The sequence below is a fragment of the Cervus canadensis genome, chromosome 1 (assembly GCF_019320065.1).
Source record: "Cervus canadensis isolate Bull #8, Minnesota chromosome 1, ASM1932006v1, whole genome shotgun sequence".
Classification (NCBI taxonomy): Eukaryota; Metazoa; Chordata; class Mammalia; order Artiodactyla; family Cervidae; genus Cervus; species Cervus canadensis.
The window spans coordinates 54,856,989-54,929,077 of record NC_057386.1 but is presented as its reverse complement, the minus strand read 5'-3'; the positions used below and the strand labels follow the sequence as shown (position 1 = coordinate 54,929,077).

At 39.3% G+C, this 72,089-nt stretch overlaps 1 non-coding gene and 1 pseudogene across 1 annotated transcript; one reads left to right on the top strand and one right to left on the bottom strand.

The window, feature by feature from the left end:
* The first annotated feature begins 31,736 nt into the window (after positions 1-31,736).
* On the top strand, positions 31,737-32,049 carry LOC122437130 (annotated as a pseudogene).
* Positions 32,050-57,015: 24,966 nt separating this feature from the next.
* Positions 57,016-57,122, bottom strand: LOC122424849. Its single transcript, XR_006264578.1, has one exon. It is a non-coding gene; the product is annotated as a U6 spliceosomal RNA (small nuclear RNA).
* Positions 57,123-72,089: the final 14,967 nt, after the last annotated feature.

The window sequence follows — 72,089 nt, the reverse complement described above, 5'->3', positions numbered from 1 at the left end:
CAGACCACCTGACCTGCCTCCTGAGAAATCTATATGCAGGTCAAGAAGCAACAGTTAGAACCAGACATGGAACAACAGACTTGTTCCAAATTGGGAAAGGAGTACGTCAAGGCTGCATATTGTTACCTTGCTTATATAACCTATATGCAGAGTACATCATGAGAAATGCCAGGCTGGATGAAGCACAAGCTTGAATCAACATTGCCAGGAGAAATATCAATAACCTCAGATATGCAGATGACACTACCCTTATGGGAGAAAACTAAGAGGAACTAAAGAGCCTCTTGATGAAAGTGAAGGAGAGTGAAAAAGCTGGCTTAAAACTCAACATTCAAAAAACTAAGATCATGGCATCCAGTCCCATGACAAATAAATCGGGAAATAGTGGAAACTGACAGACTGTTTTCTTGGGCTTCAAAAATCACTTCAGATGGTGAGTGCAGCCATGAAATTAAAAGACGCCTGCTCCTTGGAAGAAAATCTATGACAAAACTAAACAGTATGTTAAAAAGTAGAGACATTACTTGGCCAATAAAAGTTCATATATACTCAAAGCTATGGTTTTTCCAGTGGTCATGTATAGATGTGAGAGTTGAACCATTAAGAAAGCTGAGTGCTGAAGAATTGTTGCTTTTAAACTGTGGTGTTGGAGAAGACTCTTGAGAGTCCCTTGGAAAGCAAGGAGATCAAACCAGTCAATCCTAAAGGAAATCAGTCCTGCATGTTCATTGGAAGGACTGATGCTGAAGCTGAAACTCCAATGCTTTGGCCACCTGATGGGACAAACTGACTCTTTAGAAAACACCCTGATGCTGGGGAAGATTGAAGGCAGGAGGAGAAGGAAATGACAGAGGATGAGATGGTTGGATGGCATCACTGACTTAATGGAAATGAGTTTGAGCAAGCTCTAGGAGTTGGTGATGGACAGGGAGGTCTGGTGTGCTGCAGTCCATGGGGTGGCACAGAGGCTCTGAGCCACTTAGCTCAACTGAACTGGTGACGGTAGAGATAGTAATACTATACATACACGTGGTACATTAAGTGTTTTAGGCATATTGTTATTCAGTCACTCAGTCATCGCTCTTTTCGACCCCATGCACGCCAGGCTTCTCTGTCCTTCACTATTTCCTGGAGTTTGTTCAAACTCATATCCATTGAGTCCATGATGCCATCCAACTATCTCATCCTCTGTTGCATCGGGGTTTTTTCCAATGAGTTGGCTCTTCACATCCAGTAGCCAAAGTACTGGAGGGTCAGCTTCATCATCAATCCTTCCAATGCCTAGAGCCAACATAAATGAATAGCTATTAAAATAATTTTAAATGAATTTAGCTGTAACTGTAGTTCTGAAACTACCTATCTCTATTCTTTTTCCCATCCCTCAAAACTGAAGAGGATTATTGTTCTTGCCCAAGAATTTAATTTAGATGAGCCCTTAAAAGTGACAATTTCAAACTTCTATGAGGTTTTTTGCACTTAAGAAAATAGATAATTTAAAGATAACTTTTTTTGTTTAAACAGGTCAGCTTTAGCATCAGTCCTTCCAAATATATTCAGGACTGATTTCTTTTAGGATGGACTGGTAGGATCTCCTTTCTGTCCAAGGGACTCTCAAGAGTCTTCTCCAACGCCACAGTTCAAAAGCATCCATTCTTCAGCACTCAGCTTTCTTTACAGTCCAACTCTAACATCCATACATGACCACTGGAAAAACCATAACTTTGACTAGATGGACCTTTGTCAGCAAAATGCCATCTTTGCTTTTTAATATGCTGTCTACGTTTGTCATAGCTTTCCTTCCAAGGAGCAAGTGTCTCTTAATTTCATGGCTGCAGTCACCATCTGCAGTGATTTTGGAGCCCAAGAAAATAATATCTGTCACTGCTTCCCATTTTTCCCCTTCTATTTGCCATGAAGTGATAGGACTGGATACCATCATCTTCATTTTTTGAATGTTGAGTTTCAAGTCAGCTTTTCACTCTCCTTATTTTGTATAGTTTGCCAAATTTAGATACTGCATCTTCACAGGCCTTTTCAACTTCTTGTCATCCAAGCAAAGAATAATAATTTTTTAAAAGTGTCATCAAAGTATTCTTCCCATTTGTCAAGGTATACCAAATTTCTAAATGAAATCTTTTATATCAGCGCTTATCAAGTTATAATGTAAATACAAAAGCCTAATGAACATGTTAAGATGAAGATTCTGATTAGTAAGTCTGGGGTGGGTGAGAATCTGCATCTCTAACAAGCTCCCAGGTGATGCCAATGCTGCCTGGGACTACAGTTTGAATAGCAATGTTAAAATCTAGGTTTTTATTGTTTTATTTGTTCAGTTTCTCCCTTCCTCTTTGAGAAACCAAATTCACTGTCTTCCAGTTTTCAGGCTTGCTAAATACTTCAAGAGTTGTGATTTTTTTTTTTGCAGTGATGTGTTAAACAGTTTGTTACAGATCTCCAATTAATTTTGAACAAAATGCAATCAAAATTAAACAAGTTACTATAAAAAATGTTAATACCATCACCATCACAAAACATTTAGTTTATTTTCTAGTTTCTTATCACAAATCAAACATTTCTGACTCATGATGGATAACTCAGAGAAGAGCCAATTCACTGGGAAAGACCCTAATACTGGGAAAGACTGAAGGCTAAAGGAGAAGAGAGCAGCAGAGGATGAGATGGTCAGAGAGCATCACTGACTCAGTGGACATGAATCTGAGCAATCTCCAGGGGACAGTGAAGGACAGGGAAGCCTGGTGTGCTGCAGTCCATGGGGTCGGAAAGAGTTGGACAGGACTGAGTGATTGAGCCACAATAAGAGCAGTAAGCATGTACTGCCATGCTGAAGTATTTTTTAAAATTCAACACCATGTTCATTACCAAAAAACTTGTAGTTTATTTATTCTAAGTAGACATATATGACAATATTTGTTATTTTGATATCTACAGTTTCCATTTTGATCAGTAAAGTAGTATATTTTGTTTAGACACAATTGTAAATAAAGTGTATACCACAGTCAACTTCAAGTACATTTCTGCTCCTTGGCCTCTTATTTTAGTAAGAACATTATTTTTACCACCATACTCCACTAAAATCTGTATTCATATTTTTCTACATAATAGTTTGTAGTAAATGTTGACAGATTTAACTAAATTCATAATAGTATCAACAATACTGTTAGATATTATAATTTGGGCAGAATGATTTTGACTCTATTAATTGGGACCTGCGTGTGTGAATGTGGTCACTCAGTTGTGTCCAACTCTGTGACCCTTTGGACTGTAGCCCGCCAGGCTTCTCTGTCCATGGGATTTTTCAGGCAAGAATAGTGGATTGGGTTGCCATTTTCCTTCTCTAGGGGATCTTCCCAACCCAGGGATGAAACCTGCATCTCCTGTGTCTCTTGCATTGCAGGTGGATTATTTAACCACTAAACCATCGAGGAAGAAAAACAAACTAAACAAAGATAACTTGCACATCAGGCTGTCATTTTTAGACATGAGATTTTGACAGCCATTATGTGCGCTCAGACGCTCAGTCGTTTTGGACTCTTCCTGATCATATGGACTGTAGCCCACCAGCCTCCTCTGTCCATGAGACTCTCCAGGTAAGAATACTGGAGTGGGTTGCTGTTTCCTCCTCCAGGGGATCTTCCTGACCCAGAGACGGAACCCACGTTTCCTGTGTTCCATCCCAACCCAGGGACTGAACCCACATCTGTTAGGTCTCCTGCATTGGCAGGCAGATTCTCTGCCATTAGGCCACCTGGGACTTAAAAGTGAAGTAATTAGCCTCCAACTAATAAAAATAAATAAATAAATAAATTTAAAAAAAAATAAAAGTAATCACAACAATGTTAAACATAATAGGTAAAAAAAAAAAAAAAAATTACACTATTGTTGAATTTGGCCTTGCCTTGTCCCTCAGCTGGTAAAGAATCTGCTTGCAATCTGGAAGACCTGGCTTCAATACCTGGGTTGGGAAGATCCCCTGGAGAAGGGAAAGTCTACCCACTCTTGTATTCTGGCCTGGAGAATTCCATGGACTGTATAGTCAATAGGGTTGCTAAGATTTATCTAAATTTATTTTCTACTTGAAGTATTTGTTTACACTGAAGTATCATTGAAATCTTTACAAAATCCTACTAATGAAATTATAAGCAACAATTACTCTACTTTCATTATGCTCATAAGGAAAGTTGGAATAAACAATAAAATAAATTAGTTTGAAGTCATCCTTTGATCTAAATGAAAAGTCATGGTTCCCAAGATGAAATGCAAGTGCACCTTCTGTAGCTGTATTTTCTCAGTCATTGTCAAAGAGATCATATTCCTAAAGTAACTACTAACTTTCAAAATAGATGCTGATGCTTCTTTGATATTTTAGTTATTTAGTATATTTTCCACTCTTGGATTTTATACAGTCATCATTGTCATGGCAACCTCCTTAGTGAATAGTAATTGCCAATAAAATCTTATGAAAGCTTCATATTCATCAATATGTTTTTAAGAAATAAAAATTCATTTTAATCTCTTATTAAATACATATCTTTTGCTTTAGCTCATTGCAACAATAATTTATTACAAAGTAAAAAAAGAAGTATAATGAAATAGTTAAATAATAGTTTTAGATACAGTAGCCCTAGAATAAATGACAAAAACCACTGTGGCAACAGCATTCCAATAAATATTTCGCCAACAACAAACGTTTCACATATATCTAACTGATAATTTTGCAAGCTTCTAACTGTCTGTGTCTAGTGCTTTTTTTGTCTAGCATCTCAAGGCAGGACCACAGAAATTCACCAAGTATCCAGCAGAAGGACTTCCCTGGTAACGAATCTGCCTGCAATGCGGGAGACCTGGGTTCGATTCCCAGGTTGGGAAAATCCCCTAGAGGAAGGCATGGCAACCCACTCCAGTATTCTTGCCTGGAGAATCCCCATGGACAGAGGAGCCTGGCGGGGCTACAGTCCATGGGGTCGCAGAGTCAGACATGACTGAAACAGCCAGCAGAAACAGCAGCAATAAACCGTTCTCCCTTTTCTACCTAAAAATAGACGTTAGGTTCTCCTAAAAGAGCACACTTCAGTTCAGCAGCAAGCACTTGATGCTTTCATTCAAAGGAAGACGTTAGGGTGTTAGCTCCCTTGCATTTGGAGAGAATCAGAAAAGAGAAATAGGTCATCACTAGTCCATTTTTCATATCTAACCATGCGTTAAAGAATTCTTCACTACACAAGTATCTCACACTCAACATGGCAGAAACTGGAAGTAGAAATTAAATCAATCCAAGGCATATTGCTTATTTTAATGTGGCTATCAATAACAACATTATGGTTTAAAAAAAATGAAAAATCTAGGACAAATGAAACTGGATATTATGATTATTGCCATAAGCCAGGACTGCTTCAGGCAAAATATGAGGTATAGTCATTCTAATTATAATGTGAAGTACTGTCCCAACTGTAAGAAAAACAATCTCTCAACTTATTAGGGAAGTTGGGAAAATATGTCTCTTGCCTTAAGAATTTAGGTGGAATGCAGTAGTTTTGCTTATAGGACAGATTTGGCCTGAAGACATTTTGTTAGCTTACACAGAGCTGTTTTTTATTTGAATTACTTGCAAAAATTAAATTGGAGATCTCACACATAGAATTGTGTTTCCTCAGGAAGAAAGAAAGAAAGTTTTAAGGCTGAATTTCCACATACTAAAAATCAAATATAATGTCATGTTGTCTTACAAAGAGCACCACTTAGCTTGGATCAAATTTAGAACCATTATTCTAAATAATATTTAAACAAATAATAAAACATTGGCGTAAGTCCTCCATGTAGAGAGGGAATAGTGTGGATAGCCAGCAGCACAGCAAGTGGAGGAAAGTGGTGGTCCCCGAAAGAGATGCATATGAGAACAATGACACAGAGTAAGGGACAAAGAGCGTTCCAAAATTACCCCCACAGGCAAAGTCAACCATTATCCCTCCAAAGGTGAAATTCTTGAATGCTTTCCAGTGTGGGCATAACTGTATTTCCCACGGACTGTTCTTCATCTGTTATATCTGTTATATTGTAATTTCCTTTAGTGACTCCAACCTAATAAAGTTGGTTATACCCATGAAGGCTTGCATAGTGGTGTCCTGGACAACAAGAAAAAAGGGGAGTAAAGGCTAGTGTGATTTTTCTGATGTGCAAGCATACCTGGAAGGGGTTGTATGTGAGCGATCCTAGTGGTGTTCAGCAGAGTGAGATATAGAGCACACAACCTTAAGACGCTGCAATTCCATGAATAACCCATGACTCAAAAAGAATATGAAACTAACCCTCACTCACTGAATACAAGAGGAGGTATAGAAGTAGAATGAAAAGCAGAAATATATATATATATACACACACACACACATATATACACATACACACACACATATACAATGTATGTATATATACACACATTCATAAACACAAGTATAAATAAAAGATAATAGACGAATAGATAGAAGAATGGTTTGTTTTGCAAGCAATTCTTTATGAAAGAAAGAACTGATTAAAAGAGTTGGAGGTCCTTACTTTTTCCTTGCAAAATTCCTGGGACCTAAAATGTTGCTTCTTGTATCTTCCCAACACCTGTATAGTCAGTGAGTGACACTATGTGCTCCAGTTTTGACACTGTAAGCATTATGCTAGTCTTTCTCATTGCCAGTTTAAAACTACGCCCTTATTTAAATGGCTAGAATGCATCTTGGCAGACAAGGCATATTGAGAAACGTCAATACACAGCTTGTTAAGGCTGACAATGGATGCTCAGAAGGTGTCAAATAGAAGCAGAGCACAGCCTTCTCCCTGACCCAGGTTGCTTAATGCTGAAGTGTGGTAAATTGGGCCTGTCTGAAATGGAGCTGTCAGACTTGGAAGGTTTAATATTGATTTTTTTTTTCCTACAGACCTCAAACAGACTAATGTACCTAGGCACTTGCACCAAAGTACTTGAAAAATAACACTTATCAAAGCTACTAAAAATGCCCTGTGAAGTAAGGGAGCAAGTGAAATTATTACATAATCTATTATTTCCTTCTACAAATGCCCGTATGATTATATCAAGTTTCCTTCCATGGATTTATTCCAAGAATGTCTATAAGTTTCCCTTTGAGGACTGGCAATGGCTGTCTCAAGCATAGTGTTGAGAAGGAATCTGAGGCCATTTCTAAGCTAAAACTAGAGTGTCACAATCCAGGCTGGCCAGAGAGGTATTGGTTGAAAATGTCAACACAAATGCTGGTGTCAACTGTAAACTAAACTTCTGAGTGTGGCAGAGATTTCTTGTACCTGTTTCTATGTGGGGCCATGTTCAGTGCAGTTGATAAGTTAAAATGTTGAAGACTTGTAGGGAAAGGTTTATTGTTGGACTAATTTCACCTTCCTGTCTAATTATATTACTATATGGGAGGGGGGAAAAAACACTCTTAAAGGAACAAGGTAGATGAGTCAAGATTGAATTCTAAAGAGAGTCCAAGATAGTATTCTGAGTAAGGTAGAAATCATTTTTTAATGACACATCAAGTCAAAGAAAATGCAGGAAATGAATCTGAAGCAAAAGATTGATAACACTAATTAGGCAAATAGCAAGGGAGTTCAAGAGTAAGAATCTGGAGAAATTCTATGAGACAAAGATTTAGAGGAAGGGAGCCCTTTAAACATGTCTGAAATGGAAGCTGAAGGAGGAAGATGTTCAGGGTAGAAAGGCCAAGTTAGACCCTCCAAATGTTGTTACTTGACCAACAGCTGCAGTCAAGAATCCAGTACCCAGTGTACCACACACTACAAATACAGTTAGGTAGATAGAAAGATGTGTGATACATCACAGATACTTAAGAATTCATGTAATCTGCAAGGACATTAAATAAAATGGCTAGCTGAAGTTAAATATACACTTCCAGTGACTTTTTCATTTGTCCAACCTTAAACATTTCTACAATAGGAGTTCTGAAAGGCAAATGAGTTAGAAATCATGTGTTGTAGGGTGAATAATGCCCCCTAACAAATATGGCTAATGTAGGAATTGGGTGAGGAAAATGTCCTGCAGGAGTTTAGGGGGAAAGAAGACTCACAATCAGAGACATGAGCAAAGGGCAGACTTAGAGAACTCAGCTCCGAGGTCCTGGAGGGTGCTCCAAGTGAGAGCGGTAGATGGCGGCTTTCAAAGCAGAAAGAGAAAAGTATGGGAGGATTGTGTACTAATCTTGAAAGAATTTTAAACGGCATTTCTGAGGTCTACCTGGCAAGATATTTCTATCTTCAAAGAATTTGTAGCCAATTTTCCTGGTATTTTTATGCTTGTTTCCCAACCTAGAGACCATTTTTGTTCTAGACTCCGCAACCCACTCGGCTCACCTTGTGTACTTAGAAAAACTGTCTCACTTCCTTCTGAGCATGTAGTTTAGAGGCCAGTTCTAGTTTTTATGTGATTGAAAAGATTTTCAGAAGTTCAATTAGAAAGTACAATGAATGGTGAGTACCAGCCTCCTAAAAACTAAGTGGGCAGTGAAGTGAACCTCCAAAAATGATTGGTTGAGCCCTAGATTTAAAGAAAATGTGTGTGTCTTTTGTTTAACAGGAGAAGCTAGTTAAGGAAAAAACTGAGTGGGGGGGGGTGGGGGACTGAATTTTTACAATAGGTTCTGTATGTTTCTCTTGACAGATCCCATCCCTACTGAAGAGTCTGTGTGGTTCTGGAAAGCACACCACCTGTTACACATTGAGGCACATGATACCTGCAAGCAACCTAGCACCCCCGCCACACACACACACACACACTGAGTCAGAAAATACTTGTATTCCCTGCGACTCCATGCGGCTCTGGTGGCACCTCTGGGTTTCTCTGAGCACACTCTCTAGACTACTGCCTAACCTGCCAACAGTGAGAAGCTGACTTGTTACATAATTCAAGCCCAGATTTCTGGAGATTACAGATTGCTGAGATGAACATCAATGTGGTCAGTATGTGGACGCACTTAGTCATTCAGTTGAGTTCAACTCTTTGCAACCCTATGGATTACAGCCTGCCAGGCACCTCTGTCCATGGGATTCTCCAGGCAAGAATACTGGAGTGGGTTGCCATGCCCTCCTCCAGGGGATCTCCCCAACCAAGGGCTCAAACCCAGGTCTCCTGTATTGCAGAGGATTCTTTACCAGCTGAGCTACCAGGGAAGACCTACGGTCAGCATGTGAAGTGAAAGTCGCTCAGTCATGTCCGACACGTTGCAACCCCATGGACTATACAGTCCATGGAATTCTCCAGGTCAGAATACTGCAGTGGTAGTCTTTCCCTTCTCCGGGGGATCTTCCCAACCCAGGGATTAAACCCAGGTCTCCCACATTGTAGGCAGATTCTTTACCATCTGAGCCACCGAGAGAAGACCTGGCAGTACATAGCAGTACCATTTCCATTCTGACGGTGTTTCCGAACTGCGACCATACCTCTCTCCCACTGTATTGCCATGGAACTGTGATGGGACAGCTCCATGGGATGAAGGAAGAGAAGGATTAACTAGCATTTCACAAACATCAGTAATTTATAAAAGCTTGTATCATGATTTGTACCAAAGTCATACACTATTAGTACAACTATTTAATTGCATTATACTTTAAATTGACTATGTTTATTTGGACTCATCCTAAACAAATAACAACCATGATAATTTATATTTAAGGGATAAATAGCATTATAAATGCTTATTAAAATCCATAATGAATGCAACAACAACAAAGAATTGTTTACATATAAACTAAAATCATCTTATGTTTCTCATAAGTCACACTTCGGGAAATTCATATCTAATAGAAAGCCCAGCTGAGAGCTGCTAGAATTTCAGACTTAGCCCAAAATACCCTCACTTAAGCTGAAGGAGAAGGCAGAAGTGGAGAATTCTCATTGCAGACTTACTCTTCTCATCTAAATAAATCATCATTTTCTCTCCACTTTCCACATCCTTACCTCTAGCAGATTCCATTCAAGTACCAGCAGCTGTTAGAAGAAATCAAAAAGAAAAAGAAATAGGAAGGAAAAAAGAAAACCCATATCTGGCAACCAAAATGGAATCAGCCTTGGTTTTCTGCTATTCCTGCATTTTTAGGTTGAAAGGCTACTATCAAAATATTGTGGTTATAGAAACATCATAATTATAGGATCTTGAATCATGCTTGTTTTCACTCCATGCCTCTGCCTTTTTCTTTCTTTTAATCTCCTTAATGTGCCATAATTATGTCTTCACTGCAGGTCAATTATTTCTGAACTAACAAAACAAATTATCATCATTACCTCTGATTATTCTTCCCTTTCCTTTGATCCTATTTTGTGTAGCAACCAAAATTTTGTATCCATTCAGCCCTCCTCTTCCCTGGTTGCGTTGTTGGCAGAGCTGAGATACAGTAGAAAATCATTCCCCTGCCATTTCCAATACTCTCCTTTCTCTTTATCCCACTCTCCAAACACTTTTGGTGCCTGCATATTATCAAAACATGTTCAAATGATCTTATTACCAATATAGCTCCTGGGTACCACTGCCTTTTTAGTCACAGTTCCTCTTTCATCTTTTTTCTTCCCAATCCTAACTACATTTTCAAAATCCAAATTAGTACACAAAGGCCCATCTAAATAGCATTAATATCTTAAAAAGTTACTGCATTCTTTTTTCAATAACCCTGAGATTAATGGGCCCCAAGACTTATGTGACACAGAAAATTAACGAGGCTTAGTTGGAGCAATAATCCATGAATTATGAAGGACCTCTGTGCTGTGGTTATGATGAAATTAGCAATTTTATTTTTATATATATATATATATTTTTGGTTGAAAAAGGAAGAAAGCAAGAAGGGAGTTTAAAGAAATTATCTTAAGAAAAAATACTTGCAAAATAGAAATACATAGGTGTTCTTGATTAGATTTTTTTCCATAGGTGTCCAGCGGAGTAAGAAGACCAAGAAGCAAAGTGATGTGTTTGCTTTCTCTGTGGAAATGAGATGCGGGCAAAGCATGGGGGAGCCACAGCCCAGGTGTATTCCTTGAGGCAATCTTCCTGGTTTGCTGGCATCAGGCCTCATGATGCGCTTTCTTGCCCCATCTTGACAACTTGACTTCCCAGAAATCCCCACAGGAAAAACACTCTTAATGCCAGGGCATAGATGTCTGGTATCCAAACACGCTGTGCAGCTAGGTGAAGTGAAAGAGAACTCACAGCAGAAACTTCCTACAACTCCGTCCGGCTGGAGCTATGTACATAATCAAAATTTTCACTCTTACCATATCCTAGTGCCCCTTCTGTAAGTGCCCCTAGTGCCCTTTTATGCGATGCTTTTCCTGTGTGTATCATTCCCTTCCATTTTTCATTACTTTGAATCAAACATGAGGGGAAAAAACCTTAGAAATATAGCCCACTGTGGAACCTATTAAGCAAATAAGTACAACCAGATGCAGGTACCACACAGAGAAAATCCTCTAGGTCTTTGTTCTGTGTAACTTAGATTTGGGCATGGGATGGGAGGATTGCGGTGCCAGACTGAAACTGAAAGACTTGATGTTTTAGAGGGATCACATTATTTTCAAGAAGAATCACTTTTAAATAAGGTCATCATGATGGGAATAGCCAGAGTAGACAATGGCACCCCACTCCAGTACTCTTGCCTGGAAAATCCCATGGATGGAGGAGCCTGGTAGGCTGCAGTCCATGGGGTCGTTAAGAGTTGGACACGACTGAGCGACTTCACTTTCACTTTCATGCACTGGAGAAGGAAATGGCAACCCACTCCAGTGTTCTTGCCTGGAGAATCCCAGGGACCAGGGAGCCTGGTGGGCTGCCGTCTATGGGATCTCACAGAGTCGGACATGACTGAAGTGACTTAGCAGCAGCAGCAGATGGCAGTAGCACATGGTCAGAGGTCAGAATTCCAAGATAAAATTCTCATACTGTCCTGCCTCCAACTGAGGGACTTTGAGATCACTTAAGTTCTATGAGTCTGAGGATCCCAGCTTCAGCTACATCAGAGGGTTTCTCTAAGGATCCTCTGAACTAATACATGCGAAAATGTCCAGCATTTAAAATAATTTACAAATACAAGACAGCTGCTATGGACTAAATGTGGTGCCCTAAATTGTATATGTTGAAACTTCAACCCCCAGTGTGATAGTATTAAGAGGTGGGTCCTTGCTTCGTGAGAGTGGGGCCCACATAAATGGATTAATGTCCCGGTGAGAATGAGAGGGCTTCCTTACTCTTTGCTCTCTGTCTTGTGTGGGTACAATGATGGTCTATAAACCAGTTGGTGTTTTTCAGTCACTAAGTCATGGCCGACTGTTTGTGATCCCATGGACTACAGCACCCCTGGCTTCCCTATCCCTTACTATCTCCCAGAGTTTGCTCAAATTCATGTCTACTGAGTCAGTGATACCATCCAACCTTTTCATCCTCTGTTGCCTCCTTCTGCTCATGCCTTCAATCTCTCCCAGGATCAAGATCTTTTCTAATGAGTCAGCTCTTTGCATCAGATGGCCAAAGTATTGTACCTTCAGCTTCAGCATCAATCCTTCCAATGAATATTCAGGATTGATTTCCTTTAGGATTGACTGGTTAGATCTCCTTGCTGTCCAAGGGACTCTCAAGAGTCTTCTCCAGCACCACAATTCGAAGGTATCATTTCTTTGGCTCTCAGCTTTCATCTTCCATCTCTCACATCCATACATGACTACTGGAAAAACCATAACTTTGACTGTATGACCTTTGTTGGCAAAGTGATGTCTCTGCATTTTAACACATACCTACATTTGTCACAGCTTTCCTTTCAAGAAGCAAGTGTATTTAATTCCGTGGTTGCAGTCACCATCCTCAGTGATTTTGGAGCCCAAGAAAATAAAATCTGCCATTTTTTAAACCAGTAAGAGGTCCCAAGCCAAGAACCTGACCAGGAACTTCCCAGGTGGTTCAGTGGTTAAGAATTCATCTTCCAATGCAGAGGAAGAGAGTTCAATCTCTAGTCAGGGAGCTATGATCCCACATGACTTGTGGCCAAAAAAACAAAACATGAAAAAAAGAAGCAATATTGTAAAAAAAATTCAATAAATATGGTCCACATCATTCTAGCAAGCCAAATCCAACAATACATTAAAAAAAAAAAATCATACACTGTGATCAAGTTGGATTCAACTCAGGGATGCAAGGATTTTTCAATATACAGAAACCAATCAAGGTGATACACCACATCAACAAACTGAAGAATAAAAACCATATCATTGTCTCAATAGATGCAGAAAATGCTTTTGACAAAATTCAGCACTAATTTACTATAAAAACTCTTCAGAAAGTGGACATAGAGGAAACATACCTCAACATAATAAAGTCCATATATGACAAACCTACAGTTAACATCATACTCAATGGTGAAAAGGTGAAAGCATTTCCTCAAAGATCAGGAACACGCTCACCACTTTTATTCAACATAGTTTTGGAAGTTCTAGCTACAGCAAACAAAGAAGAAAAATAAATAAAGGGAATTCAAATTGGAAAAGAAGTTAAACTGTCACTGTTTGCAGATGACATGAAACTATACATAGAAGATGCTAAAGATGCTACCAGAAAACTACTAGAACTCTTTTATTAGAACATGGCTACATCAGTCTATGGGTGCTTTCATATTACAAGGGCAAGATTAAATAGCAAGAACAAAGACCACATGAATCACATAGTAAATAAGATATTTTCTCCATGGCCCTTTATTAAAGAATTTGCTGCCCACTATTTTAGGAGCTTAGGATACAACAGTGGTAAGCAAAATTTTTGTTGTTACAAACAAAAATCAAACAACCCCGCCCTCATGGTGCTTACATTCTAATGGGGGAAAGCAGTCAATATACTTAATTAACAAGTTAATCACGTAGTTAAAATTTGAAAGCTAAATGTAATGGGAGAGATTAATCAGGGTAATGGGAATGGGGTATCTTTACCGGCAAGGGTTGCAAATTTTTAAAAAGTGCTCTGAACAGTTCTTACAGTGAGTTAAGGGTAAGGAACACTTGGCCTGGGGCTTTACAGGTTTTGTAAGAACTTTGGTTTTTACTCAGTAAAGTGGAAAACCACTGGCATTATTTAAATAGAGAAACGTCATGATCTGATTTGGTTTTTAAAGTCTTTCTCCTGTTGTTCTGTTGAAAATGATGAGTAGTAAGATATGATCAAAGCAGGGAGATGAGTTAATAGGTTTTTGTAATACGGCAGGCAAGAGATGATGACTGTAGCAATAGAAATAATGAGAAATAATTGAGTTCATGGAATATTCTGAAGGTAGAGGAACAAGATTTGCTGACAGATTAGATGAGAGGAAAGGGGTCAAGGGTTACTCCCCCTCCCCCACCGCAAGGTTTTTGGCTTAAGCTGGAAGGTCAGAGCTGCCATCATTTGAAGGCTGGGGCTGAAGCAGATTTGAGGGGGAGTTAGTTTCCTGGGGTTACCATAACAAACATGGGCAGAAGTCCCAAATCAAAGTGTCAGCAGGATTGTTCTCCCTCCAAAGGCTCTAGGAAAGCATCTTCCCCCAGCTTTTCAGCTTCTGGTGGCTCCAGGCATTTCTTAGCTTAGAGCTGAATGACCATAATCTCTGCCTCTGTCTTCAAATGAACTTCTCTGTGTATCTTCTCTTTTACCTCTTATAAGAATACTTGTCATTAGATTTAGAATCTGCCTGGATAATTCAGGATGATCTCATCTCAAGATTTTTAACCTAATTACATCTACAAAGTTCCTTTTCCAAATAAAGTCATAGTCATAGATTCCAGGTAGAATATCTTTTGGAAGGGGCCTCATTCAAGCCTCCACAAAGAGAAGACCAGAGTTCTATATTTATATATTAAATAAGAGACTCCTCTGGATTTAGTGAGTGGAGATATTGAATAAAGAAGCACATGAAGATGGACGCCAAGAGTGCAACCACCCTTGTCTTTATCCATGCTTGCTCAGATATCACAAGGGTTTCCCCTAACAACGGAGTAACTGGCAAAATGGTCTTTGGTATAAACTAATATGCACTGCCTAGGCCAGTCCCAGTGTTGATGCCTTTAGGTGTAATACAAAGAGCCTCTGCTTTCTCTTTTAAAGGATGGGGTGAATTTCAAATAATAAATGCTGCAGGGGGTGTGAAGAGAAGGGTATCCTTCTACACTGTTGGTGGGAATGTAAATTTGTACAGCCACTATGGAGAACAGTATGGAGTATCCTTAAAAAAAAATAAAAACAGAGCTAACATGTGACCCTGCAATCCCACTCCTGAGTGTGTATCTGGAGAAAAGCATGATCTGAAAGGATCCCCGCACCCAAATGTTCACTGCAGTACTGTTTACAATAGACAAGACATGGAAGTAACCTAAATGTCTGTCGACAGAGGGATGGATAAAGAAGATGCGGTACATTTATACAACGGCATATTACCCCATTTACAGCAACATGGGTGGTCAAAGACGGTGTCATACTGAGTGAAGTAAGTCAGACAAAGAAGGAGAAGTATTGTATGAGATCCCCTATATGTGGAATCTAAAAAGAAATGATAGAATGAACTTACAAAGCAGAAAGAAACTCACAGATTTAAAGAGTAAATGTATGGTTGCTGGGGGACAGGGATAGTCAGGGAGTTTGGGATGGACATGTACACACTGCTATAATAGACAGCCGGGGGAATTTGCTATATGACACTGGGAACTCACACCAGGGCTCCATGACAACCTAGAAGGGTAGACTGCAGGGGGCGGTTCAAAAGGGAGGGACATATGTATACCCATGGCTGATTCATGCTGATATATAGCAGAAACCAACACAATATTGCAAAGCAATTATCCTTCAATTAAAAAAATAAAAATAAAATGGATAACCAATAAGAACCTGCTCTATAGCACATGCAGCTCTGCTCAATGTTATGTGGCGGCCTGGATGGGAGGGGAGTTTGGGGGAGAACTGGTACACATCTATGTACGGCCAAGGCCCTTCACTGTTCACCTGAAACTATCACAAAATTATTGACCAGCTATACCCTAATATAACCCTAAAATGATAATAATCGGAGAAGGCAATGGCACCCCACTCCAGTACTCTTGCCTGGAAAATCCCATGGACGGAGGAGCCTGGTAAGCTGTAGTTCATGGGGTCGCGAAGAGTCAGACATGACTGAGCGACTTCACTTTCACTTTTATGCATTGGAGAAGGAAACGGCAACCCACTCCAGTGTTCTTGCCTGGAGAATCCCAGGGATGGGGTCGCACAGAGTTGGACACGACTGAAGTGACTTAGCAGTAGCAGTATACCCTAATACAAAACAAAAAGTTCAAAAGAAAAAAAAAATGGTGTGGATTTGACCAAGAAAAACAAGATTCTTGGAGGTAGAAGGAAAGCAAGGCTGTTTGTTTTCCTTCAGGGATGAGATCAAGTTTACAAAAGTACAAAAAAAAGGCACTAATGAAGGCCATGGTTCGATTGTTCCTAGCTTTTGCCTTGTGAAACACTGCGAACATTTACAAACTGGGGTTAACAGTCCAACCAATAGTTTGGGACAGCAACTTTCTCTACTCTACAAAGAATAAATGGTTTTGCTAGCAGCACTTTCTAACCCAGGGAGTTAACTAGCTGAGAAGGAATTTGACCATTACACCACTTAATACTGACTCAACACAGATATTCTGCCAAATCAAAACTTCAAAGCTCAATATATTAATGAGTTCTTGGAGTCTCTGGAGACCACTTGCTGGCCAGATAAAAGATCTATCAAGGTGCCTTCTCTTTAATTTAAAGTGAAAATTGATGCTCTCTGGGTCTCAAGTATAATCATGTTAATCTATTGGGGAATACATAAGGAATTGCCAAAAATAGGAATAATCCAATTATTGGCTTAAATGAGTTTGGGTTTTGTTTTTGTCAGTCTGGTCCATGAATTACTTTCACTTTCAGACATTCAAAAGTTATTTACATAGGTTTGGGCCTTATTAATGTAGCTAAATAGACCCAAAGGTGGAATTACAGCCTTTCTCTAAAAAACAGTGAAGTTGATATACTAAGAATCGAATTTAAACATTAGCATTCACATCAAAGCTACTTTTAATAAATCACAAGAAAGTGGATGCCTTGGGACAGGATAGCTCGAGAATGCTGCTCAAATGTGGCTTTTTCCTCCAAAACGTTTCTGGCTCCATTTTTTTTTTTTTTTCAGAATCTGCCAGGAGAAAAAAATATCCTGATCTCATGGTTTGTTCAATCATATAAATGAGTAAGTAGCTTCCTTAAGCTCCTACCAAGTAGGGAACATTAGGAAATCATTTGTTTCATCCTGGGCACCAAAGGTGCATCAAAATGACTCTGCTACCTTACACTTTCAGAACAGAAATGAAAATGACTAGGAGAGGACTCAGGCATTGGGCTCTTCCTCTTACAGAAAGGGAAAGCAACATGCCTTGCCTCATCATCACCACCCCTTGTTCTAAGGGAGACAGTAGTGGGAAGTTTTTAAAATAATAGTCTTTGGCATTAGGAGTACTTTTGTGAACATCCATTTTGTAATTCGCCTCTCCTGTGACTTTCGGCAAGTCACCTGACTCTTCTAAACTTTTTATCTTCTTATATAGAAAAGAGATAAAAATAGTCCATATCTCATAAAGCTATCTATCAGTAGAGTTAAAAGTAAAGAATAGAACACATTGCCTAACACAAGGCAAATAACTTTTGTAGCTATAATTATTATTGCCTGAATACTCAAAGCAAGGTTGTAGTGCTAACAATTCCACACTTTTCTGTTTGAACCAAATGTCCTTTGATTACATCTTTCACCCAGTCACCCCAAATAAGAGACTTTGATGAAAGGCCAACTTTGCTGAGAATGTGATGAGAGGTTTGCTTTCCTATTAGTGAAAGTGGAAAAGCTGTTTGTTCATTTTTGTAATTTGGCTGTGGATCTAAAGGCCCTAGGGAACCTGGCTCAAAGAACTAGAAGTTATTATTGAAAACTGAACAGTTTTGATGAACCTAATAGCCAAAGGCAGGTCAAATCCATATAACATGAAACCTAAAAGTAGGGCAATGAGAAAAGCAGGGCTAAGGTAAAATTCAAGCCTCAGACCAGTGGCAATAAATAATGCAATGGGTCAGAGTGAGTGAAAAACAAACTAAGCCAGCACAAACACTGATTTGGGCCCTTTTTGGAAGGAAATGTCTACCAGTGGTCACTGATCTTTATTTCCTGTCACTGCGAAGTCAGACGCCAACTATATCTAAGACCCCAACTAGATAGCAATTTTGCCAGATTACATTCCCTGTTAATTTCCTTTTATAATAGAAAGAAACTTACTCCTTGGCGGGGGCGGGGGGTAAGGCTCTCACTTCTATCCTTTGGAATGTCTTGCCTGCTTAGCCCCATATTTTGCTCTAAGGTGGAGCTCACCTTTCTCTACCTACAGGGGCACTCACTGTCTTACTGAATAACGTTCCCAAGAATTAAAAGGCACTCTTTAAAGCTTATTGAGAGAGAAAAGAAGTGAGAGTTGTGTACACAGACATGCACCTATGTGTGTTGATTGGTGAGGCTTTCTCAAAGCCATCCCAAATCCTGAGGGTAAGCCTGGGTGACATGACTGCCAAATAGCCACCTGGTAATAATAGGCAATCCGTCATTCAAGTATTCCTTTAGCAAAAGTCTGAATTCAAACTAAATATGAATTTAGTTAATTCATATTATTGGAATGCCTACTTTGTGGTGATGGACAAGGGAAATTAGGAGGTTATAATAACCCAAGTGAATGACAATATCATTTCGGATAAAATAGTAAAGAAGGTCTTGAGAAATGATTGGATTCAGGATATATTTTGAAGGTATCACTGAAATACTTGTATAAAAGAGAAGCAGCTTGAGCTGACTCCAATATTTTTGGCCAGGGTGACTGGGATAGAGCTGCCAGTCACTAGGATAATCCTGTGGGAGGAGCAGATTGGGAGCTTAGAAATCAAGAGTTCTGTTTTAGCCATATTAGGTCTGAAATGACAACTTCGCATCTAAGGGGGATGTGTTGAGTAGGCAGTTGGATGTAGGGGAATGATTTCGGGAGAGGCATGTGGGTTGTAGATATAAATTTAGGAGCTTTTAAGAGTTCAGATGGCTTTTAAAACCCTGAAACTGGGAGAGATAACCTAGGGAATGAGTATAGAACCTGAGGAGAAGAGCTCTGAAGAACGGACTTCAGGGAGATGAAGAAGAAAAAACAGAAACTGAGGAAGGGGGATAAGTAGAAGGGAAACTCGTAGAGACTAGTTCCTAGAAGCAAGGCGAAGAAAGTATTTGTGGGGAGAGAGCAATTTAGCCAAGATGGCGTATCCAGGCTCTCTAGCCCCACATTTTGTAAATAATGACCACGACACAGAGGAGCTCGTTTACAGCACTGCGCATGCGCGTTAATTCTAGAGGCACTCACTTGGTCGCGGGTTGTGTGCGGTATGGAGTATGTGCGTTCCATCTAGAAAGCTGCGGCATTACTGCTGTGTCAGGGCTGTGTCCATTAGGTCAGCCACGACAGGAGAGAATTGAGCGTGTCTACTGCTACAGCTGCTGTGGCAGCCAGGAGAGAATACTGTTATGGCCGCTGCGCCAGCCAGGAGCGAGGTTGTGTTAGGTTAGGTTATGCTATGGCTGCTGCCGCAGCTGCTGGGTCAGCCGGGAGAGAATAAATGCGTTTGTGGTTCCTACGATTCCTCGCATCTTCTTCCAGCCTCTTAGCTCGCGCCTCGCCTGCCCTGGGTTCAGCGAACAGTGAGGACAGTGGGAACTGCAAAAACAATTGGTACTATGAACAGGATCAGCAATACCGTATTTCAAGAAGAGAACTGATCAGCTCTTCCTAGTGATACTGATAGACCTAATGTGATGCAGAATAATAATCACCTACTGGATTTGGTACCATGGTGATAATAAGGACTAAGAGCAATACTCTTTCAGTGGAAGAGGAAATAAAAAAATCAATTAATGTGGGTTCAAAAGAGACTGAAAATAGGGGAAATGGAAACAGCAAATGTAGACACCTGGTTTTGAGGAATTTTTTTGTAAAGGGGAGAAAACCTTGACAAAGAGATCAAACCACTTGCTAGTTTCCTGAATCATGGGGTGATTTAGGAACCCATTAGGTTCCAGATCAAAATCCAAGTTGGCAACACTCTAAAGATCATATGTTCAACCCTGCTGGAATAGTGGAAGAGGAATGAGATGAGTAAGTTAGTCCTGAAAGAAAAGTGAAAGTTGATCAGCCATGACTGACTCTTTGTGACCCCATGGACAGTACAGTACACGGAATTCTCCAGGCCAGAATACTGGAGTGGGTACTCCTTCCGTTCTCCAGAGGGTCTTCCCAACCCAGGGATTGAACCCAGGTCTCCTGCACTGCAGGCAGAGTCTTTACTATCTGAGCCACCAGGGAAGCAAGTGAATCCTAGTCCTCAAAAAAGTTTTAGTCAAGTAGAGATACTTATGATGTCAGAATCAGAAAAAAAAAAAAATGTAATTGCTTTTAATCCTTGAAACAATCCTATTACTTCCGTATAGCAGACCCTAAGCATCTGTGAATTTAACAATAGGGGACTTTTGAATGTTCATACCTCGCTCTGAAGGTTCAAGATGTGTGGTTATTTGCAATTTTGCTAAGAAGTCTGGAATGTGTGTACTACCAGTCTGGTGTGGGGAAAAAGACTGCTTAACCCCACCTTCCAGCACCTGCATTTCATTCAACTTTGTGGTTTCAACTGACTGTCATATGAATGAAAATACGTGGCAACAGTCTCAGGTAAGTTAAGTTTTTTTTCCCCATATTTTTTTCCCCATATTTTACAAAAAAAGAAAATATATCATTAAAATTTCTGTTTAGAGTAACTATATTTTGTGCTATGCTAAGTTGCTTCAGTCATGTCTGATTCTTTGCGACCTAATGAACTATAGCCCACTAGGCTTCTCTGTCCATGGAATTATCCAGGCAAGAATACTGGAATGGGTTGCCATGCCCTCCTCCAGGGAATCTTCCTGACCTGGGGATTGAACCCACATCTCTTGTGTCTCCTGTGTTGGGAGTCATGTTCTTTACCACAGGAACCACCTGGGAAGTCCAATAGTGTATTAAAATAGAACATTTTGTTATAATCTCAGGACTTTAACTGAAGCTGTAAGGTTGAAAACAATTGAACGTATTGCAAGATCATTTTTTTCTCCCTACATGGCTAAATATCTAAGCACATCATGAATAACAAAATGAACAAGGAAATTAATGATGAATCTGGCTGATACAGGAGAGACAAGTAGGAATAGCTACCATTCAACCTCAGTAGACAACATATTTAACTTATCACATAAAATTCTAGCCAAAATACACATATTCATGCAAGTTACTATATTTACTTTCAGAATCAGAACCCCTTTGGTTGTGGCAAAACAACAGATTTTCATGATATATATCCCTTGGGTTATGCAAAAAAATTAAATTGAAACACAGACTTACAAGATGTGATTTGTAAGAAAAGAGAAAGGGTCTAAGCACAAAGCAAAACATAAAAACACAAAAAAATAAGAATATAGTAGAAAGTCAGGGGAACTGAAAAATTGAATTTGGCATGTGATTTTATGATTTAAAATAATTGAAGACCCTGAAATGGCTTGTCTATGATGATTGTACAAATTCTTATCAGATCATTATTGAACATAAGATGAATCCATGTTGCATTAAAACATAAATACATCAATGCAGTGACTATGAAAACTTTTCATCATCTTCTGATTCTGTCTTTTGAGTCTAGAAATTCAAATGATTATTGAATGGAATTGGTAGGAGAATTTTCATACAAGGAAAGAATTATTTTCCTTTGTCTCTCTCTAAGGGTGGTGTCTCCCCTTTATCATGCCAAGAGAAATAAAGTTTAATTATTGGAATGAAATCAGAAAAGAAGTGATTTAATAGTGGTTTAATGCCCTTTGAGCAAGAAAAATTCATAGGCCAGTCCCACATTGCTATGGAGCCAAAGTGAAGCTAGGGATAGAGATGTTTGAAGAGTCTGCTGTGTACCCAGGAGTTTGAGGGCCCAAATGAACACAAATAGTAGTCACTGGGGAAATCTGAAGGTGAAAAACTGGCTGAATCATCCCTTGTCTATACATTTAGAAGAGGGCTATTATTAATACATAGTGATAGATGATCACTGCTAGATAGAATCTGGGCAGACTGTGCTTCAGGATTTGGAAGAATAAGGAGGTATGAGTGTCCTAGGGGCCAAGTAACCATGTTGTGTTGGGCTTCTACCAAAGAGCTTGCTTTGCTGAAATAGAGCAAGCAAGTTGTAAGAGGTTGTCGGGGTTTCTGCTGCAGGCAAAAGTTTTGGAGAGTATCAGGAGATCCAGCCACAGCCCTATCAGGGGACTGTGCAGGAGAGATGTGCCTATAGGGCCCTTTGGAGAAGCCACTGATAAACCCGCAGAAGAGCCAACATCTGGATGCCTGTCATGAGACAGTGCATGTACAACAACAAGAGAAATACAAACAACGAAATAAAAAACTCTCCTATGGTCTAGAACCCTCCTTTGGTCCTGACTTCAGAGGAGCCAGAAAAAGGGGGAGAAGATGTGAAAGTTCCAGAAGAATAGTGACACAACAGTTTAAGCCAATTTTTACCTCTGTTACTCTAGCATTCTAAGATATTGCCTTCACACAAGAGGGAAGTGTTGCATGTCATAAAAGATATGGATATGGATATAAGGCTCTGAGAATGCAGAAGTGAGATTGCAAGCTAGTCACTCCTTGTTGGAGTCCTCTTTTGTGACTTTAGTAGAAACACTGAGAAATAAATTGTGAGGGAATGTGACTTGGTGTTCAACAGCCCATTCCCTGTTAGATTGAATGTCATCTAATTGGCAAAGCGGGCATTAATACAACTGGAGTGCTGGAGGAAAGCATGGTCGATACTAGACAACTCTAGATATTGATTTTAGATTACAAAATCATTAATCAATTGTACTATACATCTAGCTTTATTGAGTATTTCCCAAAAAGCATGTGGAGAAATAGGAAGTCAGTGACAACCATTATATAATACTTTGAAGGGGTGATAATGTTGTCATTAACTGTCATAGCGGCACCTTTTATTCTTCAAATCCATCCACACTTAGGTAGCTTATTTTTCTTCAGATTGCTGATATTCAGTGAGGTCAAGCAACAAAAGTAAGACATATACATTTGGCTTAACGGAATATAAATTTAAAAGTAGTTCACTTTTTTTGGAACTTTAAATTTTCAACCGTAGAGGAGGTATTTGTACTTTTCAGTTAATACTAAATGGTAATTATGATTGTATATTCAACAACAGATCAGATACTTATTTCTTAAGTGTATTCCATCCACAGACATCCATTCATCAAATGTTTGATAAGAACTTACATTATTCTTCAGTTCTTCTGACAATCAGGGACTCTGTGCAGGATATAGTCTCCATATGACTTCAAAGGACTCCAGCCTAATTGGAAAGTCTAACAAGGAAATTGTAAGTGTGATATATTGTGTTGAGTGGTATATAAAGATAAATTAACAATACTCAACATGTGCCAATTACTTTCCATGTATCTGTGAGTTGGTAACATCAAGTTGTCTATCAAGGATTCATACTCTTCTTCTGAAGAAAAGAGTTACTGCTGGGAAGAAGCTCCCCACACAGCTACTACCTTTCCCAGCCACAGTCAAATGTAAAGAGGACCATGTACTATGGCCAGTGGAATGTGGGCAGAAGTGATGTTTTCTGAATTTCTCCATTAACCCTTCTTCTCCCCGGGCATATATCCCAGGACTGTCACCTGAAGTAAATAGACAGATAATAGATCACCCAAGAGAAACTTAAAAGTTATATGCTGATGATGGCAGAGACTCCATCAGCTGGGCCCCTGAGTTACTGTGTGGAACAAAGTCGACCCTCTCTCATTTATAGAGTGAAAAATAAACTTCTGTGTTGTAAAACAACTGAGATTTGGGTATTTGTTGGCTAAGCAGCTACTTTGCTGTTACTAATGTATCCAAAGCACTCACTACAAATGCCTGATGTGATTAATCCTTTAAATCAACCATGGTAAACTTAGGAAGTGATTACTGCTATTATCCACATTTTATCAACGAAGAAACTGAGGTCCAGAGAGGAGACACCATCTGCTCACGTTCACAGAGGTAATAAGTAGTGAAGGTGCTTTATTTGTGAGGAAAAATAAAGGATAGAGTCATTATGGACCCTGACCTTGAAGATGTTTCAATCTCAAGGTTCAGATTGTATAGATGTGAAAATTCCTAAATAGAAAAAAATCAAAAGCCTGACAAGAAACCTAAAATTTCATCTGCATATTTCCAGAATGAATCTCCCTAAGTAATTAGAAAATGCAGTAATAATCTAATGATAGAAAGTTAAAATGGTTTAATATTATATGGCTTGGAAAAATTAATTCAGAAGAAATTAATGGTAGAAAGACATATACATTTGGCTTAACAGAATATAAATTTAAAACAATATAATTTTTATGCTAAGAGTGAGCTTAAAATCAGAAGTGTTTTATAATCAGTTTTAAATTTAATTTTATTCTTATAAAGTATTTTAAGCTAATTAAACCAACTACTGAATATTAAAATTTTTTATGGTGTTTATCTACACAATTTTTATTTATAGATGCTTATCTGACTTATTCAAAACAAGGGGGAAGAATTTGAGGCAACTTATAAAAAAGTGAACAATTGAATAATATAAAACCTAGAAATAAGTGAGATAATTGGTGAGAAAAAGCAATGAAATAAAAAAAAATGTGAAAGATAAGACTGATGCAAAATTTGTAACAGATAATACATTTTCACAAAAGGATATGCATATTTATATCTGGTTTTCTGAGCAAAGAATAGTGAAAATATTATGATTAATTACTAGATTTACAATATTGTCAAGAGGAAGTCCAGCCTTTCCTGCTTGAGCATGAATGGAATTTATTCTGCATCCTCACACAGAAGAAGCTGTGTAACATAATAAACTATAAAGCTTCAATACCAGTATAAGAGACATGCAGCTGCAAGATTGCAGCTGTTTCTTATATAACACCCCTCAATACTAACCTTGGTGTCATTCCAAACCTAGCTCAGTAAAGACAGTTTATAAAGAGTCAAAATAATGCAGTCTAGGTACACAGTTCTCTAACTGCCTGAGCTGACCTTTAATTATTCCAGCCCATCTACTTATTGGGAGACAATATAACCCACTTGGATAATAAACTAGATCAGCCTGAAAGCATTGACAGAAGCACATAGTTATTGAGTATTTACCGTAGACAGTTGAGAACATTGATTGTAGGAGAAATGGGGATTACAACTCCTAAGAGGAGAAATTAGGACCCATATTAAGCAAAAAAGAAGAAAGAAAAAGAATGAAGCAAAACTCCATTGAAACAGAATTTATGTAAAGATAAGCATGTAATAATAGTTAACAATAAAAAAGTCATCATTATCTTTAGATTCTCTTTATATACAAAGTATGAACTACTGGAGCATCAAGGCACATTTTTTTTTTTCTTTTTTAAACTTTTTCTTTTGCATTGGGGTATAGTGACTTCCCTGGTTGCTCAGACGGTAAAGCGTCTGCCTACAATGCGGGAGACCCGGGTTCAATCCCTGGGTCGGGAAGATCTCCTGGAGAAGGAAATAGCAACCCACTCCAGTATTCTTGCCTGGAAAATCTCATGGACAGAGGAGCCTGGTAGGCTATAGTCAGTCCGTGAGGTCGCAAAGAGTCGGACACAACTGAGCGATTTCACTTTTCACGTAGCCGATTAACAATGCTGTGATAGTTTCAGGTGAAGGGACTCAGCCATACATATTTATGTATCCATTCTCCCCCAAACTCCCTCCCATGCAGACAAGGCATACGTTTTCAATTATTATTTGGGCTTCCCAGGTGGCCCAGTGGTGAAAAATCTGCCTCCTAATTCAGAAGACACAGAAGACGTGGTTCGTTCCCTGGGTCAGAAAGCTCCCTTGAAGAAGGAAATGGCAGCCCGCTCCAGTATTCTTGCCTGGGAAATCCCATGGACAGAGGAGCCTGGCAGGCTACCATCCATGGGATTGCAAAAAGTCAGATACGACTGAACATACACGCACACAATTACTGAATAAGGATTCTCTGTCCTACTCTAGTCCTTCCCTGCAACTAGTGATATATATACACTTACCCCTTACACAGCAAGGGGTAAGGATATAATGACACATCCAAGTGCTGTTAAGTGAGCCATGTATAGTCTTACCCTCATTTGTACACCTGCTTGCCCTGTTATTCCAAGAGCAGGAATAAAGTTGCCTAGCCCCAGAGAACATTCTGGTAGAAACTCCAAATGGGAGCTGCCTAGGAAGAGAGGGCAATGTGAGCAAGTGGCTGGTTAATGTGGAAATGTGTCATATTATGTGTATCTACTGACTCATTTTAAAATATTTTGCTCCCCAAACCCATGGCCCTAGGCCTTGGTTTTTTAGAGGTTTTAGTGCCCCCAAAGAGGCATCCTAACAAGGTATCCAGAAAGTGACAACATAAAGGTTTCATTGCAATGGAAATAGACCTTAATTCCAATGGAGAGATAGGATCTTGATATTCTATGGAGCTGGAACAGTGTTTTGAGAGCCTGGGAAACTTTCTATAAAACTGTTGTTGTTGTTCAGGCACTCAGTAGTATCTGACTCTTTGTGATCCCATGGACAGCAGCCAGTCTTCCCTGTCCTTCACTATCTCCTGGAGTTTGCTAACACTCATATCCATTGTATTGACGATGCCATCCCACCGTCTCATCCTCTGTCACCCCCTTCTCCTTCTGCACTCAATCTTTCCCAACATCAGGGTCTTTTCCAATTAGTCAACTCCTCATATCAGGTGGCCAAAGCATTGGAGTTTCACCTTCAACATCAATCCTTTCAATGAATATTCAGGATTGATTTCCTTTAGGATTGACTGGTTTGATCTCTTTGCTGTCCAAGGGACTCCCAAGAGTCTTCTCCAGCCCCACAGTTTGAAAGTATCTGCCTTCTTTATGGTCCAAATCTCAAACCTGTACATGACTACTGAAAAAAACAAAGTTTTGACTATACAGACCTTTGTCGGCAAAATGATGTCTCTGTTTTTTGATACACTACCTAGGTTCGTCATAGCTTTCCTTCCAAGGAGTGTCTTTAATTTTGTGGCTGCAATCACTGTCTGCAGTGATTTTGGACCTGAAGAAAATAAAATCTGTCACTGTTTCCACTTTTTCCCCATATATTTGCCATGAAATGATAGGACTGGATGCCATGATCTTCATTTTTTGAATGTTGAGTTTTAAGCGAGCTTTTTCACTCTCCTCTTTCACCTTCATCAAGAGGCCTTTTAGTTCCTCTTCACTTTTGGCCATTAGAGTGGTGTCATCTGCATGTTTGAGGTTGTTGATATTTCTCCCCACAATCTTGATTCCAGCTTGGGATTCATCCAGCCTGGCATTTCACATGATGTACTCTGCATGCAAGTTAAATAAACTGGGTGAAAATATACAACCTTGAGGTACTCCTTTCCCAATTTTGAACCAGTCTGTTGTTCTGTGTCCAATTATAACTGTTGCTTCTTGACTTGCATACAGATTTCTCAGGAAACTGGTAAGGCAGTCTGGTATTTCCATCTTTTTAAGAACTTTCCATGGTTTGTTGTGATTCACAAAGGCTTTAGCATAGTCAATGAAGCAGATGCATATGTTTTTCTGAAATTCTGGTACATTCTCTATGATCCAACAGATGTTGGCAATTTGATCTCAGGTTCCTCTGTCTTTTCTAAATGCAGCTCGTACATCTGGAAGTTCCAGGTTCACATACTGCTGCAGCCTAGCTTGAGAGCAACAGCAAAGATAAATAGAAGACTAACTAGTGCTTAGATCACTCAGAAAAGAAGGTTAAGATTGATTGGTAGGAAAACAACCCATTTTCTAGGATGGCTAAAGGCATTTCTGAATCAGTGAACAAGGAGGTAAGCTGTATGCACTAACCATTTACTCATTCATTTGTTCAGCACATTTATTGAACATCTGCTTTATTTCAGAAACTATTGTGACTCTCATTCTTTACAGAATTAAAAACTATGTTTTAAATTTCCTTTTTCTGTTCACTATCAGAGTATTTAAATTTGAGATACTTAAAGATATTGTTTTCTTTTGTCATTTTTAATAGACCTTTGTTCCATGGAAGAATTCTAATTGCATTTTTTTGCTTAGCTGACTATTGCAATTTTTCCCCACAATCAGAAAGTGGTAGTGATGATTTGCCATTTAATACAGAAAGGTAAATATTAAGATGGCATTATGACAGAACCAGGAGATATTGTGAACTTTGACCTTGGAAAACAGTTTTTAAGGATGACTATGGCATTGTCTCTGGATGGAATAATTGGACATGACTTCAAGTGGCCACACAAGACCATTTTACAATGGTAGAATAGAGCATCCTCTGAGCTGTATAATCACAAGGAAGAGAGCCGTATAACCTGCAGGGAGCAGGTGGGATGCAATGGATGAGAAGTTTCAAAAAATATTGCTAAGAGACTAATACCCAAAAAGTATTCTGTGACAGGCAAATCATGTGCTTTAAGCTAAAATAATACTTATGCCTTTGGCACAAGTGATTGGATTAGGAAGAATTTCCCAATTTATGATCACCTGAAAAAAATGGTCCACTTTGGATGGTGGTTACCCAGCCCAACTGAACTAGGACAATTAAAGGTGAAAGGTAGAAAGCAAAGCAGACATGCCTGAAGGGATTTCAAGAGCCATTAGGAGAACAGTTAAGCACCGGAACTGAGACATTTCTGTACCCTCACTTTGTGCAGATAAAGTGGTACAACTCTCACAAACCAAAGACGCAAACAAATACCGTGGTGTTTGGAAGTCAAGTGTTTTGAAACCTTTTATCCAGAGAATTAGGTGGCATAATGGAGTAAACTCTAGATTTGGTGTCAGAAAACATGGGTTGGAGAACTATTTAAGTCATACACTAAGTTTGTGATATCATCCCAATGTGTATACTGAATATTTTACTCATTAGGAAAATATTGATAGCTGATGGTGAATGGTGAACAGTGTTCAGTGACAAGTCCATGGTCTCCAAAGGAGAAGATTTAACTCTGGGACCAAAGACACAATCTCAGTCAATCAGAGCTTTGTGCAGCAAAGATTTTTATTTAAAGTGACAGGGCAGAGAAAGCTTTTCTTCTCTGATTGCTGTGGTGAGGACTTCCAAAACTATACTGAATAATAGTGGTGAAAGTGGGCACCCTTGTCTTATTCCTGATCTAGAGAAAATGCTTTCAGTTTTTCACCATTGAGAAAAATGTTTGCTGTGAGTTTGTCATATATGGCCTTTATTATGTTGAGGTAGATTCCTTCAATGACCACTTTCTGGAGAGTGTTTTTCAAAACTGGGCACTGTCAACTAAAAAAAGAAGATGTACAACTTGAGAGTTGTGAGTTAAGTTTTATTTGGGGCAAAATGAGGACTGCAGCCTGGGAGGCAGCATCTCAGATAGCTCTGAGAGATAGCTCTGCTCCAAAGCGGCAGTGGGGGAAAGTCAATATATATAAGGTTTTGGTGAAGGGGGAGTTCAGTGCCATGAAACACTCATTTTACAAAAGGTTTTTGTTAGTCATGAGGATCTGGTGTCACCAGGAAGGGATGTAGTGCTCCCCTAGATATGAGGAGATGCAGGGATTGAGATCATAAAATCTGTTCCGAAAAGCATCCAACTATCTAAAGATCTGTCCCACCGGATTCCCTGGAGCACAGAGTGCCTCACTCCACCCTGAACTCCCTCAGGGGTCGCTGAAGGTCAACAGTAGCAGCATTTGGTTTAATCTCCATAGAGGCGGATGGCAAATGCCTTTGTTGTTCAGTCATTGGCAATGTTCTTGGTAAATGCTACTTTGTCATTGCCAGTGTTGAATTTTGTTGAAAGCTTTTTCTGCATCTATACAGATTATCATATGCTTTTTATCTTTCAATTTGTTATTAATAATATGGTATATCACATTGATTTGCATTGAAGAATCCTTGCATCCCTGGAATAAACCCCACTTAATCACAGTATATGCTCCTTTTAATGTGTTGTTGGGTTCTGTGAGTTAGTATTTTGTTGAGGATTTTTACGTTTATATTCATCAATGATATTGACCTGTAATTTTCCTTTTCGGTGTGACACATTTGTCTGGTTTTGGTATTGGGGTGATTGTACCCTGCAGAATCCCAAAACTCTTGACTTTCATCCCCACATGCTGCTCTAGCCCAGATCAGAGTTCAGATGGAGAAAGAGAGAGAGCACAAAATAGACCTTGGACAGATGTTGAGCACTGGCTTGGTGTCAGACATTGTGGTTGGACCTCCAGAAATATGCGACAGTGAGTGAGCATTCTGCTTCTCCACACAGAGCTTCTAGAAGCGTGTGTGTGTGTGTGCGTGCATGGACACACACGTGCTATGTATGTGAGAGAAGAGAAAACCTCCTCAACTTCTTTATAAATAGGACTAGAGATAGTTAGATCCAGGGATGTAATCAATGATGCATCTCTAAGGTCTGAACATTCAGCAATTACATACTGAGAAAAAAATACTGAAAAGTCTCTAGTTTTAGTACTCAGAATTCTTTAAAAAAAAGAAGTTATAAAAAAACAAGTAAAAAGAAAAAAAAAAAAAAAACAAGTATAGGGTATACATAGCACAGAATGCAGAAAAGAATCAATGGAAAATATAAATGAAAATAATTTTTTAAATGCTATCCAAATAGAACCAAGAGAGACATTACTCTTTGCTGTTTCCTACTTTTAGTTCAACCAGTTCCTACGTAAGAACAAAATAAAAGTTCATCCTAGAACCAATATTTGTAATATTTTTGGTTGTTTCTTATGTAAGTGTGCATAGATTAAGTAACTAGGGCTTCCCAGGTGGCAATAGTGGTAAAGAACCCACGTGCCAATGCAGGAGACATTAGAGACACAGGTTCAATTCTTGGGTCAGGAAGATCCCCCGGAGGAGGCATAGCAACCCACTCCAGTATTCTTGTCTAGAGAATCCCATGGACAGAGGAGCCCAGGTGGGCTACAGTCCATAAGGTCACAAAGAGTCTGACACAACTGAAGCAACTTAGCATGCACGCACGAAAACTGCATATATTTCTCATCCCATTCAGTAATTCTTTGTCAATCCTTTGCTCTGTTTTAAAATACGGAGATAATTACTGTTTCAATTTCATATAGGTATATACATATATATATATATATAACTATTTTACAAAAACTTAATGTATGTGAGATAGATGCCAAATGAAAAACTGGCAAAACCCCAAATCCATTAAATTTTGCAGAATTTTACCTTAACTCTGCCTGTTCTTGTTTGGCTGCAAAAGGAATTTGCAAAATTTTAAGAAGCACTTCAGTAGAAAAATTCTGATTCAGTATCAGAAGATCTAGGTTCAAATTCAAGTCCTTCTGTTTATGAGTCTTACAATGTAGAAACTTTCACTTGAACGTTAAATCTTATTTATGAAAATTAAGTACCCCAAAAACTTGTTTATTCAAAAATTATTTGTTGATGATTTATTACATGCCAGTCCTGCTTTCACAGAATAATTCTGGGATTTATGTGCCAGGGTGGTGACTTCATATGCCATAAAGGCACTGGTGGCAAGTCCATCTATGGGAAGAGTTTTGTTGATGAGTTTCATCCTGAAGCATATGGGTCCTGGCATCTTATCCATGGCAAACGTTGGCCCCAACACAAATGATTCCCATTTTTTCATCTGCACTGCCAAGACTGTGTGGTTGGATGGCCAGCATGTGGTCTTTGGCAAAGTGAGAGAGAGCATGAACATTGTGGGAGACATGGACCTCTTTGGGTCCTGGAATGGCAAGATCAGCAAGATCACCATTGCTGACTGTGGACAAATCCCATAAATTTGACCTGTGTTTAACGTCACCACCAGACCAGTCCTTCTGTAGCTGAGGAGAGCACCCTTTCACCCCCATCTGCTCGAAATATCCTAAAATCTTTGTGCTCTCACTGCAGTCCTTTGAGTTTCGTATTTTCCTCATCCCCTTCCAAGTTTAACTGGATTGCAAAGTTAAATGTATGATTATGAAATAAAATCCAAACAACAGCAGCAAAAAATAAGAACAGCAAGGACTGTGGTTCCGACTGTTTAACTAGTGCACTTTGTTTTTTAATATGTAAAATATTCTATGATCTAGAGAATTCAGAACATAATAAAAAATGCAGAATGCTAAGGCATGTAAAAGGAAACAAAACCAGATATATTGAGGCAATTCTCACATAGTGTCTCAGTTACCCACAGACATTTGATGCTTCTCGCTATGCCTAATTATAGCCCAATCCAGTTTCTTTCGTGAACCTTCCTCCTCAATCCTCCTCAACAGCAGCATGGAGCATGGATTGTGAGGGGTCAACTTTGAGCTTAGAGACAAAAGTTATTAGAAGGATGTATATCTCTGTACCCTGCAAATAGGAATAACATATGCTTCAAATTGCCCTAGAACACATTAAAATCAGCACACGCTATTAACAGAACAAGGTAAAGAAACTTTAAAATATTTCACAGCAAAAAAAAAAAAAAAAGACATAAAATGACCATATAAATAATGCAGTAAGCCTGAAATAAAAACAAAATTGCCAACCAAAATATCAATCATTTAAAAATAGAAAAGACTTTTTGAAATAACAGTTGGGCAAGAGAAGAAAATAAAGCTGATTTTACAAGACAATATGTATAGCAACAGTGAAGAGAATAGTTTATGGTACAACTTATGCGATATGGACTAATTTATTGTGATGAAATTTTATACTATAATTGATGTCATCATTAAATAAGAGATGAAAACAAATCAAGCATTCAGCACACTAATTTATAAAAAACTAACATCAAGTTAGACAAAGAGTGGCAAGAAGAAAGAAATAATAAAGATATGCTATAAGGAGAATATAATCCCCAAAAGTAGTATAGAAAGAAATGTTACCATCAATGTAGAGGATATTTTAAATGGTTGGATAGTCTATAATTCTGTGCTTATATTTGAAAATTACAATAAAATGGCTATTTTCTAAGCAAACAAAAATGACCAAAATTGTCCCAAGAAGGGTAAGAGAATAAAAAAATGAATGAAGAAGGAATTGAGAAATAAAATTAAAAATCAATTCCAGTTCCAAATATTGTTATAAGTGATTCCTTGCAAAATTTTAATTAGCAGAAAATTCAAATGCCACCTAAACTATTGTAGTGAAAATAAAAAAGATATAACCCTGCAATTCATCATACAAAGCTGGCAGATCTTGACAGCAAGATGTAAGATAGCACAAAGAGAACTAAAGTTTAGGCCAGGGGCGTCCCTGATGACTCAGACAGTAAAGAATCTACCTGCAACATGGGAGACCTAGGTTGGGCTGGGTGGATCCCCTGGAGGAAGGCATGGCAACCCACTCCAATATTCTTGCCTGCAGCATCTCATGGACAGAGCCACCATGGGGTCACAAAGAGTCAGACATGACTGAGCAACTAAGCACATATCTAAAAACACTGATGGAAAAATTCTAGATAACAGTAAACTCAATCCATAAACAATTAAAAGTATAATGTGACTCAGTTAGCTTTGTAATTGGAAAAATTTTTAATCTAATTCATCATATCAGTAGGTCAAAATAGATAAATCATGTGATTATCTTGATGCTCAAAAGATAACTTATAAAACTTAATATCTACTTCTAATCATCTTAGTACCTTAATCATGTAGACTGTGAGATAATAAACTGATAATAAATGTCATTTTCAATTGTAAAATTCTAAAGTCATTCTCATTATAGTGATAAGATAACATTGCATGTGAATATTACCACTATGGTCTTCCCTGGTGACTCAGATGATAAAAAATCTGCCTGCAATGCAGGAGACTTGGGTTTGATCCCTGGGTCAGGAAGATCCCCTGGAGAAAGGAATGGCTACCCACTCCAGTATTCTTGCCTGAGACAGAGGAGCCTCAGTTCAGTTCAGTTCAGTTCAGTTCAGTCGCTCAGTCATGTCTGAATCTTTGTGACCCCATGGACCACAGCACACCAGGCCTCCCTGTCCATTGCCAACTCCCAGAGTTTACTCAAACTCATGTCCGTTGAGTCAGTGATGCCATTCAACCATCTCATCCTCTATCATCCCCTTATCCACCTGCCTTCAATCTTTCCCAGCATCAGGGTCTTTTCAAATGAGTCAGTATTTTGCAGGTGGCCAAAGTATTGGAGTTTAGGCTTCAGCATCAGTCCCTCCAATGAACATTCAGGACTGATTTCCTTTTGGATGGACTGGTTGGATCTCATTGAAGTCCAAGGGACTTTCAAGAGTCGTCTCCAACACCACAGTTCAAAAGCATCAATTTTTCAGCGCTCTGCTTTCTTTATAGTCCAACTCTCACATCCATACATGACCACTGGAAAAACCATAGCTTTGACTGGATGGATCTTTGTTGGCAAAGTAATGTCTCTGCTTTTTAATATGCTGTCTATGTTGGTCATAACTTTTCTTTCAAGGAGCAAGTGTCTTTTAATTTCATGGCTGCAGTCACCATCTGCAGTGATTTTGGAGCACAAAAAAATAGTCTGTCACTGTTTCCACTATTTCCCCATCTATTTGCCATGAAGTGATGGGACCAGATGCCATGATCTTTTTCTGAATGTTGAGTTTTAAGCCAGCTTTTTCACTCTCCTCTTTCACTTTCATCAAGAGGCTCTTTAGTTCTTCTTCACTTTCTGCCATAAGGGTTGTGTCATCTGCATATCTGAGTTTATTGATATTCCTCCCGGCAATCTTGAGTCAGCTTGTGCTTCCTCCAGCCCAGCATTTCTCATGATGTACTCTGAAAATAAGTTAAATAAGCAGGGTGACAATATACAGCCTTGACGTACTCCTTTCCCTATTTGGAGCCAGTCTGTTATTCCATGTCCAGTTCTAACTGTTGCTAACAGAGGAGCCTGATGGTCTACTATTGAAACTGTTGTTACTTAAACAGAAAAATGATATTTATTTATACAAAAAATATACAGACATGAGAAAGAACTGGGTAAAGGTATTGTTTTCAATATTATTATTGAATATATTATATTCAATATTATTACCTGGAAAAATCTAAAATAATCCATTAGACTAAAAGGAGCATTCTATTCCATTCTATTCTCGCAATCTATTCAAACTAAAAGGAGCGTTCTTTCAGTTGTCATATTGTTGTAATTGTCCTTCAGTCACTCAGTCGTCATATCCAACTCTTTGCGACCTCAAGGACTGTAGCACGTCAGGCTTCCCTGTCCTTCACTATCCCCAGAGCTTGCTCAAACCCATGTCCATCAAGTCTGTGATGCCATCCAACCATCTCATCCTCTGTTGCCCCCTTCTCCTCCTGCCCTCAATCTTTCCCAGCATCAGGGCTTTTCCAGTGAGCCTGTTCACATCAGGTGGCCTGAGTATTGGAGCTTCAGCTTCACCATCAGTCCTTCCAGTGAATATTCAGGGCTGATTTCCTTTAGGATTGACTGGTTTGATCTCCTTCTTGTCCAAGGATCGCTCAAGAGTCTTCTCTTCTGAAACTGTGTAGCCATATTAATTAAAGCTCCAATGCTATTTGGGGAGAGAACTTAAAATAATTGTAAAGTTTATCAGGAAGAATAAATGCCCACACTGTTTTAAATCTTTCTGTGGTAAAATGTCTAGTAATCTTCATAAGCCACCCTTTTCTCCTTTTATGCATGTACCAGTATTACACTTTCCCACCCCAAGCAGTTAAACTGGGCCACGTGGCTGGTTCTGGCCAATGTGTTGTGAGAGAAGGTAATGTGTCATTTCTAGACATATTATCATATTATCAGTTTATAAGAATTTAATTGCCAGTGTGAGAACTTCCAGCTCTCTTTCCCTTCACAGGAATTATGAAGGAGAATTTGTGCTGAGAGTGGTCTAGATTGCTGAATGTTTACACAGAGGACAGCTTTCCCGAAGAGACATCTGAACCCACAGTAGACTTTCTATAACCTTTGTTGCATGACGCCCTGAGAATGGAGGTTGTTAACACAGCAGAACCCTGCCTGTGCGAACTGATGAACTGCCATGTAGGAATAGAAAAATATTAATAGAACTGCTATAAATAAATAGAAAAGATATGCCTAAAAGGCTGGCATGGGATCATGAAAATCAGCAAAGGATATTGCAATAGCAATTTACAAAGAAGAAAACATAAATGGTCAATAAATATATGAAAAATACTATATTTCACTACCAGTTGAGAAAGTGTAGATTTAAAATGTGACAGTATTTCACACATTCATTTAACTGGATGAAATTAATAAAATTCATGAAATTAACTTTCGGAAACAATATGGGAAAATAGAAACATATATTGCTTTTTATACAGTATTGTATAAATACAAAGATATATTGTACTTTTATACAATCAATTTAATTTTGGTCCATCCAATAAAATTGAAAATTAATAAAATACTAACCCTAACTCATAAATTCCATTTTAAACTCTCTAAAGATTATTTTCCATGTTCAAGGAGATATGTACATGTATGTTCATTGCAATGTTATTGCTATTAGTAAAAAGAGGGAACAATCTATTCCTTAGGTCTAAAAATAGACTGATTTAGCCCTTAAATTGATCTGTATGTACATATCCCATTACAATAAAGCTAGCTCACAAATCTAATGTTGAGTGGAATAGGAGTACACAAACATTCATGCACACACACACAGAGAACCCAATTTCTTATTATTAAAGACAAAGCTATGAACTAATGCAGACAGATCTGTTACTGTGGCAACAGCAACCCCACCTGCTTTGCTCGAACTCAACAAAAGTAGAAAATCCTTGAAATTTCTTCCTCATTATCTTCCCTGAAAGCATTTCCTGATAGCTGATGAATCATGAATAGCACTATTTGATTGCCATAGAGTTTTACAGAGTATGGAGAAAGCAATTTGTTTTTGTCCTTTCAAGGTTATGTTTTAAATAAAAATGTCAGGAATAGCTGAGGGATAATGATGGGGCTGATTTATGTCAGTCCGTCAAGTAAGTGAACAAATCCCCAGTAAAAAGGAAATGATGGTATATAGATTGAGACGTTATGTTAGATACTAGCCATGTATTCAGAAATATTTGTGGATACGTACACAAATGCAAATGTAGATGTTTAGATAGATAGGTAGATATTCTTGTTGTTTATAAAACATAGCTTTTTGGAATGATTGATCTTCCCCTCTCCTTAAATAAACCAACAAAAAGCATGTGAACACAGTTGTGCCCATAGTCCAGAATTTGAGGGATAGAAGGAGACTTGCCTCTGAGATATTCTGGTGTACTCTTTCTCAAACACAGTACATATAATGTTATAATACATGAATGATTTTTGTTCATATGTGAATATTTCATTTTAATATTTAAATACTTTTTATCAGTTGATTCTTTGTGGCAAATATATTTTCTTACTATCTACCATTTTATAAGTTAATTGTTGAATAAGTTATTTAAGTTTAGAATGGATTGATCTGCACAATCTGCTTAATTTTTCTGTGAATCTAAGACTGTATGAAAATTAAAAGCAAGTAATTATGGTTTGGTTGAAGGGAAAATATTAATAATAAAAGTATAGGTGATCCATAGTTATGACAAACATGGTAAGGCAAAACACAAACTACAATAGATTGGGAAACTACTACACGTTCTATAACTGGGAATTTTATCTACCTATCACATTGCCTTCATTTGTCACTGCGGTGAATATTTGTAACTTTGTCTTCTATGGTAAATCTACATACCCATCCTTATTGATGCACAGTAGCCAGGATTATCTGCTTTCTCCCAGAAACCTTAACATTATGTTTACATTTCAGATGAGGCCAACTCAAGAGGCAGACATCACACCAGTAATTTAACAAGGAAAATTTAATATAAAATTTTAATATAAAGAGTAAAGAATGGTTAACACTAAAAGCAGTCAGAGAGAATTCTATGGCATAGAGCAATTGAAGTTGTAATTGCAGCAAGCAGCACTGTTTCTAGGACTCAGGGGAAACAAACAAGGAAGGAATACAGAAACTTCAAATCTCTAAGAAAAAGTATGGCTGCTGCAGGAGTGCACAGCCAGTTGTGGTGAAGCAACTTGGCAATGGGCAGCCCCTCCAGCTAGACTAGAGGCCAGCCAGCTGCTGATGGAAGAAAAAACTGCTGGAGAGTGACGGCTGCAACCAGACCATGAGGCTGCAGAGGTGAGCACGTCTCCCACCATTATCTGCACACGCACAGGCACACACACCAACGTGGTGGCTGTCACAGCAGACTGGAAGAAGGAAAACCTCTTCCTGCCCTGGTCTTGCAGAACTGCGCCAGCACACTTTATTATCCAAACTACGTTGTGCCAGCTGGGAAGAAGAAACGTCTACAGGAACCAGCTCCAGAATCCAAGGCACAGTGAAGAAGAGTATATTTCAGACTAAGATGCAATAAATCCACAACTGGTACAGTCATTTAAACTTGTGATTCATGAAGACACACTTCTGAATAGAGGAGAACACGCTGTGAGAAAACTCCTTATGTGCAATGAAATCTAGCCTAAGGTTTTAAGTCTAAATGGGTTCTTCAAAATGAGAAAAATATGAGAATTTGTATGTAAAATCTTCTATTTAAAATATCCACTTCTTGACCTAGAGCGTATCATACTGAGTGGAGTAAGTCAGACAGAAAAGGAGAAATACAGTATGATATCCCTGATATGTGGGATCTAAGAAGACGTGATACAAATGAACTTACTTATAAGACAGAAACAGGCTCCCAGACTTAGAGGAGAATTTATTGTTGTTAGGGGGAAGGGATAGTTAGGGAGTTTGGGATGGACATGTACACACTGCTCTACTTAAAATGGATAACCAATGAGGACCTACTGTATAGCACATGGAACTCTGCTCAATGTTATGTGGGAGCCTGGAAGGGAAGGGAGTTTGGGGGAGAATAGATTCATGTGTATTTATGGCTGAGTCCTTCTCTGTTCACCTGAAATTATTGCCACTTTGTTTGTTAATCAGCTATACCACAACACAAAATAAAGAGTTTCAAAAAATACCCACTCCTTATCAACATTTGCTTAAGGAAAGCAGGAAATCTAGGAGCATTTTTTAACTTATTTAATTCCATAAAACTTAGAAACATTTTTATGGCAAATATACTATATACAAAATCAAAAAATAAAAGATAAATGGGAAACTACAAACTATGTGTGTTACATGTGAGGGGCAAAGAATAATTTTTATTAATTTATAAAGAGGTCCTTCAAATTGATTAGGAAAGAATAAATAAAACAATAAAAATGAACAAATGTATCTGAAGAAACAATCACAGAAAATGAAATGCTAGAGCCCCATATGAAAATAGAATCAAGCAGAATAATTGACAAAACACAAAATAAACACACATTTTTAAAAGACAAAATTTTTCCTTCCAACTGAAAAATTTTAACATTTCATGAAACAGGGAAATAACAAGTCTACTCAGGCATTGTTGAAAGGTTTAACTTGCAACAATTTTTAAATAGCCTTCTGGCAGTATATATTAAAATTTATAATGCAGACATCCTTTAACCAAGCAATCCTACCTCCAGGAATTCATTTTAAAAATAAAATATAGACATATGAATGTTTATAAAGACATCATTTTATTAGCAAAAAACCTGGGAAAATTGGAACTTCTGTCAATGTGAGAATGTTTGAGGAAATGATACACATTCCTAGTATGGAATACAATGTACTTATTTTAAAAACTGAGTTATATCTTTGAGTGTTGACTTGAAAATGTATTCACGAAATAGAGTGAAGTGAAAAAAATCCATAATAACACACATTGTGATCTTGCTTTTAAAATAAAATTATATGTGTATGTAATTGGTATAATCTTGCATAAATAAATAAAATATATAGAATGACAATTTTATTTTTAACAGTGGGTACATTGAAAAGAGCAGAATTGGAGCTTGAGAAAAAACACTCTTAATTTTTTTAAAGCTTTTAATTTTGTATTGGAATATAGCCGATTAACAAACAATATAGTGATAGTCTCAGGTGACCAGCAAAGGGAGCCAGTCATTCACATACAAGCATCCATTCTTCCCCAAATGCCCCTCCCATCCAGGCTGCCACATAACACTGAGCAGAGTTCCATGTGTCATATAGGAGGTCCTTGTCAGTGATCCATTTTAAATACAGCTGTGTGTCATGTCCATTCTAAACTCCCTGACTACCCCTTCCCCCATCCTTCCCCCCAGCAACTATAAGCTTGTTCTCTAAGTTTGTGAGTCTGTTTCTGTTTTATAGAAACTTCACGCGTATCATTTCTTTTTAGATTCCACGTACAAGGGATGTCATATGATACTTCCCTTTCTCAAAACACTATTAATCTTACTCTAAATACTTTCATAATGTTTAAATTATTGCATCAGGTATATATTATTTGTATCTATTTTTATTCTTCTTTTCCAATATTGTTTGTCACAGGAGACTGAATATACTTCCTTGTACTATACAGCAGGATCTTGTTGTTTATCCACTCTATATACAGTTTGCATCTTTTATTTGTATTTAAGTGACTAATATTTAGATATGAAAGGTGAAAAAAGTGAAAGTGAAAGTTGCTCAGTCGTGTCTGACTCTTTGCAACCCCATGGGCTATAGCCCACCAGGCTCCTCTGTCCATTGAATTCTCCAGGCAAGAGTACTACAGTGGGTAGCCATTTCCTTCTCCAGGGGATCTTCCCTATCCAGGGATTGAACCCAGGTCTTCTGCACTGCAGGCAGATTCTTTCATCTGAACCACCAGGGTAGCTCCATATTAAGACACATGCTTGCTTGAAAACTGGTTTACAAAGTTCTAATCTTCTTTTTATTTATGGCTAAGGAAAATTGAGCAAATTTGGCTTGAAAATTAATTCAAAATATTACACTTGGTGATATGTAAGGCCTCTTCTTTTCCAGTATTATATAAGGTGTGTGGGAGACGTGTTGTCAGATGGAAGAAGGGAGTTTGGCTGCCTTAGGGAGGAGGAGAAGTGGGCTGTGGAAAGGTTTAAAGGATGGATACAAATGAGCAAAGCTGAAGGACAGTTTTCTAAGCAGAAGTGGAGTAGGCAGTGAGTTCTATTTTCATGTTCTTCATTCACAAGAAATAGTATCATCAAGAAAAAAAAAAATGCAAACCACCTTCACCCTTCAGAGTATAGCAGAAGGATCAGAGAACACCATCTGCTACATGCACTGTCACAGGAAATGAATTTCCTAAGGTAGAAGCAAGTTCAGATTTCTACTTCAAACTTAAAAATCGGAGGAAATTCTAGAAATAAGTGATCAAGGTACCTAAACACGGTATAAGTAAAGCCCAACAAAGCTATAAACAGCTATGAGAGAGTTAGCCTAAAGAGAAGAGGACCCTTCTGGACATCCCATGAACAATTAAAATGTAATTGATTGTTTACAACAATGTCTAAGGTGGGAACATGCCTTTGGAAATAAAAGTATGGGGGGTGTGCTGAAGGCTACACATTGATTAACCATTTTGTAGTCAATAAACTAGATTTCATTGAAGACACATGATAACTTTAGAATACATGATATTATACCTCCATTCTATAAATAAGCTTAGGGAGGGAACTGACTTGTTCTTTTTGCAATGTTAGTAAGTGGAAAAGCCAAAACCCGACCCAGTTCAGACACCAACTTACATATTACAATGTCTTCCAAGTTAGCTTAATTCACAGAAGGAAGTTAGTGAACTGTCTATTTCAAACTCAACATATCAACTGCATGCCAGCTATGTTTCTAGAAGAAACATTTGCTTTGGAGAATCTGAAAAAATAGACAGGTGATATGGAGGTTCCTTTAGGAAGGTTAGTATGTTTGGGGGGTTTAACTCACGTAGGTGACTGGCTTCCCGAAGTGTAGCATACAAATGCCTATAGGATCCAGCCTGCCAACGTAAATGAAAACAAGTGAGCCCAGGAGGGTCTGTGCTGTTAATCCGGCCCAGGGTAAAGTAAACAGGGCTTTCACAGAGACACCAGCTTATATAAGAGATGATTATCCCCATTACTTCTCCACCTAACAGCTCAATTTGGTCTATTCTTAAACTCAGTAGGAGTGAATGGTGCTTCACAGTAGATTACTTCAAATGTAATTCCATGTTCCCACCATTAAGGCATATGATTGAAATTATTGAGACTATCTAATCAGGAACTGGTAAATATTCACCATTATAGGTTTGGCTATGTTCCATTTAGTGCCTTTTTCAGCCATCTCTCAACTGTGGTTTGCCATCATTTCTGAAGGGATATTTTATATACAGGTACATATATATATATATGTATACCCATCTAGCCACCGGGTTCCTCAGCAGCTTTAATCACACATAATCTTTGCAGGCAACATCTTAACTGCACTCAGATTTCTCCTGGGGCACAGATATGACATTACATTGATGAAATTCTCTTCCAAGATGACTCATTTGTATTTGGTAAATACAAATACTCATAAAAGAGCTCAAAAAGGCAGGGATGAGCTGTTGCCTCAAACATGGTTCAAAGCCTCAATTAAATTCCTGAAAATTATTTGGTAAATCAAATGCCACTCCATCCCTGACACTGTCAATAAACAGCTATGGACTCTCAGCATCTACAACTGTAAAACAAGCCCAACATCTTTCAGGCTTTAGACGGTTCTAGAAGCAACATACACATTTTTACTTAAACCCATTTATGTCATTATTTGTAAATCTTCCCATTCTAAACAGGGTCACCTCCAAAGAAAGTCTGTAGAATCTTTCCAAATTACAAAACAGTAGGTACCCTCCCTTAAGGCTCTCCAGAGACGCCTTCATTCTAAAGACTTTAGTAAACTCCTTTCATGTGTCCCAGAGTTTCTGGACCACCTAAGATGGCCGTATACTCTCCATGGGATTCTTATATAAGAAGCTGCCCTTCTCCTTGGTCCCGGGCTCTATGCCACTAGGTGGTAATTGCTGGCTACATACTGGGCTCTCTTAGGAACAGAGATCCCTTATCCTGTGACCCTCTACATGAAGCTTCCGGTCATGCCCAGGGCCATGGAAGTGGCACCTGCAAGCATGGCTTAGCCAGGGAAGCCTCCTTGCTAAGGGCTGGACCCAAATCTGGGCCCTCTGCTATACCTCTCCTAACCAGAGGGACTGGCCTCACCCCTCCACGGTCCTTGCTAGATACTATAATCTTAAAGGAGTTCACCCCTCTCTCACATCCCTTGGCAACAACCTCAGCAGCCCCTTGAGATCAGCTGAATGATCTCACATACTTCAGAAAGGCAGTGCCTTGGCCACATGTGACAGAGGGTCTCCTCCCTTAACCAGGGCATTCCTGATGGGACCATGTCTCGGAAAACTTTGCTCTATCTCAAGCAGGTATCTGAGCATTGGCTGCCTTGACCAAATATTGGCCCATCTGCACATTTTTATAGAATTTTAGGCCATTGCCAATGGCCAGTCTGTTCCCTCAAGGACTCGAGTTTCATAATTATGTGGTCGTTTGACATTATCTCTTAGCGCACTGACACTCTATTTTTTGTTTTGTCTTTTTCCTCTGTTGTGTTCTATTCCAGATATTCTTTCAAGTTTACTAATCTATCCCTCTGCTCCATTTAATCTTCTCTTAAACCCACCCAGTATGTATTTCAACTCAGCCATTTTATTTTTCATCTTCCAAAAGATATTTATATGTATTAATCCAAAGATTATCATATATATAATTAAAAGCCCTTTTAATAAAACACTGTGGAGCCCAAACAAAATATGTTGAACTCCATGCACTGGGAATAAAACATCTGGGAATAAAACAGGGTTTAAAATCAGACAAAGAAGGGATTCAAATTCCGGATTCAATGCCCAATAGCTGTGTGGATCTTGATCCAGTATTTCAATTATTAAAATGTATTTTAACTTAGATTTCAACTGAAATGTTGTGGAACAGTGTCTGGTACTGCGTTGCCCAGAGTGAGAATTTTTAGAGTGATGCATGTCAATTTGATCCACAGAACATAAGCAAGGAATCAAAGCTGCAGCTCTGTTCAGCCGCTGAGCATAGCTTCCAGTCACACGTGTACGGCCACGGAGCCTGTCCGACAGGCCCACTCGGGCAGGAAGTCCAACCTGCAGCCCTGCCCAAAGGTTGAGCTTAGCCACTGGCCCAGCACAACCAGGGAACCTGAATGGTGACCCTGCAAAACCACAGAGCCCGGCCCACAGCACCCCTGGATGGCTGAAAACTGTGCCTTGCCCGAGAGCCCGGCTTGTGACCTCACCTAGCAGCGGGACACAGCCAGCAGCCTGCCTGCTCACAGTGGCCCTTCCAACAGTGAAGCCATTTTAAAACCTGATTTTAAAATGGACGAATGAACAGACCATTTTCCAAAGAGAATATGCAAATGGCCAAAAGGTACACAACTACAATAATTACCAGGGAAACAGAAATAAAAGCTCCAGTGAGATATCACCTCCTAGCTGTTAAATCGTCTATTATCCAAAAGAAAGAGATAAATGCTGACAAGGATGTGGAGAAAAGGGAACCCTTGTACGCTGTTGGTGGGAATGTACATTGACACAGCCACTACGGAAAACAATTTGGAGGCTCCTCAAAATATTAAAAATAGAATTTACCATATGATCCCACAATGCTACTTTTGGATATATATCTGAAGGAAATGCAATCACTATCTCAGAAAGATATCAGTACTCTCATTTTCCTCACAAGATTATTGACAATACCCGAGACATGGAAACAAACTTATTGCCCATGGATGGATGAATGGATAAAGAAAATATGGTGAGTGTGTGTATACATATACATATATGGAATGTTATTCAGCCACTGAAAGAAAATTCTGCCCTTGCGACAGTACAGGTGAAAGAAACCATTAAGCTGAGTAAAACAAGTCAGAGAAAGACAAATACTGTGTGATTGCATTTATATGTGAGATATAAAATTAAAAAAAAAAACAACTCATGAATACAGGCAGACCACAAAGATGGCATCCATCCGCCTCTGTCTTTTTGGAGAGTATTTCAGTAGATCTCCGAATGTGTGTTAAATCAGATGCCTGCCTCTCAGGCCAATACTCTAAGAAGAGCCTCTTCCGTAGAGACTGGGCCTTTTCCAGACAGCTGCCTCTGTGCTGGGCCTGAGGGTGGCTGAGTCCATACAAAGCCTGTAAGGATTATTTCTCAGTTTGCTATAGTCTACTTGGCTTCAGAGCTAGATGCTTTTGGGGCTCCTGTCTGAAGTGCACGTCTTAAAGGCTAGATGTGGGGGTGAAAACCCTTCACTCCTTCCAGAGCAGCCAAGGATTTGGGGTTCTCTCCAATCATGGGTTACCCCACTGGGGGTCAGGCTTCTGGGGAGATTTGTGTTTCAGTCTCTCCTGTCTTCTTGGATGTGGGTTTTTCTTGTTCACCCAAAATGTAGGAGTTGCTTAGGTAGTTTATCTTCCCACCCCCCACCACAAAAGACATTTTTCCATATGTACCTGTATGAGGAGGGGGTTTAGTCTCCCTCTTTATGGCCAACTTGACTTGAAACTGTTCATTCTTAGTGTGGTGTATAATTGCCTAACTTTGGTCAAATTTCTCTTGGTCTTAGGGAAACTTTTATGGAGTGTACAGTGAGTGGATGGTTTCTATCTATACTTCTTGTTTCAGGGCACTAAGCTCTGATTCTTGGTTTATATGTTTGGCTAAAATATGGTCTTTAAAGACTGTGAATCAAATAATTTCTAAGGGGAATTCTACTTTTTTTCCAATATGACCTGCAAAATTCAGGCTATGGTTTCAGGAAGCTGCTGGTCTATGCTCTACAATCTGAGCACTGAAATTGGGACTGTTTTTGAGGATAATTTCCATTTGGACAACTTCCCCTGAAAGATTAGGATTTTCTGTGCACTTAAGTCACTGCGCTAGGAAATGAAAGAAAAACGGGCTGCTTTTTTCCTTTTCTCTTTTACATTTCTTGTTTGTTTGTGTGTTTGCTTATTTATTTGTTTGTGTGATTGCTTATTTGAGATTTTTTTTAAAGAAAGATCAGTTTCCTCCAGAAAATTAAACTGAATATGAACTTCCTATTTTATAGTATACTAAAACTTTCTGTGTACCTTCATAAAACCTCCCTCAGGCAACATGCCAGGGAAGCAATTGTTAAATTACTTCATAACAGTATCAGTGGAATACACATAATCTTCTGCTCAGTCTTGAGAGAAATACATGAAGTAGAAATTAATTTTGTCCATCTTCACGGAGCTTATAATCTATTTATCCATTCCATAAATGCAGTCAAAACTATTTTTGATAGATTACCATGTTCTAAGTTATAACTGGCTGGGGAGGTAGGCCATCCAAATGAAACTTTTATTCTACTAGAAACAAAAAATATAGTACTGCAATGCTAACAATAGCATTTTTATTTCAAAATGTTATTTAAAGGAGCATGTTTGTATCAAATAAGTGATAAGATCTTAAGGCCTATGGGAGTGCAGATGCAAGAAATGTCCGAAGAAACTAGGTGAATCAAGGAAGAATTCATTGTGCAGACAGTATTTCAGCTGGCAAGTGAGGAGTTTAATTTGCCGTCATAATTTTCTTGGCATCTGTCCCCTCCCAATCCAAATCTTTACATAAATTCCTTTCACCCTGGAAAATCACTGAACTCTATGCCTCTCTGTTTTTACCTCATCCCACATCATAAGTTCTGACCTCCAAGAACACTATTCCTAGAATAGTAATAGCTGAGCCTGAAGAGACCTTTGGAACATTCAAGAGACGAAAGACCCACTCTTCACACTGAAGCAGAAACAGGCACCCAGAGGCCGGTTTCTACTACTCCATCAGTAGTAGCAGTGTTAGTTGCTCAGTCGTGTCCAACTCTTTGCAACCCCATGGACTGTAGCTCACTAGGCTCCTCTGTCCAAGGGATTCTCCAGGCAAGAACACTGGAGTGGGTGGCCATTCCCTTCTCCAGGGGATCTTCTTGACCCAGGGATCAAACCCAGGTCTCCTACATTACAGGCAGATTCTTTACCATTTGAGCCACCAGGGAAGCCCTTGCCCCCTGCAGCAAAAAATCACGATACCTCAAACAGAACATATCATCTACTTTAAACTACTGCTCCAGTTTAACTCACTCCCCAAGTTCACCAGATAGATTAATGGTTAACTTCCAGTGCTCAGACTGCTAATTAGTGATGCATCCTAGGTGAGAGCTTCCAGTCTGGTACTTCTGTTATTACCCACAGTTCATCATCAAAATAAGCATTACCTCTAATTTGCCTCAGAACCAATTAAATAATTTACAACAAATATTAAGAATTTTAAGGGGGCCGAAAACCATGAAACAAATCAAGAGGCTCTTCTGGGCGTGGGGACTCAGACTCGGTGACCACATAGACTGCATGCCCACAAAGTCAGCCTCCTTATCCTTGTGTTGATCTTAAAGAGGGAAAAAGAAAATGGGTAACTAGAAAAATGATTAATTCCAAGTGAAAGTCAATTTTGGCTTCAATCACTTTTTTCTGTGTTTTCCATCTAGGAAATAGATGAGTCATTCAGGCAGCACGTCTCTGGGGAGGAGGTCTGTAGTAGATGTCACAACATAGTTCCTAAGACTTGAATCTTACCCTCTAGCCAAAAACAAAACAGAAGAAAACAACAGTAACAAAAACAAAAATCCATGAACAATGATAACTGCCAGTCAGTGACCCATTTCCCAGCCTCCTTTGGTTTTATTAAGCTTTTCTGTTATAAACACTCTTCTTGACTACTTTATGTGAACTGAAGTCTGAAGTCAGAAGGCAAGGTGAAATATTACAGCAACCAGGGGAGGATAGCCTGATTTTTAGGTGAAACAGATGGGCAATCAAGGGATTTGAGAGTTCTCTCTCTCCTGATGCATTTTTTGAAGTGCAGTGAGTAAACCAAACCTTGGAGAATTAGTCGGATGCAGGTAAACAAAGCTCTTCCCTTTTACTAGCTTTTTCTACCCTTCCACCCTAGCCAGGCCTCAAAGCTGTAGATCTAGCAGAAAACCACCAACATCTTTAAGCAGCAGAAGGGCTGTCTGAAGGGCTGCCAGAGAAATGCAGCTGGGAAGGGGAGCACTTTATAGTTGGCTTATTTGATTGTGTCGGGTGTCAGACTGGGATCTATGATGCTATCGTTCAGAAAAGAAAGGAATCAACATGAAAAACAGCTTAATTTTTTTCTATCCAGGCCCCCACCAAAGAATCACTTATATTTTATTTTTAAAATAGTTCTGAGAAAAGAAAATAAATAAATATGCTGGGTTGGCCCACATAACCATCAAAGGGCCAGATTCATAAACTCAGGGATTAATATTTCCCGAGAGTTAACACATGGTCCTCTGAGGTGATTTAAATTATTTCTGACCCCATTTGCCTTAAAAATAGAAGAATTAAGCTTCCCTTAAAGGTAGCTAACTCTCACCCTGAAAAGAATATAGTAGAGACTCTAATGCAAAAAAGAGAATAATCAAAAATGTTCCTGCCAGGTTTTGGGATATAGCCTTTTTAAGGGGCAGATTTTCCTAATTATATTTGCAGACACGAATGTATATATGACACACGGAGTATACATTGACTCATGAGAGAAGCTACCGCATCTCAAAGCTTTCTGAGATAAGGGTGTTATCAATTTAGGACTGTAAAACGTAGTTAATCCATTTATGAATAAAAGACTCTATAAAAATTCTCCTCATGTGCTCAGGAATAAACCACTGCATGTACATGTATTAATATTTAAAAACAAGAGATCCCTTCCTGAATTCCATTTTTGGAAATGAGAAGATAACAAGCATGCCCAAATGTGCATATTTTTGGATAAGAATGAAATGGCTTTCATCATAGGAGGAAATCAGGGCCTTTCATCAGTTCAGTGCAGTTCAGTCACTCAGCCATATCCAACTGTTTTCAACCGCATGGACTGCAGCACGCCAGGCTTCCCTGTCCATCAACAATTCCTGGAGCTTGCTCAAACTCATATCCATCGAGTCGGTGATGCCATCCAGCCATTTCATCCTCTGTCATCCCCTTCTCCTCCTGCCTTCAGTGTTTCCCAGCATCAGGGTCTTCTCCAATGAGTCAGCTCTTTGCATCAGGTGACCAAAGTATTGGAGTTTCACCTTCAGCATCAGTCCTTCCAAGGGACTGTCAAGGGTCTTCTTCAACACCACAGCTCAAAAGCATCAATTCTTCAGTGCTCAGCTTTCTTTATGGTCCAACTCTCACATCCATACATGACTACTGGAAAAACCATGGCTTTGACTATGCAGACCTTTGTCAGCAAAGTAATGTCTCTGCTTTTTAATATGCTGTCTAGGTTGGTCATAGCTTTTCTTCCAAGGAGCAAACATCTTTTAATTTCATGGCTGCAGTCACCATCTGCAGTGATTTTGGAGCCCAAAAAAATAAAGTCTCCCACTGTTTCCATTGTTTCCCCATCTATTTGCCATGAAGTGATGGGAGTAGACACCATGATCTTAGTTTTTTGAATATTGAGTTTTACGCCAGATTTTTCACTCTCTTTCACTTTCATCAAGAGGCTCTTTACTTCCTTTTTGCTTTCTGCCATAAGGGTGGTCTTATATGCATGTGTGAGGTTGTTGATATTTCTCCTGGAAATCTTGATTCCAACTTGCGATTCATCCAGCCTGGCATTTCCCATGATGTACTCTGTGTAGAATTTAAATAAGCAGGGTGACAATACACAGCCTTGACATACTCCTTTGCCACATTGGAACCAGTCTACTGTTCCATATCTGGTTCTAACTGTTGCTTCTTGATCTACATGATTTCTCAGGAGGCAGGTCAGGCAGTCTGGTATTTCCATCTCTTTAAGAATTTTCACAGTTTGTTGTGATCCACACAATCAAAGGCTTTGGTGTAGTCAATAAAGCAGAAGTAGATGTTCTGGAATTCTCTTGCTTTTTCTATAATCCAACAGATGCTGGCAATTTGGTCTCTGGTTCCTCTGCTTTTTCCAGCTTGAACATCTGGAAGTCCTCGGTCATGTACCTGACTTGAAGGTACCTGTACCTAACATGTACCTAACGTGAAGCCTAACTTGGAGAATTTTGAGCATTACTTTGCTAGCATGTGAGATGAGTGCAATTGTGCAGTAGTTTCAACATTCTTTGGCATTGCCATTTTGGGGATTGTAATGAAAACTGACCTTTTCCTGTCCTGTGGCCACTGCTGAGTTTTCCAAATTTGCTGGCATATTGAGTGCAGCAATCCACTCCAGTACTCTTGCCTGGAGAATCCCTTGGATGGAGTAGCCTGGTGGGCTGCAGTCCATGGGGTCGCTGGGAGTCGGACACGACTGATCGACTTCACTTTTGCTTTTCACTTTCATGCATTGGAGAAGGAAATGGTAACCCACTCCAGTGTTCCTGCCTGGAGAATCCCAGGGACGGGGGAGCCTAGTGGGCTGCCGTCTATGGGGTCGCACAGAGTCAGACATGACTGAAGCAACTTAGCAGCAGCAGCAGCATTATCTTTTAGGATTTCATCAACAGAAAATTGGATTAGAGATCTAAAAGTTATGACCAACCTAGATAGCATATTAAAAAGCAGAGACATTACTTTGCCAACAAAGGTCTGTCTGGTCAAGGCTATGGTTTTTCCAGTGGTCATGTATGGATGTGAGAGTTGGACTGTGAAGAAAGCTGAGTGCTGAAAAATTGATGCTTTTGAACTGTGGTGTTGGAGAAGACTCTTGAGAGTCCCTTGGACTGCAAGGAGATCCAACCAGTCCATGCTAAAGGAGATCAGTCCTGGGTGTTCATTGGAAGGACTGATGTTGAAGCTGAAACTCCCAATACTTTGGCCACCTCATGCGAAGAGTTGACTCATTGGAAAAGCCCCTGATGCTGGGAGGGATTGGGGGCAGGAGGAGAAGGGGACGACAGAGGATGAGATAGCTGGATGGCATCACTGACTTGATGGGCATGAGTTTGAGTAAACTCCGGGAGTTTGTGATGGACAGGGAGGCCTGGCATGCTGTGATTCATGGGGTCACAAAGAGTCAGACACGACTGAGGGACTGAACTGACTGACTGACTGAAGCATGGCCCCTCCATCAGAACAAGACCCAGATTCCCCTATAGCCAGTTCCTCCCATCACAGAGCTTCACAAGCCTCTTATCCTTCTCCATCAGAGGGCATTCAGAATGAAAACCACAGTCACAGAAAACTAACTAAACTGATCACATGGACCACAGCCTCATCTAACTCAATGAAACTCTGAGCCATGCTGTCTAGGACCACCCAAGACGGATGGGTCACAGTGGAGAGTTCTGATAAAACATGGTGCACTGGAGAAGGGATGGCCAGCCACTTCCGTGTTCTTGCCTTGAGAACCCCGTGAACAGTATGAAAAGGGCCTTTCATAGGGTTGCTCTTTTTAACATCCAAAGAATGGACATTGCTTCAATCCAACCAACCCTTTTAGATTTCCTCTGGCTCATGAACTCTGAAATAGACTTTTCTGATTTTCTGCTTAATGAACAGATATTCGTGTGACACATAAGAAATGTCAAAAATGTACAATTATCTTGAAAACCTAAAACTGTGAGACTGATAGTTTACTCATTCTGTTGAAACAAAGTAGGAAAACACATTGGTCTTTATACACCACTCCATTCTCCCGACTGCTGCCAGCCAGAAACTAAACACCTACCTTCTCCTAACCAAGCACTGATATTTGAAGAAGACTGCTTTCCATGTCCAAATTGAGGCTGATATCCTCAGTGAAAGTGGAGGAAGAAAGAGAAAAAGAATTTGAAGGTTGTAGGAGAGTGGCCCTTCTGTTTACCTTATATTCCCACAAACAGTTACCAGAAGCATCAAGAGAGAAATAAACACTCATGATACTGTAGGCTGAAGCCAGAGTATAAAGCTTTTTGTTTTTCTCTGGATTCATTTGTGTTATTGTTGATGTTGCTTACATGTTCTCTAGTAGTTCAGAGTATCATGAGCAGCCACTGGGGAGTAAGATCAGATCTCAACTTATTATAGCAAGAACAAACCAGCTAAATTTCTGATAGAAACTAGAAGCTGGGCTGAAAGCTGCGTACCTCAAATGTTCCTTGAGCTGTAAATCTGACAAGAGGATTTAATCACTATTCAAAGGGGCAGTGAGCAGAAAAAAAGAAAATTCACACATTATGTCTCTTGACCGAGTATCAATACAGCACCTACCCCATTCAAGAATGAGTGTTCTTAATTCTATGAGTCTTTGAAAATATTATTATATAGCATTAGGAAGGTCCAATAAGCAATGGACATGAGTGGAATATAAAATATTTGTAATAATTACAATCTCCACTGCTTACTGCCTGTTACTTGAAAAGATCTAGTAATATTTTTCACTTGGTCATGTTGCAAATGTGTCTCTCTCCCTAGATTATCAGAGTAGTAAGAAACCACTTGTCTCCCTGACTCCTTTGCCCAGTCAGTTACATTAATTTAGAGATAAATGTCTCTGCATGTGGTACTTCTAATATGTCTCACCATGGAGCATTTCAGTTTCTAATTTTATCCAAGCTTAATTAAGAAAAAAAGACTGAAATATAAATGCTTAAAATGTAAATTCATCTCTTTGATCTTTGCAAGCAGTATAGTAAAAGATAATTCTAAGTCTTTGGAGGTCATATACATCAGCCTTTTCCTTGCTTCCTCTGATTCTGCCCTACCTAGAATCTTTCTGCTGAACCTATTGAAAAATCCCATCCAGAGTCTATCCTACCAATCCCCACAAGTGTAAGATTTAAAATAATCACCCCAGAAATACACGTTCAGAATCTGTCTCCTGAGCCATCACCACCATGGCCGCTCCAATCCCCTCCCACCTCCACCATTACCATAATCACCTCTACTCACCCCTCATTTTCCTTCCCAGCACCATCTCTCCCTGTCCTCCTCATCAACACCACACAATTTATCTGCTCAGTCCTCCCTATTTGGTCCCTCAGCACCTCCCATCTCCACCACTCCAGTGTCCTATTCCATACTCGATCAACACTCTTTGTCTCTGTCTTCCTCCCAGATCTGATGGGGTTTGGCAATGAGGCATGATCTCAGTGAGGGCCTTCCCTCCAGGTTTTCTTCTCTCTGCTGAGTTTCTATGGCTGCTGATACCTTTGGAAATTTGAGCTCCCTCACCCTAGAACTTGAAGAGTCCATTATAGAACAGAGCTCTTCCTGATACCTACTCATGTGCCACTTTTCTTCATCTTCCTTAATAGCTCACTTGGTAAAGAATCCACTTGCAATGTAGGAGAGCTCAGTTTGATTCCTGGGTCGGGAAGATCCCCTGGAGAAGGGAAAGTCTACCCCCTCCTGTACAGTCCATGGGGTCGCAAAGAATCAGACACGACTGAGCGACTTTCACTTTCAGTCTGTTACCAACTCAGAGAAGTAACCTCTGCTTGGAAACCTGACTGCCATCCCTTTTGTCCCTTTCCTCAAAAGGTTACCAAAGGACTTTTCCATTTCCCTCCCAGAATCCGATCTCCATGTGTTGTACTATGCTTAGTTGCTCAGTGTGTCGGACTCTTTGCAACCGCCAAGGACTGCAGCCCGCCAGGCTCCTCTGTCCATGGGGACTGTCCAGGCAAGAATACTGGAGTGGGTTACCATTTCCTTCTCCAGTGGCTCTTCCCAACACAGGGATCGAACCCAGCTCTCCTGCACTGCAGGAAAATTCTTTACCAACTGAGCCACCAGGGAAGCCCTGCAATCTTCATAACCAACTACATTTCTAAGCATTTGCCTCATTCATTTTTGTTCCCACTCTTAACAGATCTCTGTGTCTAAATCCCACACATTATACTAAAGTCTTTCAGAATTGCAGTTACACACTGTGTTCCTGTTTCTGCTTTGTGTTTCTTAGCTTCTACTGCCTTCTGTTGTTACTGTTGATCACTGAGTTGTGTCCAAATCTTTGCAACCCAATGGATGCACACCAGGCTTCCCTGTCCTCCACTATCCCCTGGAGTTTGCTCAAACTCATGTCCATTGAGTCGGTGAGGCCATCCAACCATCTCATCCTCTGTCACCCCCTTCTCCTTCCACCCTCAATCTTTCACAGCATTAAGGTCTTTCCAACTGAATCAGCTCTTCACATCAGGTGGCCAAAGTAATGAAATTTCAGCTGCAGCATCAGTCCTTCCAGTGAATATTCAGGGTTGATTTCCTTTAGGACTGACTGCTTTGATCTCCTTGCTGGTCAAGGGATTCTGAAGAGTCTTCTCCAGCACCACAGCTTGAAAGCATCAATTCTTCCTTGCTCAGCTTTCTTTATGGTCCAACTCTCACATGTATACATGACTATTGGAAAAGTCATAGCTTTGACTATATGGACCTTTGTCAGCAAAGTGATGTCTCTGCTTTTTAATACCCTGTCTAGGCTTGTCATAGCTTTCCTTCCAAGGAGCAAATGTCTTTTAATTTCATGGCTGCAGACCCCATCTGCAATGATTTTGGAGCCCCCCAAAGTAAAATCTATCACTATTTCCACTTTTTCCCCATTTATTTGCCATGAAGTGATAGAAAAGATAGGGGAGCCAGAGATCAAATTGCCAACATCCGTTGGATCATCAAAAAAGCAAGAGAGTTCCAGAAAAACATCTACTTCTGCTTTATTGACTATGCCAAAGCCTTTGACTGTGTGGATCACAACAAACGGTGGAAAATTCTTAAAGAGATGGGAATACCAGACCCCCTGACCTGCCTCTTGAGAAATCTGTATGCAGGTCAGGAAGCAACAGTTAGAACCGGACATGGGACAACAGACTGGTTCCAAATTGGGAAAGGAGTACATCAAGGTTGTATATTATCACCCTACTTACTTAACTTATATGCAGAGTACACCATGAGAAACACTGGGCTAGATGAAGCACAAGCTGGAATCAAGACTGCCAGGAGAAATATTAATAACCTCAGATATGCAGATGACACCACCCTTATGGCAGAAAGTGAACAGGAACTAAAGAGCCTCTTGATGAAAGTGAAAGAGGAAAGTGAAAAAGTTGGCTTGAAGCTGAACATTCAGAAAACTAAGATCATGGCATCTGGTCCCATCACTTCACAGCAAATAGATGGAGAAACAATGAAAACAGTGACAGACTTTATTTTCTTGGGCTCCAAAATCACTGCAGATGGTGAGTTCAGCCATAAAGTTAAAAGACGCTTGCTCCTTGGAAGAAAAACTATGACCAATCTAGACAGCATATTAAGAAGCAGAGACATTGCTTTGCCAACAAAGGTCCATCTAGTCAAGGCAATGGTTTTTCCAGTAGTCATGTATGGATGTGAGAATTGAACTATAAAGAAAGCTGAGTGCCAAAGAATTGATGCTTTTGAACTGTGGTGTTGGAGAAGACTCTTGAGAATCCCTTGGACTGCAAGGAGATCCAACCAGTCCATCCTAAAGGAAATCAGTCCTGAACATTCATTGGAAGGACTGATGCTGAAGCTGAAACTCCAATACTTTGACCACTGATGCAAAGAACTGACTCTTTGTAAAACACCCTGATGCTGAGAAAGATTGAAGGTGGGAGGAGAAGGGGATGACAGAAGATGAGATGGTTAGATGGTTGGATGGAAATGATTTTGAGTAAGCTCCGGGAGTTGGTGATGGACAGGAAAGTCTGGCATGCTGCAGTCCATGGGGTCACAGAGAGTCAGACACAACTGAGCAACTGAACTGAACTGAACTGATGGGACCCAATACTATGATCTTCATTTTTTGAATGTTGAGTTTTAAACCAGCTTTTTCACTTTTTTGTTTCACCCTCATCAATAGGTTCTTTAATTCCTCTTCACTTTCTGCCATTAGAGTGGTGTCATCTGTGTATCTGAAGTTATTGATATTTCCCCCAGCAGTCTTGATTCCAGCTTGGGGTTCATCCAGCCTGGCATTTCTCATGTTGTAGTCTGCATTTAAGTTAAATAAGCAGGGTAACAATATACAGCCTTGATGTTCTCCTTTCCCGATTTTGAACCAGTCCGCTGTTCCATGCCCGGTTCTAACTGTTGCTTCTTGACCTGTATACAGGTTTCTCAGAAGACAGGTAAGGTGGATTGATAGTCTAAAGAGAGAGTCCCATCTCTTTAATTGCCTTCTAGAGCCATTTTACTTTGAAATATAAATCTGGTTTTGAGGAATAAGAATCCCATAATTAAGCTAGAGTACTAAAAGATCTAGCTCTTTCTGTTCAGTTTTTTTTTGGTTTTGTTTTGTTTTTTTTATTAGTTGGAGGCTAATTACTTCACAACATTTCAGTGGGTTTTGTCATACATTGATATGAATCAGCCATAGATTTACACTTATTCCCCATCCCGATCCCCCCCTCCCATCTCCCTCTCCACCCGATTCCTCTGGGTCTTCCCAGTGCACCAGGCCCAAGCACTTGTCTCATGCATCCCACCTGGGCTGGTGATCTGTTTCACCATAGATAGTATACATGCTGTTCTTTTGAAACATCCCACCCTCACCTTCTCCCACAGAGTTCAAAAGTCTGTTCTGTATTTCTGTGTCTCTTTTTCTGTTTTGCATATAGGGTTATCGTTACCATCTTTCTAAATTCCATATATATGTGTTAGTATGCTGTAATGTTCTTTATCTTTCTGGCTTACTTCACTCTGTATAAGGGGCTCCAGTTTCATCCATCTCATTAGGACTGGTTCAAATGAATTCTTTTTGACGGCTGAGTAATATTCCATGGTGTATATGTACCACAGCTTCCTTAAAAATATGGAACGCTTCACGAATTTGCGTGTCATCCTTGCGCAGGGGCCATGCTAATCTTCTCTGTATCGTTCCAATTTTAGTATATGTGCTGCCGAAGCGAGCACTCTGTTCAGTTTTTATAAGGAATGGGACACCTAGGCCAGATTTGATGAGTAACAATGCAGTATACTGAGCTTTTAAATTACTTCTGGTTTGCTGGAAATTTGAATGTACCTAAATGACTTCTGTAAAGGAAGTATTGCTGAAAATCTATCCATTACCTGGAATCTGAGGCAGATTCATGTGCCCTGTGTTCCTCCTGAAGAATAAATAGCATAAATTGCATTCTTAATATGAAAGCTCCTTTCTCAAGGGAGTGTCTTAAGGCAAGCTGATTGCCAAGAAGAAAACTTGCTGAACAAGTTCATATGACAAAGGGCTAGTTCAATTCCAAAGAGTATAAGAATGAAAACTTCAGTTTGCTACCAAATCAGCAAACATTCAGTGCAAAAGGACACATGAAACTGAAGTGCAAGAAAGTGGAAGCATCTTCACAATGTTTTTTTTTTTTCCCTTGAGTGTGAATGGGTTAGTCGCTCAGTCATGCCCTACTCTTCTCGACCTCATAGCTTGGGTCCCCCAGGCTCCCCCATCCATGGAATTTTCCAGGCAAGAATAGTGGAGTGGGTTGGCATTCCCTTCTTCAGGGGATCTTCCTGTCCCAGGGATCAAACCCAGGTCTCCCGCATTGCAGGCAGACTGTGATCTAGAAACATATAAAGGTTCAATAACACAGAGTCATTAGCTTAGCAAAAGGTCAAAGCAGCACTCAAGGGCCTACCAACTACCATATAAAGAAACTCCTTGCAGCCTACTATGTGGCACATGGGACTCTGCTCAATGCTATGTGGCAGCCTGGATGGGAGGGGAGTTAGTGGGATAATGGGACACATATGTGTATGTCTGAGTCCCTTCACTGTTCACTTGGAACAGTGAAGGGACAGCATTGTTTGTGAATCAGCTATGAAGTGACGTGAAAGTAGCTCAGTCATGTCCGTCTCTTTGTGACCCCATGAACTATACAGTCCATGGAATTCTCCAGGCCAGAATGCTGGAATGGGTAGTCATTCCCTTCTCCAGGGCATTTTCCCATCCCAGGGATCGAACCCAGGTCTCCTGCATTGCAGGTGGATTCTTTACCAGCTGAGCCACAAGGAAAGCCCATAGAGCCCATATATGGGGTATAGCCCATAATCAGCTATACCTCAATACAAAATAAAAAGTTAAAAAAAAAAAAAAAAGCTCCTTTCTACCCGACAATAATTCATTTATCTGTTACATTCACTTTTGTGTCAAAATCAGGATGTTATAATTAGGAAAAAGCCTTCAACATCCAAAACACATTCTCAGACATGCTGCAGACAGCTTCTTTGACTTGTCAACCTCAAAAATAAAACAGTATCTATTTTACCAGCAAAATGGGCTTGAGAAAGCAGAGAACTTCAGTTCAGAGCAAGCAAGGTATTGTGAAACAGGCAAGTGCAAAGAGACAAAGGGAAGGTCAGCTTTTGTTAGGTTTAACGAAGAAACTAGGGAGGGCTGTTCTGAACAAAATTTCCTTGGAGAAGAAAAGGAGTTTACAGTTTTGGTGTTTTCTCATGGGCTGTACACAATGGTTAGAGCTTTGCTGCCGGAGCAGAGAGGATTCTTCCTTCTTTAAAGCAGGAAATAAAATTCCCACATGATTCATGTTCTCAGATGTCGAAAGAATTCTGCTCTTCCTGCTTCCTGCAATGAGGGTATGAGAGCTCCCCCTTCAGGGCTGCCTGACTCCATTTTTTCTGAGATTTTCTTTATTTTCAGAGCAAAAAATGAACTCTGACAAGCTTAGCGAGAACATGATCATTTGTTGGAAAGATGTTGGATAGCAACACAGTGAATGCAAAGGCTGGAAAACAGACACTGAGAAGTAGTTATCAGTAGCAGGACCACACTGAGACATGGGACTCTAAATTCAAGATGGGACTTTAAAATCTGTCTTGAGAGTATAAAGAATGAAAAAAGGAGAGAGAGAGGAGGAACAAGAAGCAATGATATGGGGTATGCACATATTTTGCCCATGTAGGTCTGTTGTTTCCCCTGCACTGAGTCAGCCACCACAAAGCAAAATCATCTTTTGTTTCATCCCCAGTATGTTGTGTGACCCAGGGGACTGCTTCCTTTAGATGAAGTTAATGAACTCATTAGTGTTCTATTGACCAAGCTGAGGATCTGTACTGAAGTATGATAGAAAGATGATGGCATTTGGAGAAAATCAACTGAGATTTACATTCCTGCTCCTCTAATAAACAAACAAACAAACAAAAAGTAATCCTTCTGAACCTTATCTGATATCTATAAAATGATTTTATTTTGTCCCTATTCTGTGAGATGATATATGTAAAGTGCCTTGTGTTTAATAGGTGCTCAGTAATGATCATTCTCATTTCTATCTCTGGTATAATTAGAGGAATAATATCTGGAGCACATATAAAATTCTAGTCTTCTGCATGTCTTCACACATTATATGAGAATTTACTGCATATCTACGCTATGCCAGATACCATTCAAAATACTGTGCATGTAATGGCAAACAGGACAAATAAAGCCCCTTCCTCATGAAGCTTACATGCTGGGAGAAAAGACCGTGACAAATAAGTAAACAAAAAACAAAATATAATCAGAGAAAAACAGTGGTGAGTGCTCTGAAAAACACAGTGTACAGTGGGAATTGGCTACATAAACAGAGGTGGCTTCTCTGAAGAGGTAACTCCTGAATACTAATGTGAACGCTTTTTTTAAAAGCCAGCCCTGGACAGATATAGAGAAAGACTGTCCAGGTAGAGGACACCGCAAGAATTAAGGCCCTAAAGTAGCAATGAACCTAATATTTTTGAACAACAAGAAAGTCAGTGTGAGTAAAGCTCAGAGGGAGTGGGATAGACTGTTAGGAGAGAAAATCAGAAAACCAGCTCCTGCCAGATCACAGAGGGCTTACAGGCTTTTGTGCGGAGTTTAGGTTTTATTCTTGTATAATGGAAAACTGTGGGAGGGTCTTAAGAAAGTTAGAAATATAACTGGATTTCTGATTTTTTTAAAAAATCACTTCTGACTGCTACATGGAGAATAAACTCCTGAAGACAGTCATCATCCCTCACTCTCAACACATTTTCATTCTAATCACAGCTTTTGGGCTACAGTCTAGGTTAGTCATGAATTCCTTCAAATGGATACTGAACGTAAAAGTTTGAGTCTTATCTAGTTTCCAGTACTATGAAATTATTTACCTCAGTTGCTCGGTACACTGTATGAATGAAATCTAGGATCATATTCATGTAAAAGAAAAATTACTGCATGGCAAGATGCAGTAAGAATGACTAGATTTCTCCCTGCTTGAAATAATTTTAAAATGAGGTGAAATACATGAAACAAAGATTTTCAGACATTGTATGTTAGGTAGCACAGGATAATGATTCCCAAGAGAAGAGAAATTAGTAAGAGTAGCCCTACAATTGCTCCAACTTACCAACTGCAGAGTTTCCAGAACAATGAGTCAAGAAGCTGAAAATATGAGTCCAGAGAAGTCAAGGCAGCAAGAGTTCTCAGAGCGAAGTGCCAGAGAGGACAGCTGTGCAGAGAGAGCTCGGGACGTCTGTGGTGAGTTCCCCTCCAGCCTCCAACAAAGAACGCAGTGCATGAAAGAAAAAAACAAACAAACTAGCCAAAGTCAGGGAAAGAGCAATGCAAAAGGACTAGAGGAACAGTATCCAGAGCTCATGGGGCCAAGAATAGTTTGTATTCCCACCAGACAGAGTGGACGAATCTTGTAATGGATTGGGCATTTGGATATTCAGAAGCGTATGGTCTTTGTGGAGGAAGACAAGTTGTAGACTAAAGGCTGCTCTAATACCACCTTAAAAATTTAAAAGCAAGGCTAGGAAAGGTTGTTATTTAGTTGCTCAGTTCTGCCTGACTCTTTGTGACCCCACGGACTGCAGCACACCAGTCTTCCCTGTCCTTCACTATCTCCTGGAGTTCGCTCAAACTCAGGTCCATTGAGTCAATGACACCACACAGCCATCTCATCCTCTGTTGTCCCCTTCTCCTCATACCCTCAATCTTTCTCAGCATCAGGGTTTCTCCCATGAGTTGGTTCTTTGTATCAAGTGGCCAAGGTATTGGATCAGCATCATTCCTTCCAGTGAATATTCAGGGTTGATTTCCTTTAGGATTGACTGCCTTCATCTCCAAGGGACTCTCAAGAGTCTTCTTCAGTACCACAGTAGGAAAGTAACAGTTCTGCGGTACTCAACTTTATTTATGGTCCAACTCTCACATCCATATATGACTACTGTAAAAACCATAGCTTTGACAATATTAGACCTTTGTCTGCAAAGTGATGTCTCTGCTTTTTAATATGCTGTGTCAATAATTTTAAAAAATTAAAAATGGGCAAAGATTGGAACAGACACTTCAGGCAAAAATATCGAGAAATAAGGACACAATATAATACATATATATATATATATATATATATATATATACACACACACATAATATAACTGTATTCCAGAATAAATACAAAAAGAGAAAATCAAAAGAAATTAGAAAGTATTTTGAATTATATAAAAATAAAAACAAAGTATCAAATTATGGAGCAGACAAAATTAAACCCAAAGTAAGTAGAAAAAAAAGAAAGAAAGATCAAACAGAAATAGTGATAATCAATAAAAACCAAGATCTTGTTATTTGAGTAGATAAATAAAAGTAAGAAACCTCTAGTAGCCCAGAGAGAGGAGACATACCTGAAAGAGAGAGAAGACGTGACTATAGATCCTAACATATATGAAAAGGGTAATAAGGAAATGATAGGAACTTTATGCCTACAGATTTGATGATTTAGATGAAATTTATAAATTCCTTGAAAGATAAAAATAACTAAAGCTCCTTCAAGAATAGTTAGGTAATCTGTACAGTCCTACACCTATTAAACATATTGAATTCTCAGTTTAAAATTCACAAAGGGAATTCACAAAAGGAATCACAAAGCTCAGATGGTTTTACTAGTGAATTCTACAAAATACTTTAAAAGAAAATCATAACAGCATCGAAACAAGTTAGCTTATCTGGGGTGAAACAGATCACCAGCCCAGGTTGTATGCATGAGACAAGTGCTCCGGCCTGGTGCACTGGGAAGACCCAGAGGAATCGAGTAGAGAGGGGGATGGGAGGGGGGATCGGGATGGGGAATACATGTAAATCCATGGCTGATTCATGTCAATGTATGACAAAAACCACTACAATATTGTAAAGTAATTAGCCTCCAACTAATAAATATGAAGATTCACATAAAAAAAAAAGAAAAAAAAGAAAATCATACAATTCTACACAAACTGTTCCAGAAAATTGAATACATGAGAATACTTCCTAATTTATTTCATAAGGCCATAATTATCTTTATATCAAAATGAAACACAGACATGAAAAGACAGCTGCAGACCAATATTCCTCATGAAAAACAAATAAATTTTAACAAAATATTAGCATATCAAACCTAGCAATATTTAAAAAGAAAAATGCAAAATAACCAAGTTAGCTTATCCTATAAACATACGATTCATTTAATGTTTAAAATCAATCAATATAATTAACAATATTAGCAAGCTAAAAACAAAGACGATGATCATCTGATCAGAAGAAGAAAAAACATTTGACAAAATCCAGCATCCATGCCTAATGAAAACTCTCAGCAAACTAAGCATAAATGATTCTTCCTTCAACCTGAGAAAGGGCATCTATGAAAAACCTATAATAATCATCATACTTAGTGTTGAAATATGGAGTATTTTCCCCCGAAGATCTTTACTTCCCCCAAAGATCAGGAACAGATCAAAGAATATCTTTACTCAGTCCCTTTACTCAACATTTTATTAATACTTGTAGTTGGTGCAATAAGTCAAGAAAATAAAAAAAGGTATCTGGATTGGAATGGAAGAATTAGAACTGTTTTTATTTGAAGAAGATGCCATGATACGTAGAAAGTCATGCAGAATCCACAAACAAGCTACCAGAACTACTGGGGATGGCAAAATTTCACAAGAAAAGCCTAACTTAAAAAGCTCAGTTGTATTTCTGTATAAAATCAACATTCAGAAATTGAAACTGAAAATACTATTTACAGTAGTATAAAATAACACATAAAGTACTTAACAAGTTTGCTATCATTATCAAATTCACCCAAATATATGCAAGACCTTACATGGAAAAGTTGAAAACATTGTAGAGGGAAATTAAAGACCTAGAGAGATGGAGATATATTTTGTATTCATAGATTGGATGATTCAGTATTATTAAGATATCAATTCTCCTCAGATTGATCTATCACTGTAATGCCAACCAAAATCCCAGCAGGCTTTTCAGTAGAAACTGACTAAACTATTGTAAAATTTATATGAACATGCAAAGGTCATTGACTAGTCAGAACTTTGAAAAAAAAAGAAACAAAGTTGAAGAACATACATTATCTTATTTCAAATCTTATTATGAAACTACAGCAATCAAGACTCTGTGTGTGTGTGTCTATAGTCAATGAAACGTCTGAAAAAGTTACAGAGGCAATTCAACAGAGAGAGCATAGTCTTTACAACAACTGGTGCTAAAACAACGGAATAGCCATAAGCAAAAAATGAAACACTTTACCTCACACAGGACACAAAATTTAACTTGAAATGGACCACAGAACTAACTATAAAAACAAAAACTATAAAACTTCTAGGAGAAAACATAGGAAAAAATCTTAATGGCTTGGGTCTAGAAAAAATATTTCAAAGGACACAGAAAGCCCAAACTATAAAAGAAAAAAATCAATAAATTGTATTTCATCAAAATTCAAAAGTTATTTTCAAAAGACATTGCAATAGAAACCAAGCCACAGACCAAGAAAAAAAATTTAGAAGTAATATATCTAACAATCGACTTTATGTAGATTATATCATGAATTCTTACCATTCAATAATTTTAAAAAAATTAAAAATGGGCAAAGATTGGAACAGATACTTCAGGCAAAAATATCTAGAATAAGGACACAAAAAGATGCCCAACATCATTATGCAAATTCAGACCATGAGATATCATGTGCAATTAGAATGGGTAAAATTAAAATGACCACACCTACCAGTCTGTGGTGAGGATATAGTCTCACACACTGCTAGTGACGTGAGATGGTACAATCATTTCATAAACAGTTTGGCAGTTTTTTAAGTTAAACATGCTTTTACTATACAGCTCAGTCATCCCATTCCTAGATATTTATCCAGTGAAAATGAGAGCATACGCTCACATAAAAGTTAGTACACAAATGTTCATAGCTGTTTGATTTACCATAGGCAAAAACTGGAAAAATCCATGTTGAATGGATGAACAAAATTATGGCATATTACTGGGCAAGATAACGACCTATTGACACATATATCAACATGAATGAATTTTGAAATAATTGTACCAAGTGAGAGAAGTCAGGCCAAAAATAGAAGAGAAGAAAGAAAAGGGAAAAAGGAAGAATATGTACTATAGGATTCTATCTACATAAAATTCTAGGAAATACAAATTAATCTCTAGAGAAAAAAGCAGATAAGTTATTGCTTTGTGCTCTAGTACCTTTCTGTAAGAGTCCCATGAGTGCTCTAAGAGAGTATCTATCCTCAGAATCTACTCCTTCATGTATAAACTACAGAAGTTGATACCGATATTGTTCTAACTCTTAACTAGGATAAGTGAACATGTGGAATAAAGAAAAATGATTTTAGAATTAAGGAGAGGCAGGTTCAACTTTCAGTCTATTGCTCAGGAGCTGTACAAAACTGGGCCATTGTCTCACACCTCTGAATGTGTTTTCATCTATAAAATGAACATTCAAGGATCACTGAGAAAAATTATGTGTATGAAAGTGTCTTGCACTTGCCAATTCATGCTCTAATTTCAGTCCAGATCTTATGATGGGATTTCCTGAAATATAAACCAGGGGAAAAACTAGAGAGTTTGTTTAAGGACACAAACTGGGTGATACTAGTAAAAACTAAAATTTGAGATCCACAGATATAAAACCTACATATTGAACTGATTCCATTGTAGTCAAGATGCTGGTGTTCCAAGTGGGCAAAGTTTCTTACAGAATTCTATCCTGAAAGTGATGATTTTTTCCTGGTTATGTTACCAAAAAAAGCATGCTTTATTTATCTTGCAGCTTTGTAAGTTTACATGTTGTCAAACTACTAAAGCATTTTGGGAAATAAACAGCAAACAGTTAAGAAATACTTTAATGTAAATCAATAAGAGATAAACAGTCCTCTGGTACAGTCACATAATAAAATATAATTCAGTGGCTAATGTGAGCTAGTATATTGGCATGTGTCAATCAACATGGATCACTCTCTAATGTTGTTGAATGAAATGAGTTTCAAAACATTCACATAATTTTTTAAAAAATACAAAATATTATTACATATAAATTTTAAGCTTTCTTATATAGTGAAAATTTTTCAAAAGCATGGACTAGGAAGATTTACACAAAAGTTATGTTAAGGTTTGACTCTAAGTAGGAAGAACCTTAGGGCCTTAGGAAGCATCACTACAATCAAAGCTAGTGAAGGTGATGGAATTCCAGATAAGCTATTTCAAATCCTAAAACATGATGCTGTGAAAATGCTGTACTCAATATACCAGCAAATCTGGAAAACTCAGTAGTGGCCACAGGACTGGAAAAGGTCAGTTTTCATTCCAATCCCAAAGAAAAGCAATGCCAAAGAATGTTCAAACTACCACACAATTGCACTAGTAAAGTAATGCTCAAAATTCTCCAAGCCTGGCTTCAGCAATACGTGAACCGTGAACTTCCAGATGTTCAAGCTGGATTTAGAAAAGGCAGAGGAACCAGAGATCAAATTGCCAGCATCCGCTGGATCATCCAAAAAGCAAGAGAGTTCCAAAAAAACATCTACTTCTGCTTTATTGACTATGTCAAAGCCTTTATGTGGATCACAACAACTGTGGAAAATTCTGAAAGAGATGGAAATACCAGACCACCTGACCTGCCTCCTGGGAAATCTGTATGCAGGTCAGGAAGCAACAGTTAGAACTGAACATGGAACAATAGACTAGTTCCAAATCAGGAAAGGAGTACATCAAGGCTGTATATTGTCACCCTGCTTATTTAACTTATATGCAGAGTACATGATGGGAAATGCCGGGCTGGATGAAGCACAAACTGGAATCAAGATTGCCAGGAGAAATATCAACAACCTCATATATGCAGATGACACCACCTTTATGGCAGAAAGCAGAGAAGAACTAAAGAGCCTCTTGAAAGTGAAAGAGAAGACTGAAAAGTTGGCCTAAAACTCAACATTCAGAGAACTAAGATCAGGGCATCTGGTCCCATCACTTCATGGCAAATAGATGGGGAAACAATGGGAATAGTGAGAGACTTTATTTTGGGGGCTCCAAAATCACTGCAGATGGTGACTGCAGCCATGAAATTAAAAGACACTTGCTCCTTGGAAAAAAAAGCTATGACCAACCTAGACAGCATATTAAAAAGCAGAGACATTACTTTGCCAACAAAGGTCCATCTTGTCAAAGCTATGGTTTTTCCAGTGGTCATGTATGGATGTGAGAGTTGGACCATAAAGAAAGCTGAGCGCCGAAAAATTGATGCTTTTGAAGTCTGGTGTTGGAGAAGACTCTTGAGAGTCCCTTGGACTGCGAGGAGATCCAAACCAGTCTATCCTAAAGGAGATCAGTCCTGGGTGTTCATTGGAAGGACTGATGCTGAAGCTGAAACTCCAGTACTTTGACCACCTGATGCAAAGAACCAACTCATTGGAAAAGACCCTGATGCTGGGAAAGATTGAAGGTGGGAGAAGGAGGCAACAGAGGATGAGACAGTTGGATGGCATCACGACTTAATGGACATGAGTTTAAGCAAGCTCCAGGAGTTGGTGATGGACAGGGAAGCCTGGCATGCTAAAGTCCTTGGGGTTGCAAAGAGTCGGACACAACTGAGTGACTGAACTGAACTGAACAAGAATAGGGGGACTTCCCAAGTGGTGCTATTTGGGAAAAGAACTCACCTGCCAATGCAGGAAGCATAAGAATGAGTGTTCGATCCCTGGGTTAGGAAGATCCCCTGGGGCAGGGCATGGCAATTCACTCCAGCATTCTTGTCTGGAGAATCCCATGGACAGAGGAGCCTGTCAGGCTATAGTCCATCAGGTCACTAAAAATAGGACACGACTGAAGCAACTTGGTACACAAGCAAGAATAGGATTAGTGAGATAGAAACTTTAACTTAAAAGAAAAATCAGAAGTAAAAAGAAATTTGTCAGTTTCACATTTATTCATTTTCTATGGTGGGTACATAGGTGTAATATTATTCTCCATGTTCTTTTCTATTTTATTTTTTCCCAAAATTAAAAAAAAAATGTTATTTGAAGTTTGATATCTCAGAACATTATGAGAGTTATAAAACAGCTATAAAGCAGCTAGTGACAGAAATAATAAAGCTACATAAAAAAGCAGAAGAAAAAATATGAGTCAGCTGTGATTTCTGTAATTACACTGATTGAATTTTGTGGTTATTTGGGGAAAGGAGATTCCATTCCCATATGTAACAGTGTCACAAAACAGCAGCTTGAGGTTTCAGGGGCACCTTGCTTTTTGATAGCTATGTCTTTTAAAGGGCTTTTGGGAATAACTTTTCTAAGACTCATTCCAACTCCTAAAACTTTCGATCAAATTACATACAAGCAGAACCCCCTGAACTTCACAGTCACCCTGCCCTGTCACCTTCAGGATATGGAAATCTTTGCCATTGATGTGTATAGCACTTCATAAACCAGGAGATAGCAAATTGTGAGACATCTAGCAATAAGCCCCTATGATGTGGCATTTATTGCATTGAGCATGTTGTAGACATTATTTCATTAAATTCTCACTGCAGTACTGTGAGGTACATGTTATCATACCCATGTTACAGACGACAAAATGGATTCTGGGAGGTTAAGATCCGTAGCCAAAAAGACTGGCCCAGCATGTCTCTGAGCCCCCAAAAGCACAGCACAGACAACAGCTCCTGCTCCTTCTCCTGCTAACAGGGAGAGTGTGCACGGTTAGGCAAGAGCAAAATGAATTATTTTAGAGGTCAGAGGGCAATTATTTGTGTCTTAAGTAGTGGGAGCGAGTTTACCAAAAAGTAGAATGCAAATTGCCTTAGGGTCCCTGATAGTGTTATTTCCATTGTTAATTACTATAGGTATTTCCCATGTCTGAAGCAGCTCTAACGTTGACCAGAATCTAAGCAGAGACTGCTGTCTTGATTGATTTTGCCTTCTGCTCCCAAAGTCTCCCAGCCCCAGAGCTCACCCCACCAGGCCCGGGCATGCGCCTGTCATTTCAGCTCAGCTTTTGTAACCGGTCACCAGGTAACTTCCTCAGAGCTTCCCTCGTGGCTCAGTGCCTGCAACGCAGGAGAACTGGGATTGATCCCTAGGTTGGGAAGATCCCCTGGAGAAGGAAATGGCAACCCACTCCAGCCTTCTTGCCTGGAGAATTCCATGGACAGAGGAGCCTGGCAGGCTACAACCATAGGGTCACACAGACTTGGACACAACTGAAGTGACTTACCACACACACAAGCACAAGGTAACTAGTGGAAGGCAGAGAGATGATTTGAGCTCCAGTCTCTCAATACTCCAAAACCCATGGTCTTTCTTGCATACCAACTAACTCTCCTGCTTAAGCGCCCCCCCCCCCCAAACAAAAAAGAATGTTCATTAGCATTTGCCTGTAGTGAAACTTTAAGAAATAAATTTGGGGGATTAAACATGAACCTGCTCCCTTCTATCTCATTCTGAGTTCTCTGCGGGATGCTCAGAATTCAAGGGACTTCTGAAACAACAGATAGGCAAGAAACAGCTCACCTCAGCTTTCCCAGCTTCTGCATTTGCCTTGCTTGACTGCCTTGCTGGACGGAAGCAACTGGCCCTTTGGGTTGAATTTAACTGATGCTCATTTTCTAAAAAAATTTTTTAAAAAGACAGAGGGGAAAGCGTGACATGGGAGCTTAAGGTAGCCAGGTATGAAGGTTGCATTCCCATTAGTCCTCTAAGACTTTTTTTATAGAGAAAAGGGCATTAACTGAAATTGGAGTCCTTAAGTGATTCCAGGCATGCTGCCTGAGTTTGGGGTTCCAAATACTACAAGGAAGCTTTTGCTACTAAGTTTGTCAATTAATTCCTTGCACCCAAAGGGGATTTGAGAGAAGATTAAGCCATATGCTACTGATTGGTTAACACTTAACTCAGCAATATGTTGTTTAGAAAGTAAGATTTGGTGGGTGCAAAAGAAAAAGGCAGAAAGAAACCTTGAAGTGCCTTTTTAATACCATTAAGGATTTATTTGCTTCATAGTAGTAAAGTAGAGATTTATTCCCAAACGTAATTCAAGTCTAATCTCCCTTAACACCTTAACAGTAAGGTGAAGTCAGCAACAGCTGGGTTTCAGCTGACTGCTCAGCATGAGCTTGGAAGATCAGGAGATTAGCACGGGTTTCTGCTCTGAGGATTCTGATAACTCCACCAGCCTTCAGAGAATCTGTAAGACAGGAGCTTAAGGGCAGGGCTCATGATATTACATCTATCACTCATTTTCTCCAGGGTTTTCTTCCCCCACCAGTTCTTGGTGGGAGTTAGTTTATGTCATCTGCTGTTCCCAACTGCTAAGGGTAAACTGTTGGGCAAAAGTCAAGATAGAGAAGAAACTTACCAGTATGTTCAATAACATGACTCGAGAATTCGGCGCTGGCATCATCCCCACCATTTTCCTCTCCTTCACTTCACTCCTGCCCCGTCCCCTCACATTCCTAGTAATTCTCAAGTTTCTGAAGTCCTTGAGAGGAGCTGTAGACAAAGAGTGCTTTGACTGTAAGAGATCGTGTCAAGGAAAGAAGCCCTGTATTTCTTCATGTAATGAAGCCTAAAATTTCTAGGATAAGAAGTTTTTTTGTTTTTTGTTTTTTTATGTGGCAGACACTATAATGGGCACCATTTAGGAAGATCATGGCTCTGTTGTCTGCCAAGTTTCTGGAGGCTGACTTTTAAGGGGGCAGGGTCACATGCCACAGACTTTTCTCTAAATTTATTTATATCCTCTCTTTATAAACAAGAGGTTCTGAGGTGGCCTCAGACACACATACAAGAGAGTGAGATTAAAATACATGGATGGAATACTGGGACCATAGCAATGATGTCGATTCTCCCTGAATCCCCCATTAAAGCTGATACAGCAACTAAAGTCTCAAAGCAAAACTCACACAGACAACACCCATGACAGCACGATATAACAGACGTATTACCACAAACCCCAAAATACAAGGGTGGGGAATGACCACTAAGAGCCAAAAGGCCCTTGTCGTCTCAGCATCTGTGTGGGAGGAAGCCACACCTGAGAACAGGGGACCTCAAAATTGTCAACAGAAATGCACTAGACAGCACATGTCACAGTCGACTGAGGACAGGAGCCAATCCTGGGAGGAGTTTGAACACTTCCTTATAGCCAGCAGGTACAAGAAATCTGTGCTGAAAAATATGCCCCTAAGAACTCTGAAAACAATAAACTCCCCTTCCTGGACAAACGCCTTCGCTGAGGAGAAGTTGCTAGAAGGAAAATCCCTCCTGGACAGGGCAGGGATGAGGGGCACAGGGACAAGGAGATACCAGTTGGGGCAGGAGTTACCAAGAGGCAGCTCTCAGAATGACCTCGAGGAAAAGAATTGAAAGAGCTCAAGCACAGGAAACCAGAATGAATACTTCAACCCAACCCTTTCCCCTAAACATTCAGGAAAACTAGTTTCACATAAAAATGAGCAGCCAAAAAGGATGGAGGTAATATGACCTACAAAATTCTCATAGGGAAACCCCCATGGTGTAGCAGTAATGAATCCACCTGCCATGCAGGAGATGCAGGAGACATGGGTTCAATCCCTGGGTTGGGAAGGTCCCCTGGAGGAGGAAATGGCAACCCACTCCAGTATTCTTGCCTGAAATAGCCCATGGACAGAGGAACCTGGCGGGCTATAGTTCATGGAGTCCCAAAGAGCTGAAAATGACTGGATGACAGCACATGCAATATGACCTACAAAGCTCTCATAAGCAAAACAGAGGACAAACTAATACACTACAAATAAAGAAAATACACCAGAAAGATGTATCCACAACACAAATAAAAAATGGTGACCTACTTCCTCAAGTAAGCTAAAAGGTACATGAAAGTGATATAAGACAGAGTACCACATAGAAAGGTAAAATAAGAGGACAGAACTCAAGAAAAATTTAAAATGCTAAAAATCATTTAGAAGTGAAGACTGACTAAACTAGAAGAAACCCAGAAGAGAATAAATATAAGGCAATGAAAGTTGGAAAAGAAAAAGAAAGTAACAGTAAAAACATGAAAAACCGAAAAAAACTAAAAGAAATTGTTTTAGAAAATGAAGAACTTTCTACTGCTATGTATCAAATATGCCCCAAACCTACAGCCATATAATATCCCTCTTGGTTTCTGAAAGTCAGACAAACATCAGTGGAAGAGATTATCCCTGCTCCATGATGTCTGAGGCCTCAGCTGGAAGATACGGGGCTGGGATCATCTAAACCTTTGTTCTTTCATGTTCCTGGCAGTCAGTGCGGTTATTTTTGAGAGCCTGGCTGGATCTCTTGGCCAGAATACTATAATGTAGCTTCTCCAGGTGGCCTGGGCCCCCCGCAGCCTGAGGGCAGGGTCCCAAAGGCAAGTAACCCAAGAAACAGCCAGGAGGAGGCTATAGTCTCCTCATGACCTAGACTCAGAGGTCATACAGTATCACTTCTTTTTCATCCATTGGTATTGGTAGTTTCAAAGCATGATCCAGCTTCAAGAAGAGGGAGCAGAGACTCACTTCTTGATGGAACTGTGTCAGCTGTAATGTGAGGAGAGCATTTGGGTGGAGGAAACATGTGTGTACC